General features: G+C 46.8%; 6 protein-coding genes and 2 long non-coding RNA genes across 10 annotated transcripts in view; 5 read left to right on the top strand and 3 right to left on the bottom strand.

The window, feature by feature from the left end:
* The first annotated feature begins 1,057 nt into the window (after nt 1-1,057).
* Nucleotides 1,058-17,029, top strand: LOC135808740 (uncharacterized). Of its 2 annotated transcripts, XM_065321969.1 has the most exons (6): nt 1,058-1,582; nt 1,668-1,727; nt 1,898-2,056; nt 2,448-2,625; nt 7,945-8,141; nt 16,275-17,029. In XM_065321969.1, exons 1-3 carry the CDS (start codon nt 1,476-1,478, stop codon nt 2,031-2,033), a joined length of 303 nt encoding a protein of 100 aa, XP_065178041.1. In that variant the 5' UTR covers nt 1,058-1,475; the 3' UTR covers nt 2,034-2,056; nt 2,448-2,625; nt 7,945-8,141; nt 16,275-17,029. The 2 variants fall into 2 exon arrangements, with proteins under 2 accessions (XP_065178041.1, XP_065178039.1); XM_065321967.1 differs by having other exon boundaries at nt 1,898-2,625.
* Nucleotides 3,027-3,428, bottom strand: LOC135810379 (WAS/WASL-interacting protein family member 2-like). Its single transcript, XM_065323871.1, has one exon. The coding sequence runs from the start codon at nt 3,426-3,428 to the stop codon at nt 3,027-3,029; it is 402 nt and encodes a 133-aa protein (XP_065179943.1).
* On the top strand, nt 13,024-14,790 carry LOC135810380 (piggyBac transposable element-derived protein 4-like). The gene has a single exon (XM_065323873.1). It carries the CDS (start codon nt 13,024-13,026, stop codon nt 14,788-14,790), a length of 1,767 nt encoding a protein of 588 aa, XP_065179945.1.
* A 1,136-nt stretch (nt 17,030-18,165) lies between the features above and the next one.
* On the bottom strand, nt 18,166-24,786 carry LOC135808741 (uncharacterized). Of its 2 annotated transcripts, none has more exons than XR_010552115.1 (3): nt 24,191-24,786; nt 19,920-19,980; nt 18,166-18,758 (listed from the first exon to the last, which is right to left on the bottom strand). It is a non-coding gene; the product is annotated as an uncharacterized LOC135808741 (long non-coding RNA). The 2 variants fall into 2 exon arrangements; XR_010552114.1 differs by having other exon boundaries at nt 18,166-19,106.
* Nucleotides 24,787-29,494: 4,708 nt separating this feature from the next.
* LOC135808742 (uncharacterized) lies at nt 29,495-32,478 on the top strand. The gene is made up of 2 exons (XR_010552116.1): nt 29,495-30,086; nt 31,429-32,478. It is a non-coding gene; the product is annotated as an uncharacterized LOC135808742 (long non-coding RNA).
* A 2,104-nt stretch (nt 32,479-34,582) lies between these two features.
* Nucleotides 34,583-42,124, bottom strand: LOC135808743 (arylsulfatase B-like). The gene is made up of 3 exons (XM_065321970.1): nt 41,473-42,124; nt 36,325-36,453; nt 34,583-35,731 (listed from the first exon to the last, which is right to left on the bottom strand). The coding sequence occupies exons 1-3, from the start codon at nt 42,025-42,027 to the stop codon at nt 34,841-34,843; spliced, it is 1,575 nt and encodes a 524-aa protein (XP_065178042.1). The 5' UTR covers nt 42,028-42,124; the 3' UTR covers nt 34,583-34,840.
* A 717-nt stretch (nt 42,125-42,841) lies between these two features.
* LOC135808744 (arylsulfatase B-like) lies at nt 42,842-47,450 on the top strand. Its single transcript, XM_065321971.1, has 3 exons — nt 42,842-43,457; nt 45,396-45,524; nt 46,311-47,450. The coding sequence occupies exons 1-3, from the start codon at nt 42,915-42,917 to the stop codon at nt 47,199-47,201; spliced, it is 1,563 nt and encodes a 520-aa protein (XP_065178043.1). The 5' UTR covers nt 42,842-42,914; the 3' UTR covers nt 47,202-47,450.
* A 16,244-nt stretch (nt 47,451-63,694) lies between these two features.
* The window catches only part of LOC135808746 (agrin-like), a 14,480-nt gene continuing 7,038 nt past the window's right edge, over nt 63,695-71,136 (top strand). Inside the window, exons 1-2 of the mRNA XM_065321973.1 lie at nt 63,695-64,308; nt 64,521-64,880. Coding sequence (XP_065178045.1) covers nt 64,230-64,308; nt 64,521-64,880 — 439 coding nt within the window. The 5' untranslated portion in view covers nt 63,695-64,229. The remainder of the gene's footprint in view (nt 64,309-64,520; nt 64,881-71,136) is intronic.

The following is a 71,136-nucleotide window of genomic DNA, read 5'->3' on the forward strand; positions in this document are numbered from 1 at the left end:
GCTTGACGACCTCCGCTGACTCCAGGTTTCCGAAATACTGCTGTCGTCTTCGTTGATATCGCTGGTGACATTCTCCCCTTGCAGGACGTGCACATAGTTGTCGTCCCGGGGGTAAAGACTATGTTGTCTTTCGAAATAGTTCTTCATCACGCTCGCGCGAATGATGTTCTCATCATGAACTCGTTCCGACGGTGTGACACGGCGATGGTCTTTGGCGGGGCACTGGCTTGGCGAAAACGATATCTTCTTGTGCAATATAAAATTGATCGGCTGCAGATGAGTACAGTCACTTCGTGGTTGATCCTATAGGAGGGCAGCTGCCACGAAAGAGGCAGGACTCATCGAAGACGAAGCGCTCGCAACAAACAATAGCACTCGAAATATCTCGTAAGATTTAGGGCCTATCGTTTTGAGCTACAGCGCTCACAGCCTTGCCTACTTCATCAAAGTGAACTCTACATGTTCGTTGACCTCTTCACACTACACAGAAGAGCGAAACAAGGATTATGTCTTAGCATTTCGCCTCCAACAGCAGACCATTACCAGTGCGAGAGAGAAAACTACAAAGGGCTTCGCTTTCTGTCGCATCGTCGCTCTTGCATGCAACTAACGAGAAAACCGTGTACTTACCCTCGCATTCACACGCGAACTATCAAACACGTCCTGTGCCGCATGCTGATCAGGTAGTGCCATGTATGTGTTGTACAGTGTACTCTCAGTTGACATGCCCCCTTTCGAACCCAGACAATCTTTTCGGGATTGGTTTATTGCATTATCCAGACAATCTTTTCGGGATTGGTCTATTGCATTATCATAATAATGAGGGTGATCATACTAGGATGATCATACTAGGCTACAGACTACAGTGCTTGCCAGCTGTGTTTGACTCAGCAGCAATGTACTCTGCGTATGTGGCTGTTAGAAGCTGTGTTTACACGTAACCGTCGTTATGAATATGATGAGACGCTTTGGTTCTTTCTAGAAGGTCTCTCCAAAAGTTTGTGTCAGTGGTTGCCAATAGGCAATACATTAGATGCTGTAGCTGCCGTTAGCCGCTGACTCATTGTTGTTCTCATTTGCATGTATGACTGCCCACATAGTTTAGAGGTGCTTTTCTTCCTCCGGCGTAGAAACTGTTCGAGGAACTACCATACATTAGATGGCACACCTTTGTGAGCCGGTTACGTGGAATGCTCTGATAGGTCAATGCTTCCATGGCTTACGACTATATCCTCTTCCTTTTCGTTATCTAAGTTAGTTGCGTTTAGATCGCGGTGAGATGTTTGGCCGGTGATGAACTCTTTCCTCTCTCGTCTTCGTGCGTTGATTACTTTTCCGAGCGTATACTGCTTTCCCATTTTAGACTTATTTTACCCTCAGACCTGTGGTTGCTTTGGGCAGTGTGTGCTGACAGCATGGTTCAGGAAAGGGGGGAAATTAGTCAACAGTCTTGACATCTAGTGTCAAGCAAGGCGATGTCGGTGTCCAGTAATCCCCGTCTCTGGACGTGCAACGTTCTCCGCGATTACTGCGTGCGGAACAAGCTGAAGAGATCAGGAAAGAAGGCCGCGCTTTTGGACAGGTGAGAAAAAAATCGATTGTTCGTGTAGCGTGAGAACAACAGGAAGGCGATGTTTCTCGCTTTGCCTTTATTGCTTTTCGCTCAGGGTCATTGCTCATCAGAGTACCAGTGCCATATCTACCCCAGGCTGTGACTCTTCGCCTCGGTAAGTGACTGCTTCCTTCTAGCAGCCGAGAAATGCACTGGTCTTGTTTTGAAACTAGTTTCAAATATATCTGGCTTCGGCTATCAGAAAGGGCAATGCAAATAAACTTCGAGTTGTCTTTCTGAACGCTCCAACTAAATCAAGCTCTGTCATGATTTGTTTGTGTTTAGACCCGAACCTGCGGTGACGGCTGAATCCAGCGCAGTTGCAGCTTCGCCTCACCAAGCTACGAGCAGTGTCATGCATGTGTCATCCACTGGAGTGGACGACCAGCAAGCCCCAACTCTGGTGTGGAAAAACTTGTAGCGGGTCGCCTCCTGTGCGCAGAGGTCAGTGTGCGAACAATGCTGCAGTACTTCCTGGATACTGTTGCTGGAGATGGCAAGTCAGCCAGCAGTTTTTAAAGCCATTTCTGCCACGGACAACAAATCATCAAGACTTTATGAGAGAGGATACGTGCAGAAAATAGAGGTTGCGTCATCCAGCAATAGCGTCCACTATAAGGCTCGCTATGAGCCCGAAATGCGTACATTGAAGGCGTATCAAGCTCCATCTGTCTGTGCAGACCAAGGGCGGCAGTGGCACTGACTGCCATACCGTGGAGCGTGTCACCCATGCCGAGTGTTCGTGTCCCGCTGGCAAAGGTCCCCACGGGTCTTGCAAGCACCTTGCTGCCCTATTTTACTCCTTAGTCGACTTTACTCGGTTTGGCTATACTAGGGACTTGGTCACTTGCAAGCCTGGAACCAGCCGCACGGGAAGAAGTCGGAACCGATGCAGCATTCCGACATGACGTGGACTGGCGCCGCCAAGCGTAAGAGGAAGAACGTTTACAACGACCCTAGAGCAGCAGCGCAGCGTGGCAATGTGTCATCGTCACTCAGCCAACTGTTTTCTGGTAAGAAAGATTTCGCCTTGTGTACTTCATGTACTTGAACGCATTTTTAGTGTTGCTGGTCTGTGTGGCTTGTAGAGCTCACTATAATGAAGGATACGGTACACTGTATCCTACTGTCAATGTCTCTACAGAGTGAGAGCTAAAGATACGCACACACACACACACACACACGCACAGAGTATTGTTATTGTTCCAAGCCACTTATACGGGCAAAGCACACTATCACTAGCAATAAAGCTCCACACATGCACGCACCCACACAGAGTTACAGTAGCATTACCTTAGTGCATGTAGCAATGATGGTCGCCAACTTGATGAACGCCAAGGTGATTAGGATGCATCCTGTGGTGCATCGTCTTTGCCCAAGATCACACCGCCCTCTGCAATTCGTACAACTCAGTTCAGGCATGCAAGGCACCTGAATGGATGATTCTGACTTGCTGCTGCTGCTGCTGCCAGTGATGGAGGTGGCGGACATGGCAGGATGAGGTGATAGAGGGTGGTGTTGGAGTTGGTGAGGCGGGAGAGCGTGGTGGTGGTGGTGGTGGTCGGGCACGTCTGGGTGGTAGTGGTGGTGGTGATGGTGACCATTGCGATGCCGATGCGATAAGCCTCGGGTTTGCGTTTACATATCCAACTGATCTGCGATCGCAATTCGATGCGGATGGCGAATGCAACGTAGGTGGTGTTCCTGACAGCAGTGAGCCAGGCGGTGACAGGGATGACGGATGCGATGCAGGGGATGCCTGCGGTGGCTGTTGAACGGGCGTTCTGGCACTTGCGGCGCTTGCGGCTTCCTCCATCATAAATCTCTCTCTCTTTTCTCTCTTCCTCTCACAACTACAGCTTTCTTGGTCTGAGTTTTCTGCATTTTGGGAAAACAAAGCACTTTTTCACCACTTTTTCTTAGCTTCCGCCAGCATTGCACAACGTGATGGAGCAGGCGTTCGCGATTCGAAAATGTACGACAGTTAACGATGAACACGTAGGGCTGGGCATGTTGGAGACGGGATGCAACACACAGGCACGTGTGACACGGTCGAGCATGTTAGAGAGCTGGGCTTGTAGGAACTGTGATTCAATAGCTGAACACCATCACGTTACTTGACAACTTGTTCAACTCACAAATCTAATTTCAGATCCAGAGTGAATTTGACGTGCACTCTAAAACGTGTCCGGTTTGGAGCCACCTCTGATTTGAACTTTTTTGAAGCGAAAAATTGGGCAACTTGGAGGCAGTGGGTCAACACAAAGGAGTGGCTCAGTTCGATTGACTCTGGCCCCAGAGCAAACTTCAACATGCCAGTTTCCTTCCACAAACATATTTCGAGTGAAAAATCAACGCTGATGATCTGTTTGGCTCTATACAAATTTGGCTGTCAAAGCGTTCCAGTATCGAACCGTCTACTCTACCATCAAAGACGGCTGGCCACATTGCATATTCAAATAGGGCTTTCAAATGCAAGATCATAACGTGAAGCAACTTGGAAGAATTAGCATGTATGCGAAGTGTATCGGGGGATGCATGCAGGGCGATAGTGAGGGTTCGAATCCCAGATTAGGCGAGACCAAAATAAAATCGAGATTCCTGGGCAGGACCCATGTGAAATTGGTGCGGGCGGGCGAATTTTATTTTTATCTTTTTTTCCATGTATGTACATGACTATATGTGTGCACGCCATGTTGAACTTTTTTTCCAGCATTTTCCGTTAATTTTGATTCATTTTTTGCAGACAACAGGTACGCGGTTTACCCGTTCAATTTTTCTATTATTTCGGCCAACGATGGCCCTGATCTGTACATCAGGGAGCCGTACAAGCTCGGGTTTGTGTGACTCCACGTCACAAATCTAGTCACACGATCAGTACTGTACATGTACGAACTGTTCAAAAATAAATAAAAAATTGGCTTTGGCTCGATTTTGGTGCGGGAGGGCCCGGGAATCTCTATTGTTTTTTGGTCTCGAGTTATGTCTTAAAAAAAAGGAGAAATTTATACTTGGTCCGCCCAGTTAAAATTGGCGCTTATCTTCTAACTTGATTTTTTGGTGTTCTGCCTGTGCCACACGGCATGGAACCACTGATTCACCATCCGAACATAACCATTGACCATTGCATCCGACGACATGGCAGCACAAACCATCACAGAAGTTGCGATCGGTTCGTTTGAGTCTTTTTGACGGAGCTGCCGCCGACGAACACTTCCGTCAGCGCAAGAAAACACTGCAACCTCCGCTCGAGTCCGTAAAATAGGTCAGGATGTTCACATTTCAGAGCGATGGACAATACAGTTTCTGTCTACTTCCAGCTGTCGGATGGCAAGGATTGTTTACCCCGGAGAGGTATAGAAAAGCTGAAAAAGCGCTTCGCGAGCTTGAATTTCATTGCTTGCACAGTACAGCGCCTAGTGAAGGGCTATCACCAGCAAATCGCTGACGATGAAACTGCAGCTCATGTCGATATCTCCAGAAAATGAGACCAATCCGGCGGACACACTTTGAAGCTCACAGAGGACAGGCCAAAGGAGCTAATCAAAGAAAACACCAAGTCCTGAGAGAAACACTCGTGCAAAGGACGTTCAGGAAACTAGCCGAAAAGCCTGGTGCACGGCGTTGTAGGTGCAGTACGCACAGGCCACAGGTGCTACATCAAGCGGAAGCTATCACTGCGCTGCATGTAGATCTTCAAGCGCCAGCGGCTCGCGTGGGTACGGGTGCTGATCAGCAAGTACGACAAGCGCAAGAGGCGATTTGAAAAAAGGACACTGATATGGCGTTGCCTTTTTGTCTCAAACAAAGGCGCATTATTGCGACGAACGGGGATAACACTTACAGTCAACATGCGGGCAGTCTCACTCAGCTTCTGATGGGAAGGTGACAGGCACGCACTGCCTTTGAGCGTGATTCGAGACGAGGAGAAGTGGAACAAGCTATGAAACGACCCGTTCAGCAGCTGTCCAGATCGTACATTTTGAGCTCTTCCTCCAGCGACGATAGTGGCGAGGAGGATGTGTAACTTGCTTGAATTTTCGACTGAGTTGCTTACTGACATGTAAATAATCATGTATATAGTGCTTTGTGGTCGTGGCTTGCTTCAAATATTCGTATTTCTTTCCTGAGACAAGTGTGAAGATAAGCGCCAATTTTCACTGGGCGGACCAAGTAAGAATTTATAACAATCATATCAATGCTTTTTTGTCTAGGTCATCAAGGCAAAAAAGCATAGCGTAGGGCACTGAGCTTCCAAGCTCTCTCGTTAGCGTAACCTATGCATGGTGGTCTGTTGATACCATGTCGAACGGACCTGTAGCGCCGTGGCCAGTGTGGGAAAGGTGGTCGACGTTTGCTGCTCCGCCAAATAATTGCACAGCCGCTCAAGCAAGCTGTTGAAGGAAATAGTAGCGAAGAAGCCTGGACCCAATAGCCCAGTTACTGTAAGCCGGGGACTGCTAGTACTGATGGTTTGGCTGTCTCCCTGGGACAAGATGACCAACAAGGTGACCTCTCAATGCTTGGACAGGAAGTGACCGGTTTGAAGGGTTTGAAAGGTTTCCTGCAACGAAGACATTGTAGGATTGTATTAACTATTGTATTAATTTTGTATTGATTTTTATGGATTCTCCACACAGGCCTTAGGCTAAAATCGAGGGTGTCTCCGTTATACCACTACAGTTATGTAAATACGTGTGCTGGAGAAACTAACTTTTGTGGAAATAGGTCGCTAGCGGTCCCTTGACTCCCTCTGAAATCTGAAAGTTTCATTAATTCTCTTCTTACTGTGGTTGATAAATATGGTGGTAAAGACACATATATGGTGTGTCTTTACCACCATATTTATCAACCATAAGTACAGCTGCAGCGGTGTCTTCAACTTCATTCTCTTCTTACTAGACCAATAATTTACTTCTGAAGTAGAAAAGTAATCTCAGAATATAAGTGCGTGCCATGATCATATCTGATCACATACAGCTCCAGAAATCGGCCAGACCATCAAGTAATCCGAGAAAACACACCCTGCTGCTGCTGCTGCTGCTTGTATTCAGGCGAAAACGTACCAATCAGACTGGATTGCACTTCCTCCGGCAAGATGTACAAATCGTGCGTGACGTAATGCTTGGCCGTGCCTTGAAGTGCTAGCCTTGCATACCAAGCACGTACCGTGATAACGCTACCGTGTTCTCAGACTGTTCACAGGACACTGCTAAGTGCTTACACCAGCAAAGCACAGTTACGGCTAAAGCTGCATGTGAGGCGAATTCGACTTCCTGCATACCAGTGCTCTACCAAAAAATACGATTCACGTGAGAGTCAGTTTGGGCTGGATTTTAGCAGCTGCAGGAGCACTACAACCCTGAATGATGCAGTATCTTTAAAACCCTTTGAGGACTACCCAAAACCACCTGGATTCCTACCATTTCAGGCGAAAAATCGGTATAATTTTTTTCTAAAATTGATCTAGTGTCATAAAATTTGATTCTAAAGAGACATAGACATCAGTAGGCAACAAAAACCAAAGTTGCTACATCATATATCCATTATAGAGGTCAGAATGGTCAATTCTAAGTAGGTGTATGTTGCGATTTTCTCCAAAAATCGGGATTTTCAAAAATTGATATAGTGTCCTAAAGTTTGATTCTAAAGAGACATTGACATCAGCTGTCATCTTCAGAAAAGTAAAAAAGGATCATACTGTTCATCCTCACTATCGCTGCTCATAAAGATAATGCCGAGGGCCTCAGACAAGGAGACACTTGACAGGTTACGTGCCATCGGCACTATCAACAAAGTAACAAGTTAGTTTCAAATTCCAAATAATTTCTCGATCGGCGCATTCTCAGAGTATACTCAAATGTGGCCGGTTCTCCACGGGACCGACGCGGATCGACTGCGACATGCCTCACCTTGACAAAGAATCAGATCGTACTCGTCTGAGCAACATATGAGCGACTTCAAGCACCTAAAAGTATATCGATATCGCAATTTTCTCAAAAACGGATATACTCGTCTTTAGGAATCCAGCTATACCTTAAAAAACGGATATACCGGTATTCGTCCTTCGTCCTCAAAGGGTTAAAAGCCGTCGGATGTGAGCACGTAACACACACACACACACACAAAAATAGTCGCTGAATCTTGTACCCTGTTTAAAATGAGAGAATATCAGCATGAAATTGGGGCGGTTTGCTCAAAATACCAGGTAGGTTCTGATATGAAGCTGAAGGCAGAGGCCAAACGGATTCTGAAGAACTGAATTGGAGCAATGTATACTTTTGAGGGGAATTGTACTTTTCCTGTTTTTTGTCTGGTATCTGCTATGTTAGCTGACTTACAAGAGTAATGACGACGGGTCGAATCTTGTCACGTTTTCCACCTCCATGTCCTGGGTGAAAAAGCAACACCCACACCTGCAGCTGCACCTTCAAAGCCCTAGTGTGACCAACATGCAACGATGCAATTGATCAGCCAGCGACTCTGGAGGTTCTACTGCTGTGCTGTCAAATGGACAGCAGCTAGTCAGGTGAGATGACAGCAGAAATGTACAGGACTGATGCAGTTTGCCTATTTGTTAAAGTATTGTATAGCATAGACGGTTGGTAGAATGATATGAAGACACCAATATAGCTTCTTATAACAGTATTATTATTAAGAAAGGTTTGCTAACTTACCCACACCGGAGCTCGCGCTATTCCGCCGACTTTACTTGACACTTGACTGACTCACGACTGCCATCCAGAACACACGAGAAGTCCATCGAACCTTCGACTCGGCAAACCTGCAAGAAAGCACCACTCCCTGCTCAATACACAGTGTTTCGGGGAATTCACCCCTCATCAGTTGAGCTTGAGTAGGCTGAGGAAGATTTTGCCTGAAGAGCACCACTTATATAGTGCTCTCCAGGCACAAACATCACCAGGGAAACAAACTTACAGAGACGCTCCGCTTCCAGCGCGACAAACACCTCGTGAACACCAGATAGCAGCGTGAGTCAGTGTCGCTCCTGGACGGTGAGACAGACGTCGAGGACCCTCGGTCATTCGCAACGCTGTCACCTCCAAACCAACTAGTCGCAACCACTACTTAGGGAGCATCTCATAAGTTCGCACTTATTTTGTAAACGTAACGCATTTCGAATAGACTTTACCCCCCTACCTCCCCCCTCTATTCGAAAGTCTTATCGCACATTTTCCGTGTGGATCTAATAGTAATACTGTACTGTGCATGTCCATGCCCATGCATGCCATGGTATGCACATGACTGTACAAATGTACATGGACATGAATGTCGAAGTGAATGGCATACAGACTACTTGTAGTCAGTAGTACCTCATCTACATGTAGATATTGAGTACAAGTACAATGAATGACAGTCATGTACACGCACATAAACATAGTTCCTCCACAACAACTATGTACTGACTCTGTAAAAGCTGGCCAGGTACACAGTTTGATCAGGCTGGTGTGACATTAGACACCTCTGAGTAGCCTGCATACATGCAGTGTATGCAAGGTGCTGATCTCCAAACGCAGGTACATAATATAGATGTACACCTAAACACACTCATTTGCTGAAGTACTAGTTATGTAGAACATTCACTGCATGATATGTACACATCCAGAAAATGTGCGAACTGTCATTTTTCTATTTGAAAAGGGCGTTACCCCCCTACCCCCGTTTCGAAATGCGTTACGTTTAGGAAAAAAATGCGAACTTATGAGATGCTCCCTTAGTATTATTATTTTCACTAGTTTGAGGGAAAGAGACAAACGGGAAAAGTCTGAAGAAAAAATTGACTGTCACCACCAGGACTCGAACCAGGGACCCTCGCTTGTAGCTAGCAATGCTCTAACCACTGAGCTATGGTGTAGTCGTCATCCCAGCAGAGACTGTTCAACATTTTCTTCAGACTTCGTAACTCACACTTCCTGTGAATCCACACAGGCGGGTGGGACGCAGCCCTCACTGTACCCACACACTTCACGTACACTCTAGTACGCGGGGAGCCCCAAGCCATAAAATCTTCACTAGTTTGAGGGAAAGAGACAAACGGGAAAAGTCTGAAGAAAAAATTGACTGTCACCACCAGGACTCGAACCAGGGACCCTCGCTTGTAGCTAGCGATGCTCTAACCACTGAGCTATGGTGTAGCCGTCATCCCAGCAGAGACTGTTCAACATTTTCTTCAGACTTCGTAACTCACACTTCCTGTGAATCCACACAGGCGGGTGGGACGCAGCCCTCACTGTACCCACACACTTCACGTACACTCTAGCACGCGGGGAGCCCCAAGTCATAAAATCTTCACTGAAAGAGACAAACGGGAAAAGTCTGAAGAAAAAATTGACTAGTATTATTACCGTATTTTTCCGGTTGTAAGTCGACCTTTTACGACTGAAAATAGAAGGAGAAAGGGTGGGGGTCGACTTACAACCGGGATTCGACTTATAACCGGGAACTATCAGTATCTTACAAAATAATGACCTGCACTGCATGCACGAGTGCACCATGTTTACACATTTTGCCAGTTTATTGGATTTTTTCAAGGATTGGGACGTTATATCCTCCAATAAGGAATGTTTACATGATTTGTTGATGTGTTAGTAGCAGGAGGTGGTTAGTAGTGCTTCTTTGGGTGAAAACTTTAAAACGCAGAATTGAGACCTCCAGATAGGGAGGTCGACTTACAACCGGGGTCGACTTACAACCGGTAAAATACGGTATATATATGACTTGGGGCTCCCCGCGTGCTAGAGTGTACGTGAAGTGTGTGGGTACAGTGAGGGCTGCGTTCCACCCGCCTGTGTGGATTCACAGGAAGTGTGAGTTACGAAGTCTGAAGAAAATGTTGAACAGTCTCTGCTGGGATGACGACTACACCATAGCTCAGTGGTAAGAGCATCGCTAGCTACAAGCGAGGGTCCCTGGTTCGAGTCCTGGTGGTGACAGTCAATTTTTTCTTCAGACTTTTCCCGTTTGTCTCTTTCCCTCAAACTAGTGAAGATTTTATGACTTGGGGCTCCCCGCGTGCTAGAGTGTACGTGAAGTGTGTGGGTACAGTGAGGGCTGCGTCCCACCCGCCTGTGTGGATTCACAGGACGTGTGAGTTACGAAGTCTGAAGAAAATGTTGAACAGTCTCTGCTGGGATGACGACTACACCATAGCTCAGTGGTAAGAGCATCGCTAGCTACAAGCGAGGGTCCCTGGTTCGAGTCCTGGTGGTGACAGTCAATTTTTTCTTCAGACTTTTCCCGTTTGTCTCTTTCCCTCAAACTAGTGAAGATTTTATGACTTGGGGCTCCCCGCGTGCTAGAGTGTACGTGAAGTGTGTGGGTACAGTGAGGGCTGCGTCCCACCCGCCTGTGTGGATTCACAGGACGTGTGAGTTACGAAGTCTGAAGAAAATGTTGAACAGTCTCTGCTGGGATGACGAATACACCATAGCTCAGTGGTAAGAGCATCGCTAGCTACAAGCGAGGGTCCCTGGTTCGAGTCCTGGTGGTGACAGTCAATTTTTTCTTCAGACTTTTCCCGTTTGTCTCTTTCCCTCAAACTAGTGAAGTATTATTATTATTATTATTATCAACCACCACGCCACACCGCTGCGCTCTCCGGCCGACCTCAACACGTTGCCACAGCACACCATCAGCAAAACGACACTTCAGTTGGTACTCTGCTCCTTCAGACAGCAGCTGTTTCGATCATCAGGATCTCGTCAGTGAAGGTTGATAATGTAGAATGGCTAACAGATAGTGAACTTCACCCTTTTGTAGCAAAAAGTGGGGAAACATAATGGCGCATCTTAGGCGCAAAAAGGGGGGAAACATAATGGCGCATCTTAGGCGCGAAGATTAAGGCTAAGCAAAGGCGATACTGATAGACCACACTGAGGATACTAGTAGTATAAAGGGTGTTAGTGAGAGTACAGTCATGTAGTGATAGCCAGGTGTGACTTCCATAGATGGCACAGCATAGCACGGCAAGTAGCAACGCGAGAGGCCCCTGGGGCATTCACTCCGTCCACTCACTTACCACACAGCACCTCACCATTGTCACGCCACAGCCATTCTTCAGTTGCCATGATAATGCCGTAGCTTAGCAATGAAGTGACGAAGTGACAAACACATGCTCACAAAGTATCATTCCATACTACAGGCGGATGTCAAACTATGGCGCAGTGTCAAGAGCAAATGCCCCATGGGCCTCTCGAATGATACTTTGCTGCAAAGTTCTGGCAAAGAGCACACTTTCTCTTACCACCATCATCAGTTCGCACATTTCACCTAGCAGTTGGTTAAGGCATGGCTTGTGATATCCACTAAAGTGGCTGGTTACATCATTTTGCACCTGGTCCATAGGCGACGGCACAGCGATGGCTTGCCTCGAATTGCGGCAGTCGTTTCTTCCCTACTGGACTCGTCAGGAAATTTTGGACATATTCTGCCACATGCCATTTCACTACTATGGTAGTCTGTAGGAAATGGTGGTAGCGACTTCCGGCGATAGTTGGCTGCGCCCGGCATTGGAGCTCCCACTTGACTGACTCGCGACCGCCATCCAGAGCACATGCGAAGTCCATCGAACCTTTGACTTGGCAAAACCTGCAAGAAAGCACCGCTCACTGCCCACTATACAGTGTCACAAGGTTTGGGGAATTCACCCCTCATCTGAGTTGAGCTTGAGTAGGATGGGACAGATTGTGTCTGAAGAGCACCACTTCTCGTGTGCTCTGGATGTCAGTTAGAGTCGTACAAGTCAAGTCGACGGAAAGGCGCGAACTCCGCTGTGGGAAGCAACCAACTATCCAATAATAGTCTGTGATTGTAGTATGCAACTAGTTAATGGAGCTCATGCATGATGCTGCACTTTGGAGTAACAAGTACACTAATAACCGTGTTCTATATCCAGGTAGGCCGGGGCCAGGCATTGCCAGCCGCAAGATTTAAAAACTAGTAACTCTGAATCAAAGTGGTCAAAGTGGTCAAAAACGAAAATCCCATTCACTGCATCCATGTTTCCCTCGTGCCAGGGGGAGTCTCACGCGAACCATGGAATTTTTTTAACCCTCTAAGTGCCACGGTCGACGAAAAGAGCCCCTGGCTTGTCACCTGTCAAGTGCCACGGCTGCCGAAATGAGCCCTGTGTACTTCTAGTTTACAGTGCCACGGGCGACGTAGAGAGTCCGACACACTTCTGTGTGGGAATGCCAAGGCTCTATGAAGAGCCCGACGGAGGGGTATTTTTGGACGTGTCCTACAGTACCAGAGGTCTGTAGCTCCGTCCCACGCTTTTGACCTGGCGTTATCCGTGGGTGGAGGTATCTAGTTCAATAGGAAAAACCGGGTGTTCGTATCTATAAAAAGCGAGAAACGCTCGTTCAAAACTCAAACACTTTCGAGTGACAATGGCGACTCAAGGCGCAGCGCGAGAGGTAGAGATGACACAGGAGGAAGTTGACGGTGAAATCCACAGAATCTTTGACGGTGAGTCTGATGAGTCTGAGTTCGAAGGCTTCGATGTCGGCAGTAGCGAAGATGACGATAGCGACCTTCAAGGAAGCGACGAAGACGACGAAGAACAACCGCGAGTGTGGAACTGGCGGACCGTCACGGCTGACAACGACACCGCGGATGCGAGTGCATGGCTGCCGGGAGTAACTCGCCAACGTGGGCCAACGGCACAGGCCGATGAAAACATCTCGCCGGCAGACTGTTTCGCTATGATGTTCACGGATGAAGTCGTGGACATAGCCGTCACGCAAACAAATCTGTATGCGCAGCGAAAACTGGAAGCCCTCGGCGCTCACTTTCCAAGCTCCCGGATGCGCAAGTGGCATGACATCTCGTCACGCGAGATGAAAGTGTTTTTCGTACTCTTGCTCGCCATGAGCATCGTGGAGCAACCAGCGCTGGCAGACCATTGGACGACGGACTGGCTCTACCAGACACCCGGCTTTGCCAAGGTTATGTCCAGGAATCGTTTCCAACTGATCCTGTCGTGCCTTCATTTCGTGGATAACACAACCATCGAGTATGACGAGCACGGCAGGTATCGAGACCCTCTCGCCAAGATTCGTAAATTCCTGGACATAATCGTCAAGCGCTTCAGACTGTCCTACTACCCTAAGAAGGATGTGTCTGTGGATGAGCAAATGATTGCGTACAAGGGTCGCCTATCATTCAAACAATATATGCCGGCCAAACCGACCAAGTGGGGCGTGAAAGCATTCGTCCTTGCGGAGCCGGGTACGGGATACATATACGAGTGGACTCTGTACACCGGCAAGGATATGGCCGAGGGCCGAGACGTAGCCATGGCCGACACATCGAAGGGCAGTCAGATAGTGGCGAAATTGGTTCGACACCTCGGCCAAGGGCACGTAGTGTACATGGACAATTATTATTCGTCACCTACCTTATTTCAGTGGCTGTCGTCGCGCCGTGGAATGGGAGCTGTCGGCACAGTGAGAGTCAATCGGAAAGGGCTTCCACCAGCATGTAAGGACAAGAAAAAGAAGGGCACGCCGCCGAGATTCTGGAGAGATGAAACAGTTCTCACATGCTCCTGGCCGGACAAGAAGCAAGTGACAGTTCTCTCGACGATTCACTCTTGTGAAGTTGTCGATGTAGATATTCGCGACCGGCGTGCGCCTCAAGGAGTTCGGTCCGTGAAAAAGCCATCATGCATCGCCAGCTACAACAGTTTGATGGGCGGCGTGGACGAGGCGGATCAGATGCTGAGCTACTACGCATTCCCGCATCGTCACCGCCGTTGGTACCTGATCCTTTTCCATCAGCTGCTGGAAATTTCGGTGCACAACGCGAAAATAATCTACAACGCAATGACAGGCAAAAACCTTGACGGAAAGGAATTCCACAAGGCGCTCATCGCTTCCCTGTTCACTGAAACACAGTGGCCGATTGGTGAACCACGTCGCAGATCTGTACCAGCAACTACTGACGATGTGGACACAGCTCGGCTAACTGAGCGACACTTTTGTACGCAGCTAGCTGTTGAAGGGAAGCGAGACTGCGTTGTGTGCAGCAGACGACCGGACCACCGGAAGCAAACTAGCTGGCAGTGCGTGCAGTGCGTACGCATGATGTGTCCCGGTGAATGCTTCCAGCGCTTTCACACCCTGCACGACTACAGAGTACGGTACGCGGACTAGTGCATAACCTTGCGCTACTGCTGTGAAATTTAGCAACTATCTCCATACCACAAGCAGTTTTTGCTACGTTGTACCGCTGCTGCAAACTAAGTTTGTATGTGCGCATTTCCGTCTTGCTGACTTATTTTCACTTTGACACTGCTGCATTCATTGGCATTACTATTTTTCTGCATGCTGAGCTCTGAAACATGTTGCTGATGATATTCTGAACATATCATGTATACATTATCTTTGAGTAGTAGCAATATATCACCATCACTTGCCGTCCTGAAGTTTATAACTGTAAAATAGCACAATTGCAAAAATCTGCGTGGCACTGAGGGAAGGGTGAGAACCAGCTGACCGTGGCATTCAGAAAGTACTCCTGCTCAGCTGATTGTGGCACTTGACAGGAAAATCTTGTCAACCACTTATGGCACTTAAAGGGTTAAATTTAATTCTGAATCACATACTACCGTAAAAGTCCGTAAATAAGTACGTATTTACTTTCGAATTTAGTGACCACACCCGTACTAACTTTCGGGCGGGTAATAACTTTCGGGCACGAACTAACTTTCGGAACTGACTTGTGTGTAGTGGAGAAGTCATTTTCATGTCAATGTACATGCTACGTGCTGCATGTGCGCATTGTACCAGTACTTATTTCGGGCAGTATGTTTATCGGGCTTGACTTGACTTCAACAGACAGGGCCAAAAGATTGAAGGGGGTATTTCTTTCGGGCAGGTACTTATTTACGGACTTTTACGGTAGTACATTTCGATAGGGGGATGGGCCCCAACACGACTAGACCATTTCAACTAAGTGATCGGTAAGACAAGTGTAATTATCCTTTTTTTTAGTCATTCAAAGGGTGCTGTCCGGTTGGCTAAAATGTGAGCACTGACCATATCTTTGTGGTGCAGATATCTCTGAGGTATGAGTGCACAGGAGAAGCAATCATACCGGGAATGGAAACACCCAATGCTCTTATTAGACGGACATTGCATAGCTCCTGCTTGGCATGATACAGTGTGATGGCTGCCCTGAGCGGTATTAGTATTCGGTTTGTGAAGTCGTGCACCTGATGGGTGCTCGTTCATCTTGTTTGCGAGATAACGCTCGGTTTTGCCTACGCAGTGCTTTGCACAGTGAGTACAGTTGATTTTGTATGCAACACCTATTCACAGGTGCATACAGGCTAGATGTACACAACAAGGGGGAGGAAGCATTGAACGCATGACAATTTGAAAAAAGTTCATAGAAAACAGTACTTGCATGGGCATATTGGCAGAACGAACAAGGTGGACTCCAACATTCCAACATTCTGTAGCCGTTGCGTTGCCGGTGTTGTGGTGGCACTTGTGGTGGCAGTTCTGATAGGCGAAAACTAGCCAAGCTTGTTTGGCAATGTCGACGCGAAAAGGCTGATAATAATAATAATACAGGCTATACAAATCCAGTGGTGTCAATGCTGTGGGTATGTGCCTTCTGTGTTCCTTTGCAGGAAACAGGCCCTCATCTGTCCCATCAACTTGACTCTGCACACTCCCTAGCAAGACTCACTGCTATACGACTGCCCCACTCACTGTCAGACTATGTGTACTCCTGCAACATGGTTGCAGGATGATGATGCCGGAGGTCACTTCTTACACGTTGTGCATGTCAGAGTTCTACATTCACATTTTACTTGTTGTTCTTGCAGCTCCTCATTATGGCTTTGATTCATTCACAGTTGTTGTCTGGACTGGTGGTGGAACGGGCTAGGTTACTGGCTTCACTTTCCCCAACAATGCAACACAGTGTTGATGATGTCCAGTCAGCAGTCTTTACATCATGCTTGTTACCAATAGTTCCCGGAATAGCTGATCATAATTTGTGAGCATACGACTCATACATGTGCTTTGCTGGCATGCCCTTGTGACCAGCATTGTGCAGAATTGTTATTTATCACTCTCTTATTATTCAGTACCGTCATGGAAACTTATGTTCTCTAAGCGGTCAAATACCATCACATATTGACCCCGTATATTGATTGATTACTTGTACTTGTAGGACTTAGGACGTTTCCGTTTTGATTCGTCATTAATGGATACAGCAGTTACCACGGTTTAAAAAAATCTCGATCACTCCATGTCTCTGCAGAGCTGGAGCTGGTGTACAAGCAACTGTGACTCAGCCTGTTTGTTTTTACATGTATGTCTGTTCTAAATATGGTTGAACTGTGTCCTACCAGTTTTGGGTGTTGGCCGCAAGGTCAGATATCGTTTTGGAATTGTTAGAAGTGTACATGTGTGTGCTTTAGGCTTCTCTTGTACATCAGGCCAGCATGGCTCAGTTGATAAACTTTGTTTCACTAAGTGTGATCTCGTCTTGCTAAGACTTGGGTTCGAAACCAGGCTGTAGCTCTTTTTTTACTGTCAGTACTGATGACATGTGTGAAGTCACATCTCCCCTGATATGACATGCAGTGTGGCATGTTTGATCTGCACCCCTATGTGTCGCGCGCGCGGAGCTTGCCAGTCAGTACCAAGAATACATATTATTACATATTAGAAACCGACAAAGAAAGATTTAGAAGCTGTCCAGGGCGTCTAGCCTCTAGGGCTAGGGCATGCAATATCTGTGTGGAAGCTTGGGATCGTGGTAGACGGTCATACATGGGCTGCAGGTGTGAAGTGCTTGGGGAAAAAACAGAAACAAAGGAAGTGTTCCAAACTTTTTGAAACTTTTCTGACAAAATTGGCCATAGTTTAGTTCAGAAGCTGGAAAGCCACCATCCCCACCCTACCATCCTACTTGCTGTTTTTATTTTATAGGATTTTGCACTTCAGTGGATATAGTTATGGAAAATCAAGTGAAACGTGACCCGAGGCGGTTGCCTTGACATCTCCTTGCACAGCTCTCACACCCAGATCAAAAGTTAAACTATACCGATATGTACCCAATGGCAACGCATTGCCAACAACCTCAAACCCAGGTGGAAGTGAGTAACACTGTCATGCATGCAAGTACTTGGTGACCATGGCAATATTCTGCCCCCCCCCCCCCGCGCACACACAACATGCACACGGACACACACACATACACCATCACACACACACACACACACACACACACACACAACAACAACAACAACAACAACAACACACACACAGAGCATGCACAAGCACGGACCCCCCCCCCCCCCCACACACACACACACATGCCACCCCTTCCACACACACACATCAGAAGAAAAAAACACGCACGTACACGCACGTACACACACACACACACACACACACACACACACACACACACACACACACACACACTCCACTATCACACACACGAAGTGAAGGGCATCCACACAAGATGAAGCATCCAACATCCACCATTACATTAGCTCCAGTTCAAATACAACATTCCGAATTGGAAACTCTCAAGTTATTCATTCACCGTCAAAACACCAGTTCATAAACAATGGAAATAGCGTGAACACCGGAATTGTATGCATAGAGAAAAGCAAAATACTACAAATTCCGAGTCGATATGAATATTCAAGGGGATTGTTAGGGAAGAAGTTACTGGAAATTTTTCACAGCCACCGTCAGGACTAAAATCAACGCAGTAATTCAATTCTAGAAGTTGGCTATGACAAAGCAATGGTGTAGTCACACATGCTGCTCACTACAGTATTGGGAGTAGCAGCTTGGCCTGATCTGATGTACATGTAACTACTAATGACTTACAGCATTAGCAGAGGTAACACATTGGATCTTTTTCGTCAGCTCAAGGCTCTCCAGATCAACATAATTATGTTGTGATCAACAATCAGGATTACACATGACAAAGGAGGGAACCCATGTGAAACCACTGGATAAAGTCATGCCTCATGGCATACATGTACATAGTGCGACACATAAGACGGATGACATCCAGAAGATGATATGAAAGCATGAGCCTGCAGTCTTTGACAGTAGTATATTCACTGCAGCTACAATCCGACCTAACACAAAGGTTGAAATGACAAATATGCGAGAGATCAGGCACGTCCATATTTGCTGATATAAAAATCACAGTACAGTACTCCGCAGAAATTTCAAAAATCACGGCTAGAATTTTGGGGGCGTTGAAAATGGAAATGTCTAAATATAAATTTGAAATCAGCCACGTTGACCAAGCCTGAGACGTTGCTACGGGCCAGGGATGTTCTCTCTACTTCAGTATGTTGAGGTGGTTATCTCGCCAGAGACTGTACAACCGTCATTGTCTTCCGACTTCAAAGCTCGTGCCTTATACGCTATCTTGGCTTGGTAAGACGTAGCCCTGACCGCACCCACAATCCATGTGTACCCTAGAATGCAGGGGACCCAATTCACAGCACATTTGTACTTATATTGCTTGTGTTTGTACTTGCTGTATTTCCAGTATGGTTATGTTTGGCTCTTCAGTACGAACATCCTATTTCCATTAATTACCAGTAGCCAGGTAACATGCCAAAGGATGCCCACTGAAATCTAAGACCGTAGTCTCCCACTACACGATTATACCCCCCCCCCCCCCCCCCCCCACCTCCAGATTGAATTCCACTGGACTCCCCTTTTTCTATAGTGCACCCTGGTTCAGTTAAAAAATGTGGATTTTATACTCTATCACTCTATGGCTCACACCTCTTTGTACAAGTAAGAACAGGTCAATCTGTTCAAACTGAAGAAGTAATCATTTCTCAACCACTGTTTTGAAGAGTTTAGTGTAGAGTCATGTACTTGGTCTACAAGCAGCCCCTCTCCCTCACCTATCCTCTCTTCTCTGCCCTCCTTGCCAATTAATAAACACAGTCATGACTAAACCCCTGAGATTGCTCAACAAAAGTCTCAGGAAAGCTAGCTGTTTCGACCTGCTAGGTCTCCTCAGGAGAGCCCAGAGTCACTGACCGAACCGATCGCAATGTCCAGTGAGAAACTTTTTATAACCGGCTCAAAGCATCAACGCCAAAGTGCTCCAACAACGAGAAACACAGCCTGAGCTTTGACACAAGGGCAGGTAACTTTGACACTAACCAGAAAGAGTGCTGAACCAAGCCAGGGCTAGGGAGCGTGATATTCAAAATCCCTGTATTTTCGGAGTGCATCATAAAAAATACACTGCACTATATTTATAGACATACCTTTGTGAAGTCACTACCATACCGTGGCTATGATCAGATTCATTGCAGACACACCGCAAGCCTAAGCATGTGTCAACAGAAAAAGCAACATACCGCCAGTACATGTAAGAATTATTATTTGTTACTATTCGGCAAACATACACTACTTGAAGTACATTAAATTTTGTATTTATTCAACATTTCCCGGCTCGTCAAACGACTGCCAATGGCAAATGAATGTGAAATGAAGGGTGAGAGCCAACCATGGCATACATGTACTTGCGGAATCATTTCATTTTACTTTTTCAGCAAGGGACACTAGCTGCCAAAGCCAAGGACGTATTTTCTATCAGACTGATTTAAAAGTACAATCCTGTGGTAATTGTTCAACAAAGAAATAATATTATATGCTCAAGCAAGAGATAACAAGAAACAGGCAGCACCTCAGAACCATGTTGAAAATAACCAATAAGGACACGACAGGGAATACGCACGGTGATGCAAGGTACCACTCTTGTCATACAGGAAACTGCCTGAAGCTATCATGGTGAAAGGAAAACAACTTTTACAAAAGAAGTGCTGTTTTCTCTATTCTAAGTTGTTCTCTGGCATGCATAGACTATGGAAATGATATTCCTATGGGGGATAGTTATGCATTTTGTTGTACTTATGGGGCCTCGAAGTTCAGAAAATTGTGTTTTTTGTACTTTCAAGTGACCATAAGTTATGATCAATAATCCTGATGCTTACATCCATATACATGTACATGCATGTGGCGGACAAAAGCAGAATGATGAACGTACAGTTACTCGATGTACATGATTGTATAGTATGCACATGGTATGGGTCATTTGTCACAGTTGACATGTACTCGTACTCGTACAGACTCACGCAGTCATGGTGGACTCCTGTCAGTACAGTCAACTTGGCTTATAACCACACTCGGCAGCGGGGCATCAGACTGAAAGTGTGCTTATTCGCAAAGTGTCGGTATACCCGAAGTCTCATTATAATGTATTACAGTTGGATGGAACTTTGCTCTGGGCATGGAAATTCTGTCGTTATTCGCGAATTGTCGTCATATCCGCAGTCGTTATTAGCGAAGTTGACTGCACCTGATGTCTAGTACTGGACGTACACGTAGGCACGCTGCATGCAAAATGAGCGGTTTCGCCAGCTATGCCTACAGGCTCCCAGGTAGCCCTTTCCCAAAGATGCTCGCCACTTTTTTTCGCAACTTTTCGCTATTTTGGAAGAAATCGCAACTTTCGCAACTTTCTTCATTTTCGCGAACTACTTCGCAACTTTCAACGGTGTTGCTTTTCCGCAACCTTGGCCGCATGCGCATGGCATGGGGGTCAAAAGTTCAAGTCACAGACTACTGGTACAGTCATCTAGGAAAATGTAAAGAGCATACTCGCTCATTTCTCTCGTGCCTTCGGACTCATTTCAGAGAAACAGTAGATCTACGGTAGTGGCGCTATGTGCATTCCCTCTTTCAAGATGTAAAATTGCAGTTCTCAGCAGGAGGGAGAGTTTCTGTAGCTGCATTTCCGCATGATGGCCGCGAGAACACGTTGCGAAGTGTTGGATTCCTCCAGTACGGATTATGAGCTCTCTGAAGAGTCTAGTTCTGAGAGCGAGTCGGAAGATTTACCTCGTCCAGCCGCTATTGCTCGTCCTCGTACCGTTCCGAAGAATGTTTCACCGAAGCCTGCCGCAATAAGAGGTGAAAGAACGCTCAAGAACAAGAGTATCTTGGATCGCATTAACGAATTTCCAAACCAGAGCCTCGTTCGTAGAGACGGCCAATTATTCTGTCGTGCGTGCCATGATTGTCTTTGAAAGAGTTCCATGAAGAAGCACGTGGGATCAGGCAAACATGTTCGCGCTATTGAAGCTGAACGGAAGGAGAAGAAACGCCGCCAGCAAGGACTCACCGAAAGTATGCAGAAGTGTGCCAAAGACGTGCGGCCAGTGGGTGAAACCCTGCCTTTGACACAGTGGGTGAAACCCTGCCTTTGGCACAGAGACTTCACAGGATGTCAGTTGTAGAGCATTTCCTTCGTGCTGGAATCCCTCTGACCAAGATCGACGAACTCCGACCATTGCTTGAGGAGAAGTTTCGGCTGACATCATCTGCTCACATGAGTGAGTACATACCAGCCATACTGGATGAAGAGCGGAAACTGCTGGCATCAGAGCTAAGGGACCAACCCATTAGTTTGATATTTGATGGCACAACAAGATGGGGTGAAGCCATCGCTATTGTTGCCAGGTTTGTAAGTGACGACTGGAAGATCCAGCGATGGCTTGTGCAACTTACCACTGTTGCCAAGGCAGTAACTGCACCACAGCCAGCCCAGGTTATCAACAAGTGTGTTTCCACACGGTACCAGCATCCTGCCGAGCTTGTGGTAGCAGCAATGCGCGACGGTGCAAGTGTCAACACTACTGCTGTTCGAAGTCTTTCCGTGTTCTACCCAAACATGGCTGACGTTGTGTGCTTTTCGCACACGTTGAACAATGCTGGCAGGAGATTTGACTTTCCAGAGCTGGACAACTTTGCGCAACTATGGACTTCATTATTTGCTCATAGCCAGGAAGTGAAGCTTGCCTGGAAGGTCACCACTGGGACGTCCATGAGAAGGTTAGTCGCCGACCAGATGGTGGTCCAAATGGGAGATGCTGAACCAAGTCAGCATTTACTTTGGTGACATACTACCATTTCTTCAAGAACAGCAAGGCATTGCACCAGCGACAACAAGGAAGCTGCTGGACCTCGTTGAAGCACCCCACAGTGCACACGCAATCCGTCTTCAGCTGGCTGCCTTCATTGATATTCGTAAGCACTTTGTGCAGGCAACTTATGCTCTTGAAGGTGACGGTCCTCTTGTCTTCTCCTGCTATAGGATACTTCAATTCGTAGCCACTGCTCTGATCCAGAAAGATTGCCCAAATCTCAAGGCAACTGCCCGAGAAATTGGGGACGAAAATGCCATTCCATCAGCACCACTTGTCACTGAAACCCTGCTCGGAGCGCAGCCGGCCATCACATGGTTTTCGCGGAAGTTTAACATGGACGTTGGTGAAACGGTGACAATGTTTCGCAGGGCACGATTTTTTGATCCCGTTGCCGCTCAGTCCCTTGACATAACGCCTGACAAAGTGCGGAGCCTGTCCTGCCTTCCATTCTGAAGTGATGCAGAGCTGACTGGCATGGTGGAAGAGTTACCATGGTACCTTGCAGCTTGTGCAGGAGTGTGTTTGGACAGCGAACTGCACAGAAGTGGCAATGCTGGTCTCATGAGAAGAAGCTACCATTGTGGCAGGCAGTATTGCATAAAGTACTGAAGTGCTGGTGCAGCCAAGTTCTGCTGCATCAGAGAGAGAGTTTTCAGTCTGCTCTCAAGTTGCTTCAATGAAGAGCAGAGAAGCGCCCTGGAGGAGACCGTCGAAGTATCCGTGATGCTCCGCTTCAACAGGAAGCGCTGAAACATGCATCGAACGTACTTCTCGAAGTATGTGGCAGCACTGAGCAATGCTGCTGTGCCACTGAGCGAAGCTCTAACAAAAGAACAATGACTCATTCCAAGTCTGTCTATTTTCTATAGCTAGCTTGTATTCCCCGTCATATGTAAGCATAACTTTCCTCAGGCAGTTGTGCTGCACCAAGGTGTTATCTATTTCCGCTCCTTTTTGGTTGTTTTCCATCATTGTAGGCACATGAACTCTCTCATTTAAGTTGCGATATTATCAACTTTTTAGCATATGTACGCATGACTTCCTCAGGCAGTAGTGTTGTCTATTCCCGGTCCTTTTTGGGTTTTTTTTTACCCACAGAGGGTGGTGGCGTTGCTACGGATGCGAAAGACACGGCCTCCAGCCGAGTCTAACGCGAACCGAGAATTTTTTTGGTTGTTTTTCCATCATTGCATGCACATGAACTCTCTTATTCAAGTTGCGATATTAGCAACTTTTTAGCTTTTCCGAAAATATGGATGCGATTTCAGCAACTTTCACTTGTTTTGGCATGGTTGCGAAAAGCAAGTGGTGAAAAAATTTGGTATCTTGGGGAAATGGCTACTCACAGGCCTGATCATTGAATACCCAACTTCTCCATCTCAGATATTATTTGTTTGAATTTAAATACATCATTTTTACGAACAATTGTTGGGTTTTTAGTGATCTTTTGATAGCCAAACTGATTAGTACTGTGGGGAGTGTTAGCCTAGGGAACCCTTTGGGGGGAGGGGGGGGGGGTAGAATGAACAACCGTAGTCCCTGCTTACCTCTGACTCTGTTGAAATCAGCCTCGGTTTCACAGGCAGGTTCCTGGCAGAGCTATGCCCAGCTGCTGCCCAGTCTGACGGTGTAGTTGTACTGTTGAATAGTGCGTCACGTCAGTACCTTGGGCGTCGGACCTTTGTGGTGATAGGCTTTCTCATCCCTTGCTATACAATCATGCAACTGACTCCAGACGCTACGGTAGTTGCAATTAACTTGTCAGAACGAGTTTCCGCCACGTCGGGGTGAGGAAGTAAGTAATTATTTTGTATTAGTTGACAGCAGCATTTCAAACACGCTGTCCTTGCTGGCGGCTCCCTTTGCTTTTCCGAGCTCTGCATGGCCTGAGTATTCTCAGTCGACGTACTACTCGCTAGGCCAACGTCACTCAGTAAACTCTAAACTAATGCCAGTAATGGCTACAAAAGATTGACTCCTTCTCTGTCCTTGTCCATGCATGGGTCACTGATAGACTCGCTGAGAAACAATCCAAGATAGTCGCTGAACATGAACAGCTCATTCTCAAAGTACTGTAGTGGCAATAGACAGTATTCTAATACTGGCTGTAAAACTAAGTTACTTGCAAAGAAGCAGAGTCAGTGCATAGTGGAGAGCGCACTAGAGTAGAGATGGGCCCGGGGAGACGCTGATGAGCTGTTTTTTTCGGAAAACATTTTTCAAAAATGCATCCTCCGTTGTGTGAAGCCTCCCAATTGGCCAAGCCCTATAGCATATTATAGCTATCCCTGTGACATAGGGCGCGTTCGAATTGTCACTCTTTGACTTTTCGAGGAGTTTCGTTTTTCTGAAGAGGTGGCCTCATTGGCCTCTTCAGAAAAACGAAGCTCCTCGAAACTCCTCGAAACTCATCTAATCCGATGGGAAGGTGGATTAGTTTCGAAGATTTTGGAATAGCTACGTCACGTAGCACGTGGAGATCGTCGATCTAATCGGACGTCATCATCGCCATGACAATTCCACTGAAAAACTCTAAAAATGATAGAAACGGTTCTAATGGGAATCTCTTTATAAAATTTGTTTGAACAGTTGATGAAGACAATTCGAACGCGTCCATAATAATTGTTGCGTGCCGCACGTGTCCGCGAAGAGCTACAAAATGTAAGAGTTATGAATAATTATAACTCATTAACTGGTTTTGAGGGAAAGAGACAAACGGGAAATTATAACTCAGTACAATCATGTACCTTCAATTACATGTATTTTCAAAGACGATGTCATGCATGAAGAGCATGCAGTTTGTGTGAGAAATCTTCCGTTGGCTGACAGGAATGAATCGGAATGAGTGAGCTGAGAATTTAGGCATTGGCGGATAATGCTCGAAAAGGTGGCAGATTCTGCTCGAAAAGCAGTGAAATTGGCAGAACCATACAAACCTTATGGCGGGCAATTCCTCGAATTCTGCTCCACTTCTTTATCCACATACCAAACATGCATGAAACTTACATGTACCAGAAAAAGTACCGAATTCTGCCAATTTTTCTGCCGGCATTATCCGCAAAGGCCTAGCTGAGATACAAAATATCAGTCTGTTCTCGCAGTCTTGTCGAACCCACTACATGTACATTGTACATTGTACTACTAATACATGATTGTATCTACTAGTGACGTTACTCTTCCTTTGAAGAAGCCAAATTATTATTTCAATATTAAAAATATTATTACGAAGTAGTGGTTGGGACTTCGGCGATGATTTGTAAGAAAGGGTTTGCTCCCCACACCGGATAGGCCTTGACAGATTATGCTAGCATAATTTTTCGCATAATTCCTACCAAAATCACAAACACCTCGTGAACACCAGATAGCAGCGTGAGTCAGTGTCGCTCCTGGTGTTCACGAGGTGTTTGTCGCGCTGGAAACGGAGCGTCTCTGTAAGTTTCTATCCCAGGTGATGTTTGTGCCTGGAGAGCACTACATTGTATATAAGTGGTGCTCTTCAGGCACAATCTTCCTCAGCCTACTCAAGCTCAACTGATGAGGGGTGAATTCCCCGAAACACTGTGTATTGAGCAGGGAGTGGTTCCTTCTTGCAGGTTTGCCAAGTCGAAGGTTCGATGGACTTCTCGTGTGCTCTGGATGGCAGTCGTGAGTCAGTCAAGTGTCAAGTAAAGTCGGCGGAATAGCGCGAGCTCCGGTGTGGGGAGCAACCCCTTTCTTAAAATATTATTGTACTATTAAACTTAGACGTTTGCGACTTCGGCGGTGTTAGTCATGAAGTTGGTTGCTCCAACGACGAGCACACTCTTCTTGCCGAACTGAACACTTGACTGAATCATGACTATTTTAAAGTATTATTGTACAATGTACGTGTACTGTATTGCACATACACGTACATTGGACATTGTACGTGTATGTGCAATGATCACATGCTTTTGGTGAGTGTGTTTGGCCGTGACGCCGAGACCTAGTAGTACCTCAGGTTCAGGTTGGCAGAGTCATCAATGCCCCACCATCACTGCCGCGTCTCGGTGCAGCGCCTGCTCATTAGTTGTCACGTTTGTCCTAGTCTCTGTACCATTGACATTGTCTTTCCTTATTCTTTTCGAGCTGGTTATGTGAACATAGTAAAAAAATAATAATAATAAAAATGCACTTTCCAGTACCATAGGCGTAGCGTATACATAGCGTGTCTCTGAAATCCGACTTCTTCAGCACGGTGGGACTTTTCCAGGACGGTTGTGCTGTTAACCACGTTGACACGCCCTTTTCGTCTGCTACTGCGAGCAGCTGCCACTGGACCGGTGAAACCTCCGCGGCAAGCAGCTCTGTCTGCTGCTGTCGGCACCCACCGACTTTTTCCTGGCGGTTTTGTCGGGCGATGCCTCGTACCTCGGCAACGGCTTCGAGATTGGCCATGCCCTCCACGACACTCAACTTCTCAAGACGCTTTTCGAGTTTTGCTGCGGACTGATGGCTGGGGCGTATCGTTTGCTCTCCTTTGGGGCTATTAGTATTAGTATTAGTATTACTAGTACATTGTAAATAACGGAGAGTCGTAGGGTTTTTACACTCCCTGTTAAATTAAGTACCGCCGAAGTCGCAATATCATTGCTCGGACTTTATTTCTCATTATCGAACGGGACACCTGGACACTGACAGCCGTAATACTGATGAAGGCTTTGCCAAGGAAACGGCAAATGAAATCATAAAATATGTAGGCTATTGAAAGATATCCCACAATGAGCCAGATAGCGAGGATATTGACAGCGGATGAAGTCTAGAGAAATAATATGGGGAAACTGTGAACGACTGGAGGAGAGCTATACTGCATTGGCGTGGAGAAACTACAAAAAAAAGTAGATGTGCACTTCAAAGTGCTGTGCTAGAATCAACCACTGCTTGAGCCCTCTAGGCTAGCTCTCTATTATTGTTTCTCCTCCACTTACTCTAGACTAGAGCTCCCCTGGCTGTCACTCATTCCCCCCTCATCTAGGCATGTGCGGATAATCATCGCGGCTAGGTATTTGCTGCGATAATGCTAAAGGCAATGCTCATAGTATGAGGATATACAGTAAAACCTGTAACTAACGACCACCGTGACTAGCGACCAGCCTGGTACTACCGACCACTTCGCCAGGCACGGACGGTCTCACATTCAAAATGCACTGTGACTAGCGACTACCTGCTGAACGCGACCAGCGACCGCCTTTTCTTGTCCCAAAGATGATTTTTGACCCGTAACTAGCGACCGCGTTAATGTTGCTTCAAGCTCCTTCTTGAAATTTTGATGATTTTCCGTGGTCCTGAAAGGAATCTTTCGATACTACAGCTGAAGAAATGTACGCAGATCATTTTGACTGTGGAGTCGATGTGGACTGCACTACACCTGTCAGAATTTCAAGCGCTGTCTAGAATAAACATGATAGGAAACGTCTTGGAGAGCGCATCGAAAGCGCTCTCTGATTGATGTTACTACTCGGAGGAGAAACGAAGACTAAGCGGCTTTATCACCCCAGTAACACACACGAATCGACGATGGCATCAAGGAATCCAGAAACAAAGCAGCACCGCAAGGTCCTGATGCTGAAGGATCGCGTTCAAGCAATCAAGAAGTCGCAACAAGGACAGTCGGTACGATTGATCGCATGAACAAATTTGAAGCCCAGCGCAGAACGAAACTTCCACAGGGAGCGCTTGACTCCTGGCTTCAGAAGTAGGAGCTGAATTTGATGTCCGCAAAAAATATTTTAAAATCTTCTCACTCTCTCTCTCTGCCTCTCTCCATCTCTCCGTCTTTCTCTCCAAGTGTTGTTTGACCTGAAATAAGAATGGCATTGCGCAAGTCTTGGGGAATTGTATTAGCTGCATGTTGATATACATATCATATAAATGGGATCCATATATGGTCGCGCGGTGCAAACCTCTAACTAAAGACCACCTGCCACTAAAGACCGCTTTTGCTGGCACCAAGGGGTGGTTGCTAGTCACAGGTTTTACTGTAATGCCACTTATAATGCTCGCACTACTCCATAATGCCCGTTTGAAAGTTTGAAAAGTCGATTTAAGAAGGCCGTCTTGGATCAAGGCCAAAGCGTAGAATAAAAATACTTAAACAGCAGTGAGCATGTTGTCTGAAACAATCCACTGAGAAGGTTGATTTGCAACGTCAAGTCTCCGGACGAAGCCGGACGGGTTCAGATGCACGATTTTCGGAACTGGACCTAGACAGCTTCATGCATGACACCGTTGTCGACCGGCAATTATGCTTGTAATGCCAATTTTGCATGCGAAATGGTGTTATAATGCCAGCATTATGCCACCTGGAAAAAAGGGACTATAATGCCAGCCATAATGCTAGCATTTCCCGCCCATGCCTACCCTCATCAGTGCAGCCAAGTCTTCCCAAGATTGGCAAGAGGCTACAATAGGCAAGACGTGCTGTAGATCTACCCTGACCTGAGTCTTGGTGGAGCAGTACCCTTGCCTAGTCTTGGCTTGCCGGAGTCTTGCCACTCAGGCACTCTTGCCACTCAGGCACTCTTGCCACTTGTCTTGGTGCAGCAAGTGTCTTTTATTGATTCTAGAAAAAGCTGCTGCTAGCATGCTGTCAGTGTCCTGGTGTCACTGTGCATATGTATATGTGGCGTGCTGTGGCGTGCTGGTGCCTGTCATACTGCACTCACGTCACTCAGCATTATTAGCTAGTGACAGCTACAATGAATGACTATGTGGTACAAAAATAGTAACATAAGTCATGCCCATCGATGTCGAATGACGGGGAAAGTCCCTCCAAAGGCAAGTGATTATCGAAAGTACCGGTACGGGCGGCAGTCTTCTGGTGTGTTCCCAACCGATGTCTTGCCTACTCTTGGCTATGGCAATGGACTCATGGCCGTCATATCGCCTGAACGAGTCTGGACAAGATCGATACTAGCCTAGTTACGATCGCATTGTGGTCCCATTCAGCAGTACTTTAGTGCCAGGCATTGTTGTTTGGCGCAGTCTTGGTTGCAACCTTTGATGGTATCGGTTTGCAGTTTGCAGCTCTGCTTCAGCTTGCTAAACGAACTACTAGTACATGACATTGTACTTCTTTCTGTACCAACAAAAATAAGAAACGTATTTCTGTTCTATTGGCCAACACCCGTTCGACGTAATGGCTGAGTTGTCCATGCACAAGTGCCTGAAATCCCTGTCACACGACGACGAAACGAGCGGAGAACTAATCGGGCGCGAGAGACTGCTGGTGCAGGGTTTAGCACCTCGCACCGGACTGCAGAATATCTTCGGTGGCAACTGGTAGACCCTCTACTACTCACCCGCTCCATGGTCGTCTAGATACGTCACGTACTGCTACATTGACACGCCAGTGATTGCTGAACAGCTGGCAAGCAAGTACGAGGCGATCCTGGAAAGTCACCCGGTTCGTGTTGACGGCGACAGGTACATAATTGTACAGTGGTTTAAATCTGGCTTTGGAAAATTTATGTTTTCATTGCTATCAGGTTTGGCCTCATTTCCTCTGTGCTGCGCTGATGAGTCCACAAAGGACGAAACAGCATGCTGTCCACAGATTGAGTAATAATTATACAGTCATGTAATGTAAATACAGTCTGTTAGAGCAGGTGCGTCGCACACGGTACAGTCACTACGGTATTGACCGTACCACTTTTTGCCCTAGGTACCCCGCGGATCAATAAAATACACTGATCTGGGCTCTAAATTTCCAAAAATTTCGGCCCAGCCACCCCTTCCCCAAGAGAAACTTGCACTTTAGATGGCTGACCGCACCACACTAAAATACCTTCCGACGCCCCTTTAGAGTGACCGGATATAAGAATATATCGGCTACAGTGATATTGGTACGAATTATCAAAAGCAAAACGTATTTTATCCAGTAAAAGTATCACTATAACCAATATTATCGGATGTAATGATATATCGGATATTATGATGGCAACAAAGAATCAAAACATGCATAACACACTATAATGGCTGTAGTAACTTTAAAATGCATGTAGCAATAAATATCAAAGGCTCTATTTTTTTACTTTCTTCACGTTGCTTATTTTTATAGTGATACATGTACATGTACATAACAGAATTTTTTATGGAAATGCGGGCACTGTCAACTATGTAGCATGCTCATTTGTCAAAACGCCATGCTGGAAGTATTTTCTCGCCTTTCATGTGTCGATCGAAAAAAGAAAAAAAATCGATCGTATCGCATAATTATAGTGATGCATCGGTTCTAGTGATATAATCACGGAAATCAAAAGGGTACGCTATAGCCGATACAGACTGTACTTGTATTTGATATAGTTACACTGTAGAGTGTAGTGGCTGTGTAGTCGGCTATCGGGTTAACCTTTCGAATAACGACCTGTCCCTGTATCGTGCACGGTGGAGGGACCGGTCGTTAAACGTTAGTTGTGATTGTTCATGGTTGAAAGTATGCCACATCATAATGGTCACTACATTGTAGGTCTGAAGATCGTGTATATTTTCACGGCATGGGCAAGACAAATAAGTGGGCAAAGTACTTGTATCAGACACTGTGGTTGGTTTAATGTTTGATTTAAGTCATGCTCTATGTTCTAAGTATCCATGCCTGTCCACCTTAACCCTAAATGTATAGGCCGGACCAGTGCAGGGGTGTGGGTACTCAAGTGCATCCTTTGATCGTTTGACTATCTATTTCGTAATAGCAGCAGTACACCATGGCTAGTTTTTCGTGTGTGATGACTGTTTGGCATTTGTGCTGCTGTGCGTCTACGCTACACAGAATGGCACATCTGATATACCATGGTGAACACGACCACAGTTCCCTGGATGGTGAAGTCGATGTGGCGCTAATGCTCGACACTTCAAAGGACGGTACGAAGTATCTTCAACTTGTTCTCATACCAGAAGAGCTGCTCACAGTGATGCAAGCAAAGGAAAGGGAGAACGAGAAGGTGAGCAGCGCCCGCCAAAGCAAATTGCTTGACAAGAGCCTGGCAACTCAACCCTACTACTGAAGTATGACTACATGCCATCTCTCACGGTGATCAAAAGCCTGCAAAGCCAGAAAGTTGCTGCCTCGTTATTGAGCACCTCTGCTTGTGAGTGACAGCGAATTCTAATAAAACAAACAAACAAACACGAGTAGTATCACAGAACACGTCATAATCTTTGCACCCAATAACATAGAATGGTACTCATCAATTCCCTGAAATACTTATTGATTTTTCCTTCATGAATTTATCAGTTTACATGCTATTTTCAATGGAAACTCTCTCTCTCTCTCTCTCTCTCTATCTATCTATCTATCTATCTATCTATCTATCTATCAAGTATCTATCTAACTAGATATCTATCTCTCTATCTCTCCCTCTGTCTCTCTCTCTCTCTCACACACACACACGCACGCACGCACACACACACGTCTCCCTTATTATAATGGATCTGGCAATGGGCACGCTTAAAGTGCTGCAATGACCTACAACATTGGCCCTGATGGTGAGAACACCAAATCACATTGGCCTTGATGGTGACAACACCACATCACTGCAGGGCCATTCACCGGTTTTGCTGCCCATGACCAGGGTCCATTTTACCAAACAAAATTTCATGAATCCCGATATCTCACTAACTGTTACTGCTGTATGCCATACTCTTCAAGTATGTGTTATCTGGAGTGTGCTGTCGAATCATTTGCCATAGTAGTTACTCATCATATCAGTTGAATATTTCTTACCACACCAGTGCACCTTCATCATCACATGACTTGACATATATTCGCTATTCACACAGGATTTCTGGAAATCATTATAGCTTTGACTAGAATGCCGGGCCTCATAGGTATGGCCACTGGTGCTCTGTGAGACTGTGATATCTAGGCATCGGCGGGTAATGCTAGCCGTATGGCTGGCATTATAGTCCCTTTTTTTCCAGGTGGCATAATGCTGGCATTATAATACCATTTCGCATGAAAAACTGGCATTACAAGCATAATTGCTGGTCGACAACGGTGTCATGCATGAAGCTGGCTAGGTCCAGTTCCGAAAACCGTGCATCTGAACCTGTCCGGCTTCGTCCGGGGACTTGAAATTGCAAATCAACCTTCTCAGTGGATGGTTTCAGACAACATGCTCACTGCTGTTTAAGTTTTTTCTTCTTCTACGCTTTGGCCTTGATCCAAGACGACCTCCTTAAATCGACTTTTCCAACTAACTTTCAAACTGGCATTATGCAGTAGTGTGAGCATTATAAGTGGCATTATATCCTCACATTATGAGCATTGCCTTTCGCATTATCGCAGCAAATAACTAGCATTACCCGCCCATGCCTAGTGATATCCGGCTTTTGTCATTGGCTGACATTTTGCGGGGGGGGGGGGGGGGGTAGTAGCAGCTGGGTCAGTTGGGGGGGGGGGGGGGGTACTTGGATTCATTTAAAAATCACCGTGTCACTTGTGACCCGACTTGGTCGGATACATGATACATCGAATACTTTTTTTTGTACCTCCAGGTCTGACAGGCTGCAGGCGCGTACATCAGGGAGTAATACAAATATTTACAACTCCCTGATAAGTTGCCGCATTTGAATGTACCCGACTCTGACCGAGTTGCAAGAGTTTTGCCAGGTATACGTGTACCCGGGTTTTTCTACATCTGGCCTAGAGGACGCACTGAGTAGATGTGAAGATATCATTATACACGCTAGCAGCTAACGATTTAACGAATTTAAGAAAATCGTTAACATTTGAAGTCGTTATGTGCCAAACGATATGTACAAGCACAGTCATTTGCCGGTTTTGAGACAGAATTAGTTAGAATTTCACCTCGCTAACCCACAAAAATCCGGAGATCGTTAACATTATTGACGTTGAAATATCTGGTGTTACAGTATGTTCCCTCAGTTGAGGAGCTGAAGTGGAAATCGTCTTATAGCAGAGACAGCAGCTGTTTCAAGTCGGATTCGAGCTGTTGTTGTTAATGTTCCTGTTGTTGCTGCTGCTGCCGCCGCCGCTGCTGGTGGTATTACCATTGCCATTCCCATTCTTGTTCTTGTTCACCGTAGTTGTCCTTTCAAGGGATGCTCAATGAAACTATGCTCTCTTTATTTAGAGTACACTTCTTGTGAATAGCAAGCAGACTGAAAGAAGCCCATCAACTCGATAAGCATTGTCACGGTACAGAGGGCCGCTTCAGGGATTTTTTAAATTTCCATTCTGGCATGCACCAGCATGTTTCTGGTTCTGGCCGGATAAGGACGACCAAAGGAGCTTTGGGTGTGTGATCAATTTTACATAATGGCTAAGAGCATGCTGCAATCTGTTTGCCTGAGGACTACCACAGTGCATGAAAACTTTACAACCTGTAGGGAAAAATGCGCTGATTCCAATGGTGAAGGTCCCAGGTTGATCGGAGCAGCCGTTCCCGAGTCACTAGCATACCAGCTTGAGGTTTGCACTAAACTTGGTGACATCATGATGACTTCATTGACTTGCCCAGACTAGGCCGGATTTAAGACGTCAGAGAGCCTGATGATAGACTTTGTATGGCAGTAGATGGGGAAGTTTCAGTATTTTGGCTCCCCATTGTCCCAAAGAAGTCAGATCTTTTTCCAACTTGGGACATATGGCACCCTACCGGTATCCCGACTGGAAAAACATTCTAGTATGAAATTCATTGTTGCAGAGAAACAATAAATAAATTGGTTTTTCCCCATCTATTCCCATACAAAGTCTATCTCTCTGACGTCATAAATACGGCCTAGTCTAGGCAAGTTAATGATGTCATCATGATGTCACCAAATTTAGTGCAAACTTCAAGCTGGTATAACTCAGGAACGGCTGCTCCGGTCACCCTGGGACCTTCACCATTGTAATCAGTGCATTTTTCCCTACAGGTTGTAAAGTTTTCATTTTAGGGTGAACTTCTCAGTCTTTAAGGAAAAGTCTCCCCACTGGGGTATTGAGCACTGTGTGGACAGAGGAAGAATTCTGCTGTCACGGTAATAGCTGAAGATACTATGCAAATGAAGACATGGGTATAGCTTCTATCAATCAAAATCGTGAAACTGCTCGAAGATAATCTACTAAAGGAAATACTGAAAACCTAGGACTAACAGTAACAGAACGAAGCGAAGGGAGAAACAACGCACGCAGAGTTTCAGTAAAACATCTTCACTTACATTGTCCAAGGATATCTCTATGGAAGAAATGGTCCCCAGAAGCCACCATACTTCTCAACAGCTGTCTGACAGGCTTCTGGCCATGCACTCCCACGCTGTGGATTGAATGCTGTTGCATTCCAGGCTGACCAGCGCTCCTGCATGTGCTTCAAGATGTCGGGTTGGCTGCCGGCAATGTTGGTACGTTCCTCTGGATCTTCCTTGATGTTAAACAGGCAGGGCGTCTGTGAACAGTCCATCACTGCATCTATTCCACCTTTCGGTTTAGTGGAGTTTGGATACTGTGGTCCAGTCCATCCTGCCTGCAACATCTTAGTGTCGAGAATCTTGTAGTCTCCGCTGATCAGTCCCGGACTGAGTGGGATCTCCGTACGCGGTGATGTCATATTCTGTCCAGACAACACTGGCCACATGTCCAGACCGTCCACTGCTGGAAGGTTGGCTGCCTCCGCTCTAGCATCGTGTTTGTCCACACCAGCTAGCGAACAGAATGTAGCGTACCAGTCAGCCAGGGCTACATACCCATCATACTTTTGTCCACGCATAGATGCTGGGATCAAACCACCGGATGCAAATGCATTGACACGAACACCACCTTGCCAGTTTGACATCTTTCCACCTCGGAGTGGGAAGTTATTGGCTCCACCACCTGGATACTCTGGTCCACCGTTGTCACTGCTGACAATAATCAGTGTGTCGTTCCACATGTTGCGATCATGCAACGCTTTGGTCAAGTTTCCGATCACATCATCCAGATAGTTGACCATGGCGTGGTACTTCAAGCGAGTTTCATCATCGATGAAGCTGAACTTGTCCTGGTAGCTCTGTGGAACCTCCAGTGGTGCATGTACAATGTGTGGAGCATAGTAGAGGAACAAAGGAGTGTCCACTGGGTGGCTGCTTAGAATCTACATCAATTCACACACAAATAGACACCCACATGCATGCACACACATACATGCATGCATACAAACACACACGTACAGGTGTGGGTGCATGCACGCGCGCGCGCGCGCACACACACACACACACACACGCACACACACGCACGCACACACATACGCACACACACACACACACACACACACACACACACACACACACACACACACACACACACACACACACAGACCAAAGGTTGTATATCTGGTGACGTAGGCACCCTAGAAAGGAGACACTGGTAACAGGTGGGCCACAAGGCTTGGCCGGCCTTTTCCAGGGTTTTGCACTTGCAAACCATACCATCTGGTGCATTAGATGGGTCACCATATTTTGAAAATGCATGCATGCTGAACTCAGTGAAAACGATCCCATCAAAATTCTCAGAATCCATACTAGTCACGGTCTCTGATGGCTGTAAACACAGTACAGCTCTCTTTTGGCAGGGTCACTCATTTACATTGTACTTCAAAGTATGTGGTAGAACTTCCCCTGTACCACGACAGTACATACATATAGATTCAAAGTACTAGCGATTCAGCATTAGAATCTTCCCACGTACATCCAGAACGTGTTTCTTGAACATCTCCTCCTCATAGATGGTGCCGTTGAATCCCACCGCTGGTCCGTCAGTCATCCACAGGTCCGTGATGTCGCTGTGCCTGTGTTTCTCGTACATACACCCACCAGCCTGTACAGCACAGCACCGAGCAACAACCATAGTATACGAACATACCGTTAATCAGTGCACCATCGCATACTGCAGATGCATTGCAACACAGTGCAACACAGTGCAACACAGTCATGATTGTGTGAAAACATGTATAAACTATGTAAACAAAGGCAGAACAACAGGGACCAAACATCTTTCTCGTAAACTATGTATATGTTTATAATATTACCTGAAGCCGAGTGAATATGGGCGAATATGTACTTCAGTACCTATTATTGCACGATTAAAGAGGTCAATACAGTCAACTTCGCTAATAACGACTGCGGATATAACGAAAATTCGCGAATAACGACAGAATTTCCATGCCCAGAGCAAAGTCCCATCCAACTGTAATACAAATAATGAGACTTTGGGTATAGAATTTTCTGGCACCAACCAAAAATACAACTTTTAGCTTTTAAACCTTACCTGCAGTTCACGCACCTTTCCTGGATTATACAACTTAACTCCGCGGTTTATGAACTCTACAGTATAACTCTATAGCAGCATTGCGCTTTTTTCGCTCTCAACAGCATTTGTTGCTAGACACCTCTATGGTTGCAACTGCATTGCACCTATTGCACCTTTTACTGCATTTGTTGCCAGTCACCCTATGATTGCAACTGCATTGCATCTATCGCATCTTTTACTGCATCTGTTGATTTCTTTTGCTGTGCATATAAGCTATAGTCAGAGACAACATTTTTCATTCCTCTGATGAAGCACTCTACGTGCAGAAACCGGTCAGGTCTCATCCCAAATTTTTTGTAATAATAGTATGAATTTTAATTAACTACTGTGCCTTTGTTGTGCCAGGATATGTTGATGTGTCGGGAGTTGTCCGTCCAAACAATTTATCACTCTTATGTTCTTCCTTTGTTTGATTACTGCTCTCTCGTTTGGTCCTCCGGTCTATCCTCTGCTCTTATGCATCGGTTAGAAGTCACGCACCGTAAATTGCTTCGATTAATATTTCGCATGCCCCATCTAACCTCCTCTCAGGCGCTATACATTTTGGCTTCCGCTTCCCTCCTCTCTCTTTACGCTTTCCCCACTCGGCATGGTTCAATAATAGTTCGCCTACTAGATAATCTCTCCAGTTCCCACTTGCCAGATCATCGATCCTTTTAAATCCCCTCTATTAAAGTTCTTTTCTCATTGGTCTCGGCTTCCGCAGGAGGTAAAGTCTCGTGCCACCTATGCTGCATTTTGTCCCATTCTGCCTTAAAGTTGAATTTACGACGGTTTCGTTGGTTTCCATTGCTAGCCTAATCTTCATACTGCTTTCTCTCCAGGTTCCTTTAGTCCTCATTTCGTTTTGTTTTCATTGTTCTTTTCTCCTTCTTTTTCTCAGTTTTCCCCACCATGGCTGGTTAAAATCGCCCACATCACATGTTTATTGGCACTATGTCATCATGATTGTGGAATAATAATAAAATAAGAATAAGAATCATATATGTACGAATACTGGAAAGTGAGAAACTTTTGCTAGAGATTTAATTTCTCTATTTTCTTGACCACTTGCTGGTGAGCTGATCTACTCACCTCCCACCGCTTTAGGAGCTGCATCTGCGCCTTCATCCTTGAAGGGTGGTGGCGTTCCTACGGATGCGGAAAGCCCGGCTTCCAGCCGAGTCTCACGCGAACCGTGAATTTTTTTTTTTTTCGCGACCTTCACAAATTGCAATTTCAAATTTGGACTTCACGGAGAATTTCAAAGTTTTTAGGAAATTAGAGGCCACATGCCACGTACTGCTCTTTTTTCTCCGAAACTTAAAACTTGCAAGCCAGATATGAAAGAAAGAAAAAATCATCAGTCACACCACCGGGACTCGAACCAGGGATAGGGTCCAGCGGATAATGCTCCGAAAATGTTCGTATAATGCTAACCATAATGCTCCAAAAACTGCCTTATAATGCTGATTATAATGCTTCAGCAAGGGCTATAATGCTCTTGGTTTGGGACAAAAATGGAAGAAAGTCTGCACACCGAAAAACCTCCAGGAAATTATGCATATCGTTGATCTGCATCTGAAGTTGCCACCTTATCTCTCACGAGCTCCACCACTTCTTAGCACTATAAGACATGATCGCTTCTCCATTGATTGCTCTCCATTCCAACTTTGATGCAGGGTTGTGGCAGAATAGTCGGTGTATCAAATCTTCCCCCTAATTATCCATGAGTTGAGAGATGAAACCATTATTGCAGGTAGTCATTCATTGTTAGGATGAAGTTAATCTTGGCAAATAGTATTCCTGCCTGCAGACAAGCTGTCACTGCGTCCACTCTGTGAATAATGTCTTCATCTGAAACACCAGACGTGAAGCCAGCTCCTGAGATCCGATCTCAGATGGAGAGCCTCCCATTTGCGGAAATCCTGAAAACACGTGTACAGAAGTGTTTTTGCCACTCTACATCCTTTGCTTGTGCTCTCATCTTCTCCTTGAGATGGTGTGTAGACGTATGGCTTGCCACAATACTCTTCCTTTCTGATAGCATTTGACTGTAGGCCTGGCATTACAACCATCCACAACTAACTGTACGTGCTTCATCAGGAAAGTAAGACAGGCGCTGCTGAGCAATCGACTTGGTACTGAATCCATGAGAAATTCTACAAGTAGTTCTTTTCGAGCCTCCTGAGCTGGACTCGGCAAAGTCAGTTCTTTTGTAACGAGATCTTTCTGTTTATAGCCGCTCCTTCATCCTGGCCCAAATTTAAAAATAATTATTTAGCAATGCATCAGTGTCTACTTCAGTATCGCTAGAGATGCTATCGCCAGAGCCTCTGGCACAACTAGAAAACTCTTTTTCGTCTGTTTGATATTCGCTTCGCGTATGTCTCCTCCATAGCTCACCATTATTCTAAAAGTTAAAGAAACCTCGTAATAATTTCTCCGGATTTGTGTCACTTGAACTGCCTCGGCGCCTCGGTTGGCATGCTTCACAAATGGCTTGTATACATTTACCTGACCACATCGCTACAATCATAACGTTTTTTATGTAGCGATAGTTATGTAGCGTTAGTGCTAAAGGTGTTACGTGTCTACACAATCACAAACTCATGCGCCGGTACAATGCATAGTGCGGCCCGGAATGGGCGGAGCGTAGTACGCAAGAGGTACACAAAAGGAGTAAAATAGGGCTGTTTCGTTGTTACTCAGAGTTTCATGGCAAAAACCAATCATCAGACAACATCTCATGATCATGATTGTAGCCGATTGTTGCCAAAAACCTGGGATTACCCGATATTATCCACTATGAAACTCGTTATGCCGCTCAAACCTCACATAATGCTCGTTTGTTCCTTTCTATATAATAATCTTTATTTCAGGATTACTATGATGCTCCATAATGCTCTGACGCTCGGATAGTCGTATAATGCCGAATATATTGCCGGCATTATCCGCTGGACCCTAACCAGGGGCCTTGCTATTCGTGAGCAATGCTCTAACCAACTGAGCTATAGTATGGCTCTTATCTTATGTGAGTTGCCAGTATGATGCAAGCCAAATATGGATTGATCGAAGAAGGATAGATTTACCTTCACAAATTCGCGAATATAAATCGCCGCAAATTGCTCTGTACATTGATTGTAGACTGTACAAGATCCAATTGAAGAAATTTAATCGCGAAAGTTTCTCATCGCGAACCAGCGCAATTCTTCAAAACGCAAACTTTGTGCGCCGTGGAAGTTGATCGCTTTACAGTATGAAAAACCGTGGTAGAGCGCCATACTATGCAGGTGTGCACAAAGACAAGTGAACTTTTCCTGCATCTTACGTGCATGTATGCTGCAGAAGAACTTGACCATAGGTAGTATCATTAGTACTGTGTAAGGACACAGTTCCGTTTGGAATTAACTTTTGCTAGCCTATAGTCGTTAATAATGATGTACATGTACAAGACTTCGTGAGTATTCAACTCAAATTCGTGTTCCGTCAGCGTCAGTGTCAGCAAGTACATGTTGTACAATTTGTTCCCAAAATAACTTCGGGACAGTCTGTTCATGGTTTTCATTTGTATTGGACTCGTTCCCTACACTTGCGATAATTTAGCGGCAATTCTAACGTTGTAGCGTTGTTCTCTTGTAATTTAGTGGAACCTGTATTGAGTAACTGAGTTTTATGTTTCGTTACATTGTCGACAGATCTCCTGTGTACCGGTTTTGTGGCACAATGATTATAGCCATTATATTTTGTCGCATCCATTCTTGTGCAATCATGCATATGTAGGTTGGTTCTCTTCATGTTATTGTGACCAATTTCATAGATGTTGTTGCCTTGTTGCTTTCTCTCCCCTCTCCTCTCACCCAAGCCATTCTGCATAAGCAAAGCTATGGACGCAGCATACTGCTGCTACACTTCAACGCGGGAATGCGTATAATATTAATAATATAGTCATTAGGGGCACGAAATAACTGAAGTGTGTTCCTAACTAAAGTTTTTTTCTGAACGTTAGGGGTGACAGACCTCGACCAAAACCAAATTAAAATTAGTTCGTAACGAACCTGTTGGTGGAGATCTAACGAAAGATTTAGTAAACAAAAATGTGTACTTACACAGTATGGTATCCCACTGCTGACAGTACAATGCATCTCATTTTACAACTCCACTGCAGACAGGTTTCCCAAGCAAATTTGCACACATGCACGCACGCACACATACACACACACACACACACACCTGGCGCGTGCCCCGTATGGGTTCCTGGGTGCCCTGAACCCCCCTTTTTTCGCTCAAAATGCAGGATTTTGCTTCATTTTTTTAAAATTTTCCCGGGGAGGCCCCCGGAACCCCCCTTTGGAGGGCACCAGCGCAAGCGCCTGTACACACACTCACACACACACACACACACACACACACACACACACACACACACACACACACACACACACATACCACACACACACACACACGCACACACACACATTATTATATTTACACAAGTTGAGGGAATGGAAAAGGAAAAGTCTACACACCTAATACTAATATGCATACCTTTTCAGTGTAGAAGTCATTGGCATGGTGGAAGTAGCCAAATGTCGTGTCGAAGCCTCGGCCAGTTGGTGTATGATCCGGTGTGGCCATTCCAGCATCCCACTTTCCAACATGGTGCGTGGCGTAACCAGCAGACTTCAGCTTACTTGCCATACCAGTCATGTTGCGAGGAATGGCCGCGAATCCAGACACTGGATCCTCTGGATTGTGAACGTCTGGGCTAGCGTTGAGGATGTTGACGTGAATGGGTAGTCGTCCACTCATTAGAGATGATCGAGAAGGCGAGCAGAACTTGTACGCATAGTGCTGATCCAATTCAATGCCTTGCTTACAGAGCGAGTCAAAGTTGGGAGTCTGCACTTCTTTGGTTGGTGGTTGTCGATGATAACCAACATTTGCCCATCCCCAATCATCCACCAGAATCATAACGATATGCGGCTTGGCACCAGCCGCTGGCTGCACGAATCTCTCGCCATTGACGCCGTGCGTCGATAAAACCAGTGCCACAAAGCAAAAGGCAATGCCGATCATCGTATCCGGAGACCAGGCCCTCATTCTTGGTACGTTCTGCGACCCGTAACAGTCTGTTTGTGCCGGTAATTGTAGAGTTACGGGGTTTGTTTCTGAAAACTACACCGACAACTACAGTCAACTTCGCTAATAACGACTGCGGATATAACGACAATTCGCGAATAACGACATAATTTTCATGCCCGGAGCAAAGTCCCATCCAACTGTGACAAATATAATGAGACTTCGGATATAACGACACTTCGCGAATAAGGACACTTTTTTGATGCCCCGCCGAGTGTCGTTATAAGCGAAGTTGACTGTACTCCCGTCTAGCGTCTAGCGTCTGCCGACAAGTAATAGTTACAAGTAACGTTTTAGCCAGTAACTGCCGCATGCAAAAGGGGTCGGTACGAAACTATTCGCAGGCCGTCTTTGGGTGTGGGACAGACTCAGTGGAAGCGATTTTACAGCGGCTGCTAGCCTACAGTACGGTAAGGGAACATACAGCTTCAAACTTCTATCTACCTGATCTACCATGGTAGCAGTGCGCTGATCTCAACTCCACTCAAGTAACCAGACAGACAGACTTGAACAGTCTCTGTAGCTGTATCACGGGATCAAACGTGTTTCAAACGTCACCACAGAGCCCAGGAAAAAATAGCAGCCAATCCGTTCGACTGCCCATCGTCGATATCGGATTCAGTATGGGTGGACATGCCAAACGCAAAGGTGACTACCGGTGCACCACCAAGCCTGACTCCCTAAACCTTCTACACTGGCTGCAGTGACAAGATTTGAAATCCAACTGGCAAGTGACACACTGACAGTGCCAGTAGCCAAAGACTGAAACATTCATAGGATTTCGCACTCGAGAAAACATTGTGATCAGAATCATCTGTTTCACTTTTTCACATCGAAGCGAGGTAAGGATGTGGGCCCTTCACTTGGCTGTGAACGTTGCCTTCGTGGCACTGGTTTTATCGACGTGCGGCGTCAATGGTGAGAGATTCGTGCAGCCAGCGGCTGGTGCCAAGCCGCATATCGTTATGATCCTGGTGGATGATTGGGGATGGGCAAATGTTGGCTATCATCGACAAACTCCAACCAAGGAAGTGCAGACACCCAACTTTGACTCGCTCTGTAAGCAAGGCATTGAATTGGATCAGCACTATGCGTACAAGTTCTGCTCGCCTTCTCGATCATCTCTAATGAGTGGACGACTACCCATTCACGTCAACATCCTTAACGCTAGCCCAGACATTCACAATCCGGAGGATCCAGTGTCTGGATTCGCGGCCATTCCTCGCAACATGACTGGTATGGCAAGTAAGCTGAAGTCTGCTGGTTACGCCACGCACCACGTTGGAAAGTGGGATGCTGGAATGGCCACACCGGATCATACACCAACTGGCCGAGGCTTCGACACGACATTTGGCTACTTCCACCACGATAACGACTACTATACAGAAAAGGTATCTTTATACCGTGTTATCTCTAATATAAGCACAGTCTCCAATAGCACGTCTCCAATAATAGAACACATTGGGGCGGCATTCAAAAAATAAAGTGCTCAGTCTCCATTATAAGCACACTGTATAAATTCATTATCTGTACCGGCGAAAAAACCCTGAAATGTGTGTGTCTGACATATAAATTTGACATGGCAACATGCCTCTGAAATGAGGTTGAAATAATAATGGAACAGTCTCCAATAAAGGAACGTCTCCATTAATAGCACGGGGCGCAGGTACATTGAAAAAATAAAGGACCGTGCTTATATTATTAGAGATAATACGGTAACTTTCGTAACAAAACAGAGAAGAAAATGATAATTTTACACTATTATCAGCAGGGGCGTCGGACACGGTACGGTCACTACGGTATTGACCGTACCACTATTTGCCCCAAGTACCCTGTGAATCAATAAAATGCACTGATTTGGGCTCTAATTTCCCAAAATTTTCGGCTCAGCCACCCCTCCCCATACCACGAGTAAACTGTGCTTCAGATGGCTGACCGTACCACACTAAATTACCTTCCGACGTTGCCCCTGATCAGTATAAAGTATAATTTGATAACCGCGGTTATCAAATATTAGAATCAACTCGTAAAAACTCCAAGTCAATCTCCCATTGACACAAACCTCGTTTATTGAACATAATCATATCCTATCCAATAAAAACAGTTCATAAAAACAGTTCATAAAAACAGTTCATAAAAACAGCTTTTTAGGATCGGACCCAGTCCGCATAACCAAGAGAGCTAGCTCCCTTGGCTGCTGTTGGAATATGCAAGAATGGGCCTTCCAGATAAGGTCTAACAAGGAGCAGTGGCTATAGTTATGAAATGAACACCGGTAACCATGGAGACAGACCACACTCTCATTATAGATACTGGTTATAAATAGACCGAATAAGGAAAATGATGCGATAGCCTATGAAGACTAAAAGAAATTGAACCAATGACAACAAATACTCGTCCAGCACACGGGTTGTCATAGCAACACAAATAACAGCTGTCCGCTAATTTTGTTGTTGGAGATTGAGTAGGAGTTTTTACTGGTTGATTCTAAATACAATAAATGCTCCGGCCTTGGGTTTATGACCAATAAAAACTAATTATAAAAACCTCGGGGGACCTCGGTTTTTATAATAGTTTTTATTGGTCATAAACCCTCGGCCTCCTCATTTATTGTATACATAATTATTGTCTCCTCACCGTTTGTATAAAGTATAAATGGTTGATTAATATGGTGGTAAATACACGCCTGCCACACAAGCTCTCTAAGCTGCAAAGTTATTCTGGCACTTAGCTTTCCTTCTCACCACCACCACCATCAGGTTGCGCCTGGCACCTAGTCGACGCATAGTTAGCGGTATCCGACATAGCAGGCTGGTACATCAGGTAGCGCATGGCACGTAGAAGATGACACAGCAACGACATAGCTCGATTGCGACGTACGTTTCGTCGCCGCTGGACTCATCAGGCAATCTTCTTCTTGGATGTCTTCATATGGATTCTCTGCCATTCTGTGTCATTCTGTGCCAGAATAACTTTGCAGCCTAGAGCCTAGCCTAGCGTGTGTGGGCAGGTGTGCATTAACCACCAGATGAATCAACCATACGTACAGCTGCAGTGGAGTCTTCAACTTCATTATATTAAATGTCGAGCGATCTCTGTTGGCATAATGCGAATACTATAGCTTAGTGGCAGAGCATCGCTCGCCCAAAGCGAAGGTCTCCTTTTGGAGTCCTTGTGATCAAGCTTTTGTCTGACATTCCCCGTTCAACTCCCTCAAACTAGTGACGTATCAATCGTATTCTGTTGCGGAAATACATGTATTGAACCTACATTGGAAATCTGCCGACAGCTGCTGTGAATGATGTGCTACTTGTTATGCTTGACTGCAGGTGGGAAAATGTATGTATGACAAGCACATGCATTCGGATATAACGGACCTCTGGATGACGGACGGACCGGGAGTGGGTTTCAACGGAACTGTGTATGAAGAGGAGATGTTCGGGAAGCATGTGATGGATGTGAGTGTCTGCAGACTCTTCCTTATTGGCCATGGGCCATGGTGGAAATAAAGCATACCAAGGATTACAACTTTCTTGTTGTGCACACATTTGAATAGCTACTCCAAGTACAAGCAAAGTTGAGGGGACCAAATCAGGAAATTATTTGGGGTACCGCATTGCCCCGAAAAAAAAGGAGCACCTCAAAACGTTTCTCGTGCAAATGGGGGATGCGACTTGCAACAAGTGTGACATCCTACTTGTGTGAAGTTACTGAAACAATATGCCTGGGACGTGAAAATGGGGGTGCGACTTATATGCGAGTGCGACTCATAATCGGGGAAATGCGATAGTAATCATGGAAAGTAGGCAGCATGTGATCAGCATATACTGTGAAACCGGAAAATTTCGGTGGAGATTTATTTTCGGTAACTTCGGTATAGGTAATTTTGCCTAAAATAAAACGCGACCTAAAATTCAACCATCCCATGCCACACAGTGTGCAAAATGCATTTTTGGATCTGGAAAACTGGTTTACCGAAATTTTCGCGCTACCGAACCGTTGATTTTTGGGAAATACAGTACCGAAAATATTACACCACCGAAAATTCCCGGTTTTACTGTAGATATGTGCAGAGGCATAGGGCAAAGCCAACCAAATTGATGCCCGCCCAGTGTCAGCATGCAATGAGAAATAATCAGCAATGCCTGACGTATCACGGAACAAACTCTCGTCTGAAAACTAACATTGCACCTGCCGCAGTCACACTCGTGTTTTTTGCCTTTTGTTTCTAACCCTTTGCTCAGATTCTGTCCAGCCATCCAGTGGACACCCCTCTGTTGCTCTACTATGCTCCACACATTGCTCACACACCGCTTCAGGTGCCACAGAGCTACAAGGACAAGTTCAGCTTCATCGATGATGAAACTCGGTTGATATACCACGCCATGGTCAACTATCTGGATGACGTCATCGGAAACTTGACCAAAGCGTTGCACGATCGCAACATGTGGAATGACACACTGATTATTGTCAGCAGTGACAACGGTGGACCAGAGTATCCAGGTGGTGGAGCCAATAACTTCCCACTCCGAGGTGGAAAGATGTCAAACTGGCAAGGTGGTGTTCGTGTCAATGCATTTGCATCCGGTGGTTTGATCCCAGCATCTATGCGTGGACAAAAGTATGATGGATATGTAGCCCTGGCTGACTGGTACGCTACATTCTGTTCTCTAGCTGGTGTGGACAAACACGATGCTAGAGCGGAGGCAGCCAACCTTCCAGCAGTGGACGGTCTGGATATGTGGCCAGTGTTGTCTGGACAGAATATGACATCACCGCGTACGGAGATCCCACTCAGTCCGGGACTGATCAGCGGAGACTACAAGATTCTCGACACTAAGATGTTTCAGGCAGGATGGACTGGACCACAGTATCCAAACTCGACTAACCCGAGAGGTGGGATTGATGCAGTGATGGACTGTTCACACACGCCATGTCTGTTTAACATCAAGGAAGATCCAGAGGAACGTACCAACATTGCCGGCAGCCAACCCGACATCTTGAAGCACATGCAAGAACGCTGGTCAGCCTGGAATGCAACAGCATTCAATCCACAGCGTGGACGTGCATGGCCAGAAGCCTGCCAGACAGCTGTTGAGAAGTATGGGGGATATTGGGGCCCTTTCTTGCCTTAAACTAACCTCTTTTGGAACACATCCATTATCGCCTTTTCTAGCTTTATTTACTCCGCATCACATTTTACTTTCTTCTCCCAGGTCCCTGCTTCCCCTCCCCACCACCACCAACACTACCATCACCACACCCGCACAGTTTCCACGGTTTATTTGAAAGCATTTCTCTTCATTTTTTCTTCAAACGTTTCCCGTTTGCGTCTTTCCCTCAAACCAATGGATATTTTATGACTTGGTGTTCCCCGTGTGCTAGTTTGTACGTGAACTGTGTGGGCCGCAGTGAAGGCTGTGTCCCACCCGCCTGTGTGGATTCACAGGAAGTCTGAGTTACGAAGTCTGAAGCCGAAAATCTTGAATGGTCGCTGCTTGGATGAGGATTACACCTTACCTTAGCGGTAGAGCCTCACTGGCCATAAGCGAGAGTCCCTGGTTCGACTCCTGGTTTTGACAGTCATTTTTTTCCTTCAGACTTTCCTGTTTACATCTTTCCTTCAAACTTACCTCCAGCTTACCTGGAGAGTTATTCCAGCAAAGCGCACCTTGAAAAGTGAAGGTTCCCAAAGTTTCCCCGAATTGCTGCGGGTGGAACTTGGTGAGTCCACGTATCCCGTCACCATTCCTTTTGTTCATGTTCACATCCAAGTCGAAAAGCGAATTTGAAAGCAAATCTATTCCATGACGAGGAGAGAGTTCTACACACCACACGTTGCAGGTGGTCGTATTCTTTACACGGTGCGTTCGCATCCTTCCACTTCCATACCGCCCTGGGCAGTTTCTGTGGTCTGCCACACCGCAAGTCCGCTCCTGCTCCGTTGCTGAAGTGGTCAATAACTACTTCCATTGTGATTGTAACATATTTTCCTTTCGCACAATAGAGATGTGGGCAGTTTCGGTCAATGCAAACTTTCCAAATACACGCAAAGACAATACCTATTGGAGTGCTATACAGCATATATATATGTGCTTGCGGTTACCAACCAAAGTCTTGACATGTCAAATTCTGAGAAAGCATCACGAGTGTAACTCGTCTTTTGTTGAGCTCCTGTAATCCTGAATGACTGGTACAGCAAAGTGTGATTAGTATTTTTGACCCATTTGGCACTGCTTCGAAAAGATCTCGTTGTGTGTGCACTCTTGGTGTACTGGCGCTTAGATATTCGTCTACTTCAAGTGCCGGTACGACTATTGTTCATCCGGACTCCATGCAATGGCATGTCCTTGCTGTGAGTGCACAGGCACGTGTACATGTAGTGTCAAAGAAGTTTGGCATGGTGGGAAAAGCAGGACTCTGCTATTTGGATGATATCCTACATGCACTGTACTAGTACTATACTAGTAATAGCATCACTACTTTTCAAGAAATTAGCAGCTGCAATGGCACACGATGGGGCCATGGGGCCTGTATGATAGCTTCGGTACATCAGTATACCATGGTTTACCGTAGTGACGTCACACACGACAGTACCTCAAGCAAGCAACACCAAGGGATGCGTGTATACTAGTAGGGAGTAGCAAAACACCGTCTTTTACCAATCCCTCGTCCTCGTGTATTCCACGCTTTCCCCTATTCCGCAAAACCCATGCGGGTAACTGAGTGTGGTAGCATAGATTATACATGACATTGTACATGTGCCTGCGAGGGGTTGGCACCACACAGGATTCCTGGAGTTGCAAAGGCACTCGCAGAAATCAACGCTGCATGAAAAGCTTCTTTTACGGGCAAAAACTAACACAATGGATTCAAATGCAATACAACACTAGCACAGGAGAAGAAAACAGGAAAATGCATGTGTAAAATGAAGATTTTCAAACAAAAACAGAAACAAAACAGAAAAACAGAAGTCAATAGGTAGTACTGCGCATCATAACATTATTAATTTGTGCCACCGAGAGATATACATTTGTACATGTACATTGTATTCACTAAGATACATGTCTACTCACTAAGACAGTAAACACAGGACAAACGCAACTGCAAAGTAGAAAGAAAAGGGGGTTCATCGACTGACAACCGCTCTCTTCAGTTGCTATTCGCAATAGCAACAGTTGAACTGAATCCATTTGTGGTTTTCCCAAATAAAGCTTTGAGAACAGTTGACCTGAATAGAGCGGTTGTCAGTAACCGTTACTATCGGTTGACAAACCCCCTTTCTTTCGTGAGATATATTGCCTTGTTTCTATAACTATGGGAACGTACGCCTGGACTCTTGAATTTCACACGGCCACATGGTTCCTCATTGAGGAATACAAGAGGAAAGTGGAAAGAATATGAGGAAACAGACAAAGTTCACCCATCCCACTTATCCCATAACAATAGTACTCTGGCACATGCTGGGTCTTACAACAATAACGGTAACTTCATTGTATTAACTAAAGAAAGTTTCTGATCGCCGCCATCATCTGCGACATCATCAAGACTTTTCTTTCTCCCTCTCTTACCAGTTTTCCCATCCCACGTATCTCATCAATCAAGCGAAACCTGGAAACCCCCTCGACAGGCGAACAGCCTTGGGGAATCCTAAAATTTAATAAATAAATGAAAATGAAAAGACCAAAAGAGAGGTTGTACTGTGACTTGTAAGAGTGATACGCTACAGTGCAGTCTCATTCTGCGAACAGCGGCGAGGCAGCTAGAGGCGTCGTCTTCCAGGGCCCCGCGACCAAAGCCCTGGAGACAATGCAAAAAAAGGTGGCATCTTGAACATGATAGGTCCCGCAAGGGCTCGGTGAATTCCAATGCAAGAGCGAATTAAGCTCATCCAGCTCTTTGATTGATCCATGACTGGGGGCGAAATTGAAACTTTCCTCCAAAACGCCGTCTGGGTATGGCTGACAAAAAGCCAGTAGCGTGCCATCCGACTTGATTGCGTCCACCGAAGATGTTGTCAGCTGATTTTAGCACGGGAATGTGATAAGCGGTCTGTAGAGACAATACAGGGAAGTGGATGGTGGTAATTAGACAGGAAGACCTCATCAGGTGCCTGAGAGTGAGGAGAGCAAAGCCATTCGTCAACTCGTCACAAGGCTTCGGATGAGTATGCCACAGCGAAAGCTCGGGAGCAGGCGAAGGGACAGCTTGTAAGTTGTTAGAGGTTACGCGCCTTGCATTGTTTGTCTCATTGGCTTATTCCGCATTTGTCTGTATCTATCTGCATCAACATTTTAGCCCCTACTATGACTCTCCCTCTCAATCCTCATGCACCACCTTTTATACCCCATGCATCTACGCCGACTCAGTCTGGCATCAAAATAGCCACGCTCAATGCATGTAGTTTAAGATACAAACTGCCAGAGATTGCCAGCCTCATCCGCACGCGTCAGTACGACATCTTGGGTCTATCAGAGACATGGCTAGATCCCGAGATTACAGACGGAGAGCTCAGTATTGACGGGTACAATCTGATTCGAAAAGACCGCACTCAACGCTTGGGTGGCGGAGTCTGCTTCTACTACCGTCAAGATCTCCCAGTTCGATCCCGCCCAGATCTGCATTCTGAATCTACAGAAACAGTCTGGGTAGAAATAAACGGAAAACCAGGTCGACACCTGGTTGGTTGCGTGTACCGGCAACCGGGGGAGCCAGTGTCTTACTGGGCAGATTTGGAAGCAGATATTGTACGAGCAGCTGTGCAGTCTTCTTCCGTGACCCTAGTTGGAGACTTTAATGTAAATATGGACCCAGCCCATCCGGCACCCCAGCACAAACACCTCACCGACCTCTGTGCTGCGTTTGGCCTCCAGAACATCGTCATGCAGCCGACCCGTGAAACTCCACAGTGCCCTGAAGGCACGGTGATCGATCTCATATTGACCAACCCGGCGCTAGTGTCCCTAGCAACGGTTGTGCCCACTGATATTAGTGACCACAGCGCTGTGGAAGCCTTTATTCAGCTTGCCGTTGACGTTCCACCCGCGTCATCCACGACGTCGCGGCTGACCAGGAATATACGTGGCGTTGACATTAACTCTTTTCGGCAAGATATCCTTGAGGCTTCTCTACATGATTTCTCGGATCACAATGATGTAAATCACATGTGGAAAGAGTGGCACACTAAGTTCCTGTACGTTTTGGACAAGCATGCCCCGCTGCACAACTCTAAGCCTTCCCGGAGGGCGATACCTCCCTGGTCTGACAGAGAGCTGCACCAGCTCGAACAGCGTAAACGGCGGCTGCACAGCCGTTGGCGGAAGGATAGGACAAACGGCACACTGTATGCAGAGTTTAAACAAGCACGTAGCACTGCTCGGAACGCGTATCGGCGCAAGCGAAACGAGTACTTCTCCCGTCAGTGCGAAGAAAATGTGGCCAACCCTAGGAAGTCTTGGGCCATTCTAAATGCAGTCACTGAGCGTTCACGTCGCCGCCAAGATCCTAGTTGTAGCATCAGCGAGGTGGCCGACACGTTCCACTCCATTGTCACCGATCCCAACCGTCCTGAACAACTCTGTACCCCGCACGGTCCCGCTGGACCCGTCTCCTTGACCGAACTTGATCCTGTGACTCCTGCTGACGTCCGACGTCTCCTTGAGAAGTTGGATGCGCGGAAAGCCACAGGTAGTGACGGCATACCGGGCTCTCTGCTACAGCAGTGTGCTGACTTGCTTTCATATTCTCTTGCTGTGCTGTTCTGCACCTCGCTGAGGACTGGAACCATTCCATCCGCATTTAAATTGGCGTCTGTCGTGCCACTGTACAAGGCCGGTGACCCATCAGTCCCCACCAACTATAGACCTGTATCCCTTCTCCCAATAGTGTCCAAGTTGCTGGAGAGGGTAGTGCAACACCAGTTAGTTCGTCATTTGGACTTGACCCAGGCATTACCCGAAACACAATTTGCCTTCCGCAAGAAATGTTCCACGGAAGACGCCCTCTGTGTGCTGACTGATAATCTGCAGAAGGCGAGAGACAGTGGCAAGACCACAGGGCTGTGCCTATTAGACATGTCGAAGGCTTTTGATAAAGTGCACCACGACAAGTTAATTCAAGACCTCCTTGCGGTTGGAATTTCTGGAAAAGCCCTTAGTTGGTTCGTCGACTACTTGTCCGGCCGCAAGCAGCAGATCCTCATCTCGCCTTCAACCAGCCCTGCTCTGGCTTGCACCTGCGGAGTGCCCCAAGGCTCTGTTCTCGGCCCTGTCCTCTTCAGTATATACACACGCGATGTCCCTTTGGTTTCCTCGCCTGTGCCAAGTGTACAATTTGCAGATGACATAGCCCTGTACGACTCCCAGGCCTCAGCGGCGGAAGCGTCCAGAACCCTCACCACAGCGGCAACTGCTCTGGCCGGTTGGCTGAAGTCCCGAGGCCTTATCTTGAACGCCACCAAGAGCCAGGTTCTGACTATCTCTCCCCAGCAGCATGTACAGGAAGTAACAGTCAAAAGCGGCGACTGTCTCCTCCCCTCAGCGTCTTCTGCGCGCTACCTCGGCGTTCACCTTGACAATCGCCTAGATTGGGACACCCATGTAAACTATGTGGTCACCAAGGTTGCCAAGAAAATTGGCGCCTTGTGGCGGGCACGCCGAAGCCTATCAAGACGCTCTCGTCAGGTGTATGTGAAGGCGGTCATAATGCCCGACCTGCTTTATGGCTCCTGCTGTTTTTCTGCCGCAATGCGAGAGGGTCAACTGAAACGACTGCAAACCACGCAAAACAGAGCCATCCGCTGTATCGATGGCAACCCGCCCCGGACAGCCATGCAGCCGCTGCTCACTGCTCACTCCCTGTACCGTGTCAGCGAGCTCTACAGGCAGAAAATATTGATCACCATCTGGCGGTGCATAAACGCCCGCACCAGCCCTGTGCTCGCCCAGCTTCTGACCCCGGCACAAGGCACCCCTACCCGCCATCAGCAGTCAAATGGCCTACTAAGCCAGGCAAACCGTAGCCGCCGCGGTCAGCGGAGATTTTCTGTTGCTGGTGCTCTGCTGTGGAACGCTCTCCCTGGTGAGGTCCGCACAATTACCCGGCTACCTGAGTTTAAGCATGCATGTGTACCATACGCCTGTAGGGAGTAGTTCGAGTTGCTGCTGATTGCTCTGCTCTCCCTCCCCGTGCAGTTCAGTAACCCGCACGTAGTATCACAGATACATCGTATTCTCTCTCTCCCCCCGTTTACCCGCAGTTATTAGTATCCTATTCTCTTACTATGTGCTTCCATAGCTTTTACTATGTTCTTCCATAGCCACTTCTAGGCTAAGCCTTCGCCGTCATTTTATTGGGTCGTCATCCCGTTTGAATGTGCGAAGTGAAATAAAAACCAACCAACCAACCATCTGGACATGCATGGTATTCAGCTCCTGTCGAGCTGGACGCGAATTTGGACCTGTCTTGACCTACCGTAGTCCGATCGTTCTTTTGTTTGCTGGAATTGTGATATGGGGCGTTGCGCAACGCAGGATTTTCTAAGAGTGAGAGAGGCATCATGCTGGAGTCGTTCTATTTGACCATCGTGTCACCGTGGCCCGCTTCCTCCTGTTTAGGGCATCTGGACAGCGTCTTACAGCCAGCAGGATCAAGTCGACTACATGATCTACTTGATTTCGAGCAGAAGGAGCCCTCCAGCAATGACATTAGGGTAAATAGGAATGCTGTCCGGAGGGTAGACGTCCACGTTAGGTTCCGGTACTCCGCCACTATCACGTTATTGACAATAAAGGAGAGATACAGGGAGGGAAAATGGACTGTGAATGCACACGAAGGCGTATCGTTGAACAATGCCTGACGATTTGGGAAGTCTTCAATCGCCTCTTCTCCTCGTGATCTGTGTTTGAGGACAAAAGTAAATTGCCCGAGCTTGTGATGACACATTGAACAATAGCGCTGAGATCTCAACGCAGTGTGGTTCGCGCAAAAGGCACCAACTCTCAAGCTTTCACTGACACACAATCATTCCACAAGGACAAGGTTCTCCCTCAAGCTCTCCCTCCACAATACCCACGGCACTGTTTAGCACTTCGTCACGTGACAATGATGCATCATAAAATTAATTAATTACAAGTAATTTGAGATGATTCGACACAATCATGGTAAATACGGTTGCAAGTAGAACGATCGACTGCACCATGTACGCTGTACCGCTGTACCGCTGCACTATACCAAACCTGACCACGTCATTCTGAGTCTTCTTGCTGGATGTTGGTCTGTCTCGCAAGAAGGGATGTCGCTGTGCATGACGTGCAGGCGTAGAGTGGCTCGTGGACAGCGGATGGACAGTCAGTTGAACGCTGCTTGAGCAAGAAACACAAGTTTCCCTTTCTTGAACGTATCCTACCGGTATTCCTACTATGCCAGCCCCATGTGCCCACCAGTGAGTTGCACAAAATCCTGCTTTGGAGCTTGACACCTGCAAAGGCAGTTGTGCGTCATTGGATGTTCCTGGTTTTCTTTTTTTGGTAGATCCGAACACCTACAAATACAATGTACGTTGACTTTGCACGTAATTCACTACATTGACACAGTTACTCTGTGACTGCCTCGTCTTTTTCACTAGCATAACGATGTGCGTTCAAGGAATTTTGGCAACTTTACTTGAACTCAAATCAAATTTGAGCGATATGTCTTTGCCATCTTCGATATGTCTTTGCCATCTTCATTGCACAATACATGTACATGCTACTGTAGATCATAACTGCTGCGGTAATAATAATAATAATTAACATCTTTTTTAAATACCAACAAAATTCCTCTCTTAATTAACGTAGTGCGTGGATTTGCATCCACCTGCCACCATTTTACTGGATTATTCTCAAAACGGAGTCGACAATGCCCTTTATCCTGTGTCTGCGTCCTCTGTTCAATCTGAGCAATGCTGTCATGTGCCCCTTTGCAGGTACGTCTTGTATTGTATTTCTATTTCTGTTGTCGTTGCTCTTTTTATTTTTATTTTTCATTTCCCAATTCCCAAGTCCATTCAGCACGTGCGAATTTGTGGGCGGTTTACCACCGCTGACATTGACGCGTAAGTGCATAATAATAATACTGTAGGTCATCCGGAACGTATCCTTCGCAAGGTTCCCCGCTGCACTCCCTAGCGCAGTGATACCGATACCTTACCTCACATGCCCAGCACACCGATCACAGTACGGAGGAATACAATAACCATGTATTACATGATTTGCACCATTGCAGATGCTAGACTCTACTGACTGGCTACCTGATCACTCCTGCTCTCCTGCAGCGCACACAGGGACATTTGACTTAACCACTTACATAATAATGTATGGCCGCCAACACTGGCTGAAACTACAGACCGACGGATTCCATGTCAAGAACATCCTCTAGTAATAGCCTTCCCAAAACAAAAAAGCAAATGTCAATCTACTTGTACCTGTGCATGGTGGTTGAGCTTGCAGGCATATTACGCAGCGATAAATCACTGAACTCGAGAATCACATTGGTTTGTTTGTATCTTCCGGATCGCAGAGGTACAACTACAAGAGCGATATGTTCTGCCATAACGCCGCACTACACTGCAGTACAGGCCCCTGCTTTACCATCAGTCGGTGTGGAAATACTAGTATTCAAAACACTGGAGCTCTCCTTTCCAGTTACATGAAACGTAGGATCTTCTACGTAGCCTCTCTTCCTTCTCCCAGTGATGATCCACTTACAACCTACATGTAGCAGTACATGCAGCAGATTTCTGCGCTGTACATGTACTAGTACATGATTGTACATGATTTGCAGGCGTGCAGTGGCTAGTGCATACTAGTACTAGATGGACAGTCGAATACTGCTTGTGCAAGAAACACAAATTCATGTAGATCGATGTCATAGACGTCATGTGCACATGTGATGTGGCATACATGTGAGCACCACCATTGCTCGCGACGGGAAACAAGATATCCTTAAATGGATTCATGTTGGGCAAGGCACATCAAGCAGAGCAGGTGTGTGCCAGTGTCCCGGAAGAGGATAATATGCTGGACTGGATTTCAGACATTGCATAGGCACCCTTTTATCGCCAACCGGTCGGAGGCCAACATCTGGTATTGAGACGACATGGACACCTGCAAGGGCGTGCATCAACCTTTCGCTATGAACCAGAGAAACAACCCAGCATCACGAACAATCAGTCCACTTTAGCCTACTATACATGTATCTAGGTAGACCAGACGTGGGCAAGGTGTTTATGACATGTGAGTTAGTATTATGAGGCCTTCATTGGCCGAAACAGCTTGCTGTCTACAGCATTGGGTGTATACTATATTTATCTGGCGAGTATGACATTTTAGCTGCAGTCTCCAAACCTCACTCATAATCATATCCTGCAAAGAGCCGAAGTATATGTACATGTATGCCGGTAGCCATTTTTCTATAATTTCTTGTTAGTAAACTCTCAGTACAGCGGAAAACCAATACAAGCGTCGTTTGGGACCAGTGGACAGTACACAAGACCACGGTTGACTAACAAAAAAGAGAAATGTGCAATGAGTCGATGACCCTTGTACTGTACTCGGAATATCCCATCCGACAAGAAGCCTTCAAACATCATGGGGGAGAGATGGAGGCCGCGGTCTCGTGTACATGTGCCAATGGACGAATACCAGGGTGGCTTAGGCAACAAGCTTACAGCGACATGAACATACAGGATATTGAGACGTGAAATCCTTCTGGTTTTCAGGAAGTAAACACACACAACAATCGCCAAAAGAGCATGCTAAGGCATGCCTGGTGGCTTGATACTGCAACATTCTCTGTAGATGTCATCACAGGTGACATATTTCTGCTGTTCTATTTTTTGATTACTCACCAAAGTTGGAGTGCTGGATAGAATATGACCACTGAGGGTAGCGGTGACATATGGCTTATGACGTTCCTCAGCCCAAACCCCTTCTTGAAGTTCCAGGGTTCACGGCAACTGTGTGTGCCAGTATGCGGCCTGTTCTGCATTATGCAACATATCCTGTGGTTGCCGTCTACATGTACTTGCCGGGTATCATCGGGTATTGACTCACCCCACCACCGATACCACTCAGACCGATCAATTTTAATAGGATGTGATGAAAACACACACACACACACACACACACACACACACACACACACACACACACACCAACACACACGCACAGACAGAATGCTTCGCTTCCATTACAGACTGTCAGTCATGTGCGGTTATCTTTCTCTTTGCCAGAGATGGCCTAGAGTCTTGCTCCCCTCTGTGTTGCTCCGTATGTGGTCGATGTGCATCGGGTGACAATGAATGCCCGAAGGCACGTTCCTGTGCAGGATGAGAGAAAGCATTCCTTGAGGCATCACTAACCACCATCACTCGCATACATGCAGGGCCGCTGGCACTCGCCCGACCCAGGCATCTTATTGCTGATCACGCTCTTTACGTTCGTTTCACAATACGAAAGCTTCCAAATGAATTGCTTTATAGCAGCGTTCACCACAACAATACCCGCCATCATTGGGGTTTTCCGGAGGTATAGAGCCTTTACTCTGTCAGCCTGCTGATGCACAAGAGGAATTCCAACCATCACTTCACTGCTACAAATTTCCTATTCTTTGTGTTTCTTGTACTAGGTCTGGAAACTAAGCTCACCGGGCCCAGCGAAACCCAATCCTATGGCCTGGGTGCGTGTGTCGGTGAGTGTATTCACAACAGTGGCTCCAGCGATCAGACAAATAGATCGTATTTTTGGACTGGCAAGCGACGGGCGGGGAGGGGAGTGCGTGTGGGTGGTAGCTTTACACAATGATGTCTGGAAGTTCCCCTCGCGGGGTCGAGGAACACTGCTCAGCTGGCATCCCAACAACGGCCTATAGGTCTGCTTATAACATCCAGAAGCAACTAAACTGCCAGACAAATATCACGTCTAAACCTGAAGTGGACGAGCTGAGTCTTTCCAATCCCCCTTTCGAAAACTGAGAATACCTGGGCATGTACGTGTACCGGTACATCCTCATGAACTGACCTCTGGGATCCAAAAACGTCCTTCTCAAGGTGATGGTGTTGGTCGCCTAGGCACCTTCCCTGCGTAATGTCCTCACGACAACGCAAGTGTGATGGCCACACTGTACAGATACAGGCGGTAAGCACTCGTACTCGTCATCTGATGTCCAGTGGCACGGTCTCCATGATCCAACCTGCCGCTGCTGAAAGCTGAGAGGCTGGAGGGTAGACCAGGTCCACTAGGGTTCAAGTGGGCCATTGCTTTAGGGCATTGCGAACTCGTAACCCTCAGAACTCTCAGCCCCTCGCTTTACTCGAGAGTCGACCAGCTGTACATGCCCGTACTGGACATTTACACAGATCTGCTGCACTCAACGGGGTGTTAAAACCCATCTGAAACCCTCCGAGTATTTCAGATGGTATCATAACGCGACCCTCAGTAATAAGTCTTTCTCCGGCCTGTGGATCCTTTTGGCGACGCGTCAGGATGCTTCACAAGTACAAACTACTATGGCCGATGGCTGTGTTTGCTGGTCAACAAAACTCGACTCGTCTCGCACGCCGTCCAGAAATGGAAAGTCGTTGGAGCGTCTCGTGTCCTCTCCTACCAACGAAACAATGAAAGAAGTCGTCACAATTGTACGCAAACTCTTCCTGCTCTTCCTTCAGACGAAACAGACGTCGGGTTCTGGCGTGGTAATAAGGTTTTACCGGCGCCATTCAGAATACGACTGGAACATCAACACAAGCGTAATTGCTAGGTTCTTCAGGAAGAAAGGTCGACTTCTCCATGCTTGGAGCATTAGCACAGCGCCAGAAAGAATGAGGTGATTGCTGGCACATAGTTCTCGAGATGATCGAAAATAGAACGTTCCCTTCGCGACGTCACTATTGTTTGCACCCGCCCAGTCCCACTGTACACCCACACAGTGAGCATGCAGCTGATGGGCATGCTTTGTGTTTTGAAGATCAACTACTTTGTTGAATTTGCTTCCATGGATACCTTAGGTCACACTAAGACCTGCAGGTACATGTACCGAAGAAGACATTGGCACTGCTGCCATAGTGTTCAGTGCTCAGCGTGCAGAGCTGGTTCCCGTGCCCTGGACAAAACGGGAACCGATCAGGTGGCGGTGTGTCCTCTAAGTTAGTTTCACGCCAAAAGGCGATCACGGGGCATTGCAGAGTCACAACAAACAACATGTCCCACTTTTTTTACACAGCATGTAGGCCCACACTACAAACATTACATGATTGTACACACTATGCCGCTCTGCACTGTACCGGTACTGATAGGCGATAGTGGTGGTCTCTTGCCTTCACATCTACATGTACATGTGCAATCGTAACGTGAAAGAGAAGAACAGTACCAATATGCCAACAGGATGTAATGGTTATAGCGCACATATAATCGATACTTCAAACCACACATCAGAAAATGGAAAGGAGGTCCATCTGTTGTGGAACACCGACCGAGGACTACAGGTAACTACAGAAAGGACTGTGTACCGTTCGCCGGGTTGAACGAGTGAATACACATACACACACGCACACACACACACACGCACACACACGCACAGTGATATTGCCATTATTGGTCTCACTATCTTACTTACACAGACTTGTGCACGTAGGGATGTACCGGCACAAGGTAGCAAAGCCAAAGGCAAAGAATGGCCCACGAAAACGCTGGAGGCCATGGGGCCTACTACTAGTACTACTAGTACACCATACACGTACTTGCCTCACACCGGAACAGCATCATCCACACATACAGCGGTGTGTGATAGAAACCTACATGATCGTATATGCAGTGTAGTATGCGTAGTGTACGTGTGCGTGTGTACCAGGTTTTCCTGGATTGCCAGCACCTGAGTGGGATCGAGGTGACGAGGACATACACAGTACATGAATACCAATGACGTCATCCCCATCTCCCTGAGGAACTATGCTTGAAGCTTGCTGCCAGTGTGACCATTAGAAGTTGGTTAGAATGTATAAGGAGGTATCACTGAAGGGTATGCGTGACTTCTACGACTTCAAACAATGGTACCATCACACAAACAGTGCCTGTATGACCGGAATGAAGAGGCTAGCCGTGTTGGAACTGTATCTGTAGATTTCCTCTTGGTGGAAACAAAGGCTACTTGTACGCATGCCAGGTTGGAGGTCGCAAAACATAAAACTGAGGTGACAACGTGCCAAGATTAGGCCCTGTGTCATCCACTCGTATTGTCTTCAACCGGGCAATTATACGATGGGGAATAGGATGACAATTGTCAATAGATGGGCATTCCTAGCTGGGTTCATTTTTCGCCATACCAGCAATCACGGTTATTTGCAAGGCTTTACTGGGAGCTCTTCGTGGCGTCCGGTGATTCCTTCTTGGATTTCCTCTCTCAATTTGGGTTGAGCCCAAATAGCCTGCGCGCTCAATTGAGCTTGGCTACTGATTGGAGAACAGCAGGGAACATCTCCCTGGAGAAGAGAGAAAAGGTTGAAGTAACGATTAATTAAACCAGTTTTACGACTGGGTGATTGCCCCTACAAAGTTCGAGCAGGTGGATCACTTGGAGGATGTGTGCACACAGGTTAACAGCTGATTGAGGAACTGTGGGGGGGGGGGGGACATCGGCCTAAGACACAGTAGAAGTAGATATCACACGTGCTGTGTGACGTTGTGTACAACGTATACACAACGTAATGAGAACCTAGTAGTGTGCTTTACCTGACCTGCAGCTCGTTGCGGCACGTAAACGCTACTGTTCTACATGTATCGTGGAACCATGGCATGAGGTTGTATACCAATTGTGCTGAACACACATGCAGTATTAGCACGGTTCTGTTCACAAGAGCAGACACAGACAGCACATTGTACGGTAGAGTGCGCGAACAACTCCAACAATTCCGCAACGTCTATCCTACAATGACAGTATAAGCTTGACTTCCTCCCACCCGACCGCGCTGGTGACGCATACCGCCATGCCCAGAAAACGTGAAGATAATACTCATTGCATCACATGTCAAGGATGTCTGGCACACGCCACAGACACACTGCCTGCCCAAGTTTGCCACCAGGTGCACAGTTTTAGTTTGGACATCTCATGAGTTGAAAGAAAGTAAGTCATCGGAAGGCCTGAATATTCTCCGTGTTGTCCTGGGTTTGAGAACGATCCCAGGTACCTTGTAGCTCTATTGTCGGTCGAAGGTTTTCTCGCGTGATCGCGGGTGAGTATGGTTGCATGTTTTCACTGGTCTGGCACTATTTGACATGGCTCGTCCTCCGGTCGATGTTGGCAAGTTCTTCCGGCGGCCACTGAGGACAGGATACCGCAGGGTCAGAAGAAATGGATTGTCCCGCGCCAGCACCCAAGACAAGTTGCAGGAAGGTTCAGGCACAGATGGTCGAACACGTGGAGGTAACAGCGTGCCGCAATACCACAACACTCTCGCTGAACGTGGCCGAAAGCAAGGCTTCTGCACAACCGTCTAGCGCATACATCCGTCCGTTTTCAGCCAGGCACATGTATTGGCATGCTCTCGCGCCTCTTGCTTTCCCCCATCAACACGCACACCTTGGCCATAAGCAATACTAGTATGCCCGTAAAGTGTGCTCTGCCGGCCACGCGCCTGAGATTCCGACCAGATCAGGACGAGCTTTCATCACCTCAGGCCCTGGACAATCTGCCGTCGGATGGACAACTCACGCCTAGCACTGTATAGGCCAGTCATGCAGTTCCGGCTTTGGCTCGGCAAAGCTGATCACGTGCCAGACCTCACAACAAGATGTGAGCTTACTCCGAGCCTCCCCATATCCCCTAACACAGGTCGCAGCGGATGGTTGAGTGTTAAAACCGGTGGGTAAATCTCCCCTCAAACCTCTAGGACACCGTTGACCTTCTCGTGACGTATGATCAAGGCAATGCAATTGCCTTGACTTGAGCATCACTGACCAAAGATCAGGGGTTAGACTGAAGGTGTTGTAACACTGAGCAAAGATCAGTGGTTAGATTGAAGGTGTTGTAACACTGAGCAAAGATCAGTGGTTAGATTGAAGGTGTTGTAACACTGAGCAAAGACCAGTTGTTAGATTGAAGGTGTTGGAACACTGACCAAAGATCAGTGGTTAGATTGAAGGTGCTGTAAAACTAAACAACGCGGTAACACTGTGATCATCTTACCTAGGTATTAAAGTGAGAAGTAATGCCGGAAAGGTTCAGGAAGTACACGCTGAACAACCGGCTGGCTCACAATTGCCAATGGCGGGTACGCATGAAAACTATCGAGCAGAGTAACAGCATTGCACTACAATACAATGTTTTCATTTCAAGGTTTTCATACGCAAGTGCGTCTGTTTGTCTGCACCATGGAATCTGGCTAGTGTATAACGGTCACTGTAATAACCATGAGGGTCTGAACGACTCGCGCCTCCAGTCCATAGTACCTGCAACCCAGAAACGTCACCATCACGTGATGCTTTCTCACATTGCCATATGCGTGTGTGTCCAGAAACATGGATGGGATCCTGACTCTAGTGCCTAGTGGTCACTGAGTGGGTCAGAGAGAGGGGAGGGGGTGCATAATCACGTAGTCAATGATCATCTGACTGCAAGTACCGGTAGTAGGCTTGGGGATTGCAGTGTACTGCTACTGGTATGGTGGTGTACATAATAAGTTCCAAGGCTGGTAGTTTTAGAATGAGCAGTGTTAGAAGGAGCAGTGCAGTGCAAGGGACTACTTCCAATATTTACTGTAATCATAGCTGCTTTGGCCACGGGGCTAACACAGCCACTTGTTGGAAGACACTCAGCGAAATTCGCTCATAATAGTCAAGCACCTATTCTCTGGTCGAGGAGGACCTTTCGAGGCCTTTACTCTTAATACTGGACCATTCACAGACTCAATACATGTGTACGGTGAGATGGCTCGAGGACTACAGTGGAGTCAGGCGCCGGGCGTCGCGTAAAAATCGCAGCGTTGCCACTACGTTCCAGTGGTCAGTACATGCATTGCATATTGCAGATCGCTATTGCTCTCGCCCTGATACTGCCATGGTCTTGCCCTGTATCGCTGCCCTACGCTCGTATATTCTGCACAGCTACATGCACACGTATACAGGGCCCTTACCCAGTCTACATCTTTTCGCAGTCATGCTGCACGAAGGATCGGACGAACCCGGGCCTGGACCTCCTATCCCGACGCCTATCCCAAGTCCGTTGCCAAGATGCCCGATCGTATCCTCCCAGCAGTGGCTTGCAAGTTTCACCGCACAGTGAGCACGCAGAGGTTTGCACACTCTACAAGTGCTCCAGCCGTCCTGGACCACAGGCAGCGTAGAGCAACACCACCATCACATCACATCACCACTATGCTGGCTGGACGTGAATACAGGTGCCCGATTCAAGGCACTTTCCCCAGGTCAAGCACCCTCTGCCTCTCTCATTCTGCACTGCCCCGACTATCACCTCACTCCACTCGTACTCGCCCACTGGTATTACTAGTAGTGCTGGTCCTATCAGCTCTGCCTCTAGCTTCTCATGTGCCCGTTTGAAGAGCTGCATACCTTTTACTGTTCGCCTGAGCGGAGCTGGTATATCAGCTGATAGGGCGGTGAAACACATCTCCGAGCTCAGAATTCAAAATAAAAGGCGTCTCTCGACGCCACTCTTGCAGCAGTTGTGTTCAGCTTCTAAGGCCCAAACAAGAAAGTTTCCCTTCCGGAGCCATCCTACCTGCCCGGTTTCGCCCACCACTGCCCATTTGTGCCGAGGACTGTCCGTGCACCTGTCTGATTTTTATGCAACAATTCTGTTGTTTTGGCTTTGTTCACTGCGGCCATTTCACGTTCTCACCTCAGGCGAAGGTCTAGATCCTCTCAGACCTTCAGTGATTAGTGGCACAGAGAAAAGTGTCCCGTGTATTTCAGGTGCAGCTGTATTACGAGTGGTGTTCGCGCGTGTCCATATAACCATCAAGTTATTGCTTAGCCTGTCCCATATTGACAGTGTTGAGGAGTGCTAAACCATACGGTCCCAAGATATTCTCTCACCTCAATATACCCTCATTGACTGGTCAGTAGGCCTGGGCTGTTTGCTCTCATCTAACCAGAGTAGGAAGTAGTGAGAAAATGCAGTGGCTGAACGTGACACCAACCCTCTACTGGCTGCGATGCACCATTCTGCTGGCTATGCTTCAACTCCAGTCAGGTGATTTGCGCTAACTACTTCCTGTATATGGGCATGTGAAACATCTAAATGTGGTTACTTCACAGATTCACACCTTTTCTCTGTGCCACCTCCAAATCTTCTTAGGTACCTGGTGTTTGCTGTGCAATTTCATTTTCGCTGCAGATGGGTAAGCTGTATGGCCTATGGATGAGTTTGAAATTATATTTTGATGTCTATTGTCTACCGTACAGGCATGGCAGGGAACAGTAAATGGCGTCAAATGCTTGACCACCAGCGCAGCAGGGACCCAGTACCGGTCACTAGTAGATTATCTCTGTCTTGTGCCCAGTGCCAGCGACACCTCAACCAGCAACCAGGCTCCGAGGAGGGCTGCCGCCAGCGGGGATGGTTAAAACCTTTCTTCTACGGCGCTGCAGCTGGTCTGGGCACTGAAGCAGGCAGCACTGCAGCGGCGGGAAGCGGCAACTGTTCGTGCGGCTGCACAATGTGCGCTGCCAGTGCTCCTAGATGCGATCCTACGTCCACATGCGTCCTAGGCGCACCATTCCGCAGTCCCATGGACAAGTGGACGTGTTGTCGACCTTGTCTGGGTAAGTGCGCGCATACACTGTATTTAGAAATAAGAATTCAGCACAGATTCCTTTCGCCACCCTAATTACCACGCCAGTGTACAGGTATTGTACATCTGAAATCCTGCCTAGCCACTGAGTGAATGGTGTGATGTTGTAGTATACACCACAAAACAATCATTGTTTTCCGCTCTCACCGTCGACACAATGCATTGACACGCGTAAGTAGGACAGGTCACCGATCAGCAATGACAAGCTGGCCAATGACACACACCAGTTGACCAGGGACAACTCCTCTGGCAGGTGACACCCTAAGAATTGCTCGCTGACGAACCTTTGTAACCTTCCTGCGCCAACTTATGCCGAGAATTTTGTTTCAATCAGCGTCCTGTCGCTCTTGCCTGTGAACAGGCGAAGCGCTTGTGTGTGGTTCGATGCATTGTATTTGTATCCAACTCCTAAGCGATCGTACAGTGAAGAGTCTATAAGCTACCTCCGAAGCATGGAAATAAAGAAAAGACAATTTAGACGTGCCATAAATGAGGTCAATGTGGAGAGGCAAAGAGCAGGGTCTTCAAAACCAAAACAAAAAGTACTTCGCACGATGTAAAAGAGGAAAGTATGTGCTATCGGGGATACTGAAGTACATGTACATTGTATGCGCTATCCATATCCGGGCTACTGCAGTTTCATTGTGCCGGTCATGATTAGTCCTAGCTGTAATCAAGTAGTAATCAAGCGCGAAATGGTGACTACTGTGACTGGTTTACTGGCTTCAGGCAAGTCTGGCGAGGGCGAGGCACTACCTAGGTATGCTACAGCTATACTGTAGAATGTACCATAGCTAGCTAATACATGTATACAGGACAAGACTGATAGCGTACACGCATAGTGGTGAATCACCTTAGGCCGGGTATCCAATCTCTGTTCAAGCGAATCACCATGATTCTATCATTGCTGTGCTAACGACATGCATGTGCTTAATACGTCCAGCAGGGTGATGTCCAGCAGGGTGATGTACAAATGAGTGGACTCTCTCCTCCTGCGGGGGGGGGGGGGTACATTGTAGAGTTGGCAGTCGCCATGAGAAAGTAGCGTAGAGTACCGTAACCCACATTCCTACTATACTAGAAGGCAATGTTGTCCCACTCTATCCGTCAAGATTTCCAACTTCTGTTTTAACACCACTGTGTTAGAGTGGCGGTTGCGAGCATCCGCTGTTTCAGGGAGACGTCAGGGAGGCGTCGGTAGGCTTCTAGATAATGTGTAGTGCTGTAGATGGTAGGAGTGACGCAGAACGTTAGGTCACCTACCTCCAACCAACCCACAACCTACCTTTGACGAGAGTACGTGTACCGAGTTACTGCTAATTCTAAGCATTCCCTACGGACAGAGTCGCAGATTGAGAAGTGTTACTGGCATACTGGCATGCGCTTGCGGTTCATCTGTATCAAACTACAGCCTGCCAGATATTGAATAATGCCAGAACAGTTGGCAGCCAGTGAAATTGTGAATTGAAATTCAATTGAGGACCTGTGCGCCGTGCTGTGTTCCCCTCTGGTAACGAAGCGCTGTAACACCCCGCCATGATGCTCAACGCTATTTCCGTATCCGCGCAGCACAATCTGGGTCCAAAAGTGAAACAGGCGCTTGAGCCTGGGCCAAACTGAGTGTGAAAGTGTCGTGCATATTTACTAGTGGCGGAAGAAGCCTGAAAAGCGCAGTCGTAGGGCTGCTGAGATGATGGGGCTTGCATGAAGTGGTGACAACATGGCCATGTTCATAATAGCATTATACTACCTGTCATGTAACATCCCAGCAGGACGCCTCTATTCCTCTGAGTCAGCAGTCTCAGCACAGTGGCAAGTGCGGATATGAGATGCAATGCCCTCCATTCACTGCTACAGTCAGACCTCGCTTAACCGCACACACCCGTTTTCCACAAAAATATCCGGATAGGCGAGGGAACCGGATAACTGAACACACATACTGTATATGCATGTGGCACATCAAAATGGGTGGCATCGTACATACATGTAGATCAAAAGGGGTGGCATCGTACATACATGTAGATGGGTCCTATGCAGTATATCCAGCGTGCACAATATGTAAAACAAGCGAGAAAAATGACAAGTGCATGCATCCAGCAGATCAAGGACCTCATTGGTTTGTACAACTCCCTGATTCTAACTTCTGCAAGCCACGTGCAACCGGATACGACGAAGCTATTTGCACACATTTCAACCAGTTTGTACACAAAATCATGCACCGGTATGCGGATCGCGAGGTCCAGTTATATTGTATGCGAAATGTATGCTGCACATCGGTAACCAGCGATTTTCTTCCGGATGGCGAGGGATCCGGATAAAAGAGGACCGGATAAGCGAGGTCTGACTGTACTACTACTCCTACTATACTATAGTCTATGGTTGGAAAATGGCCAGTTGGCGAGGTATCAAGGAGGCTTCCTTGCCTCGACTACATGAAGCTAGGTCCGCTCCCCTCGCATGAAAAAGCAGATGTTATGCACACTCAGTGACTGAAGCGGCTCCACCTCGTCGCAAATAGTCTTGCATTGAATCGTTGCGTTAATAGTGATATTTCCAGCAGGTGTCTGCTGGTAGCGATGATGTTTTCTACTAGCTTATTTGCATAACAACATAGACCCTGGAGAATGCACAGACACCGTTATGTGATGTGACGTGACGTGAGAGAGAGTCTCAATCTTGTTCCAGCCTGGAGAACTGCCCACCGCTGCCAGCATGCATGTATTCGTGAAGTGAAGCGAGCCTCATTACCAAACCGTAAACACACTTCAGACCGTTTATTTCAAGTACTGGGTAGTACCAACGCGCAATCTGGCCGGCATGGGCAACGGGCTAGCACTAGTACTAGCAGCGGGGAGCGGAGAATGTTGCACGGAATTCCTGTTTCTTGTAGCACATTTCCGGTCATCCCTACGTAGCTACATATGCCGCTTACTCAACACTAGTAGTTAATGAGTTGGGCGTGTTGGCTGCTGTGACTCTCATCCTCCACCTGTTTCTTGTGCTTGGCAAGGTGACGAGACGCGTGGCGAAGGGTACACTAGACTGTCGAGACTTTGGCTTTGCGATGAGTGAATAGGAGGAATGAGCTTGAGCGTCTGTGAAGTTATGTGACCCTCTGCATGTCTTTTAAGAATTATTGCGTCCATCTTGGCGGATTCCGGATTGGTCACCATTGCGGCCAGCTCGCAGTCTGTGTGTTGCAGCTGATGTTAACCACCTAACCACCATGCTTTGGATATCCAACGGTGGATATACGTGTACGTGTATGTATATCGAATTAGTGAGGTAACACTGGTGATATCTCAGGCCGAAGTGTTACCAGACCCGTGCTAAGCCGTGCTGCCGGTCAAGTATTCAGCGACGTGTTGGGCGGATAGGAAAGAGTTGCGGGGGGCTCTTGACCATGTTCTACAGATAGTAAGCTATAAAGGTTTGGCTGTATGGTCAAGGTAAATCGTGCAGGATATGATTCGCCCACGTTCTATTTCTCACTATGCAGAATGTGGCCCCGACCAATAGTGCAGATTCCTCGACCACAAGTACAAACAGAAAGACACGTGGAAGCCCTCTATCGGTTCTTCACACCTTGGACTTTCCGCAAAGAACGTCCACTTGACAGTGATGTGCCTGGGAAAGTCAGTCAGTCAGTTTCACTGCTACAGAACTAGAGTTGAACTGTCTAAACCCATACACGTCGAAAGCAGTCAAAATACATTGTACGTGACCGCCTAGCAAAGATTCCGATCATTGACCAGTAGTATCACCTGATCACCGTGGAGATAGTGATGTCGCGTAGTATTCATCAAGTGTTCGCTGGTTATGTACTGCTGCTATTGTCAAGAGATCATGGACTATTGCTAATGTCGCCACCATCACACGCCGCTCTTCATTACCCGATTGGAACACAAAGCGATGGGGGTCCATGACGGTATACGCTGATGGAGCACAAAGGGGCCGTGTAGGGGCCGCATGTCAATTTCTCATCATCTTGCGAAACCGCTCAGGACTGGAGGGCATTCGGGGACTTGCAAGCAGTGAACGCTCCATCACTCGAGTATAAGCAAAGCCCGCAGCATATGCAAATGCAACAGTTACAGTAAATATGCGTCACTTTCGTTCTCCTTGCTACCCACGTTGACGATACTACGCATAAAATTGTAAGTAATTAGTTTGTTGCCCTAACCCTGGATCGACATGTACCGCCAGACAAGCACTGCTGTAGGATTCTCGTGTAGATGGAGCATGACTGCACGCTCACATCCGTAGACACATATATGTACATCAGCAAAGGATCACTCATTGCGCTTTCCGTGAGATGGTATGTAGAACGATCCGTCCGCAGACAGGAGAGGTACGTCGCCACTTATGAGAGTGGTGTCGACTTTTGGGTCATTGCGTGGCGGAGGGTTACGCACACAACTGTACGCATGATGTCATCTTCCACGTCACACTCACCATGATGCTGACCCAGCACATTCAATTGAATTTCGGATATGCTATACAGTCTTACAGAGTCAGAGACCTTGTTTTACGCTTCTGCTTGCTCTGTAGTCCTGTGGCAGCCTCTAGCTACATAAACAAACAAAACATCTTTGCTTTAGCTACTTCTGGCTCGAGCACCTGGTCTCTGTCGACGGTTTGCCGATGGGTAGCTGCTTGTGGTTTTGCTGACTGACGGGGGTTGGGCAATGGCGGTAAACATACAATATGTAACTGGATTTTGGTAATTAGGGAATTAGGAAAACTTGATTAAGTTTGGGCGAATGGCTGCTGTGAAAAGGGTTTACGTCATGTACTACCTGTAGTCATGTTATGTGTTCATGTTATCAACTTTATTGTCGAATGCGGCACGACCAATCATAGTGTGCCACTAACTCGGCAACTACAGGTGGCAGATGCAAAGTTCCGCTATGACGTACACGGGTAGAACGAGAGGAATTCGCTACCTGCCTAGCACGCCTTGGATACATCCGTTCATCGCCATCTTTGGCAGTGGTCCAATCCACTCCTCTCCTCAATCCAAGGAAGCCTCGTTCTGTGGCCCTGGTGTATAGAATGTACATCAGCTCAGTGCATATTTGGACAAAACTGCAGATGGATAGGGGTTTGTTGTGTGGGACTGCAAGCAGGGCTCTCCCCCCTACTCCTTAGCTGGGACCATTAGGTCCTTTTACTTCCGTGAAGGAGATATCACATTCCTCACTGTTCCCACTATCGTTTCTTGAGGTCACATGTACAAGGCTAAATCAGCGTGAATGCAACTAGAAACGGGCAACTTGAACGTGTCTTGATAATCGGATTACTGGGAGTGCATGCTCTCGCACTGCTGTAACAGTGAAGGTTATCTTGCAATGGTCCTCCACAATTTCACAGGTGGATAAGCTCGAACACACCCTTGCCATCAGTACATGTACCAGCAATACGCGTACGCTATGTGAATGACTCTCAGGGAACTCGGTGCGGCGCGCCTCCGTCACTAATAGCAAACTAACGTGTTACTTGGAACCATCCGTCCATGGTGAATACTAGTAGCAGATTGAGATGAAGCTGTGGAGAATATGCAGGAGAACTGTGGCCAGTCACCTGGTCACTACAAGTCGGCAGTATCGACATCTGGCCACTAGCAAGAATTTCTACTTGCTTCACTGAGTGTAGCTACATGTACACTGGCATGTACTTGAGCGGTCATGTACATGTTCAAGCGAAGATTATCGTTTTGGTAAAGCAAGCCATCGTTGGACAAAGCTTTCTCCGTCACGCGGAGGGCGTTTACGTACCGAATATGCCATAGGATGACGTTGCGAATACTAGTAGATAGTGCCCTGGTCAAGGAAAGTGCATAGTTGTTGGCAGAGGCGAACGATGGCATCTTGACCATGATTAACTGGTGGCTGGTTGGAATGCATTGCCATAGCGTTGGCTAACCATCTGAAGAGTTCAATATGGGGCAAACCCTTGCTCAGTAATGATGCCCTTTGAATTGGGCAAAACATGCCCTGATTCCATTGTCTTCGCTCTCCGCACTGATCGCCTCATTATCATACTGTACTGCGCAATGGCAGTGCCTAACTCCATGTTCCTGATGATGATCACTTGTGTGACCTGGACATGCGTACTTGCAACAATGACATTATGTAGATGTTCTGAGCCCCGATCTCACTTTCCACAACTGTGTATGCAGCAGTTGTTGGGCCGTGCTCAGCTAATCATTGTGACAGGTTAATTAT

Source organism: Sycon ciliatum, chromosome 2, assembly GCF_964019385.1.
Source record: "Sycon ciliatum chromosome 2, ocSycCili1.1, whole genome shotgun sequence".
NCBI classification, from domain to species: domain Eukaryota; kingdom Metazoa; phylum Porifera; class Calcarea; order Leucosolenida; family Sycettidae; genus Sycon; species Sycon ciliatum.

Coding starts and splice junctions, on each gene's coding strand:
- LOC135808744 (XM_065321971.1), top strand. CDS start 42,915: ATGTGGGCCCTTCACTTGGCTGTGAACGTTGCCTTCGTGGCACTGGTT. Junction 43,458..45,395: donor ACGACTACTATACAGAAAAG/GTATCTTTATAC, acceptor GCTTGACTGCAG/GTGGGAAAATGTATGTATGA. Junction 45,525..46,310: donor TCGGGAAGCATGTGATGGAT/GTGAGTGTCTGC, acceptor CCCTTTGCTCAG/ATTCTGTCCAGCCATCCAGT.
- LOC135808743 (XM_065321970.1), bottom strand. CDS start 42,027: ATGAGGGCCTGGTCTCCGGATACGATGATCGGCATTGCCTTTTGCTTT. Junction 36,454..41,472: donor ATGACTTCTACACTGAAAAG/GTATGCATATTA, acceptor TGTGCTGTACAG/GCTGGTGGGTGTATGTACGA. Junction 35,732..36,324: donor TCAAGAAACACGTTCTGGAT/GTACGTGGGAAG, acceptor GAATTGATGTAG/ATTCTAAGCAGCCACCCAGT.
- LOC135810380 (XM_065323873.1), top strand. CDS start 13,024: ATGGCGACTCAAGGCGCAGCGCGAGAGGTAGAGATGACACAGGAGGAA.
- LOC135808740 (XM_065321967.1), top strand. CDS start 1,476: ATGTCGGTGTCCAGTAATCCCCGTCTCTGGACGTGCAACGTTCTCCGC. Junction 1,583..1,667: donor AAGGCCGCGCTTTTGGACAG/GTGAGAAAAAAA, acceptor CTTTTCGCTCAG/GGTCATTGCTCATCAGAGTA. Junction 1,728..1,897: donor GGCTGTGACTCTTCGCCTCG/GTAAGTGACTGC, acceptor GTTTGTGTTTAG/ACCCGAACCTGCGGTGACGG.
- LOC135810379 (XM_065323871.1), bottom strand. CDS start 3,428: ATGGAGGAAGCCGCAAGCGCCGCAAGTGCCAGAACGCCCGTTCAACAG.